This window comes from Arvicanthis niloticus, chromosome 3 (genome assembly GCF_011762505.2).
Source record: "Arvicanthis niloticus isolate mArvNil1 chromosome 3, mArvNil1.pat.X, whole genome shotgun sequence".
Lineage (NCBI taxonomy): Eukaryota > Metazoa > Chordata > Mammalia > Rodentia > Muridae > Arvicanthis > Arvicanthis niloticus.
This window is the reverse complement of record NC_047660.1, coordinates 22014333-22086421: the sequence shown is the minus strand read 5'-3', so window position 1 is coordinate 22086421 and position 72089 is coordinate 22014333. Positions and strand designations below refer to the sequence as shown.

The window sequence follows — 72089 nt, the reverse complement described above, 5'->3', positions numbered from 1 at the left end:
GGTTAAGGCAGGCCCATTATACACAAACATGACACAGAAAGTCAGCATGTAGTGTGTGGCCAAGGTCATGGTTTGATTATGAAATGTCTCTAACAAGCCCATGAACCTGAACATTTGGTTCCCAGTTGGCGGTGGTGTTTTGCAACATGGAGCCTAGCTAGAGGAAGAAGATTGCTGGAGCATGAGCATTGAGGTTTATAGTTTGGCTGCACTTTTTACGCCAGCTCAGGCTCCTATCCACTCTGACACAATCAAGGTCCCATTGACTTAGCTGTATACCTACTTCTGTGGCAGTAACTTTCCAACCACTATGAGCCATATCTCCTCAAGTCATGGGACAGAATAAGTCTCTGTTCCCTTTAGTTTGTTCTTGTCAGGAATTTTGATAAAGCAATGCAACATGTAGCCTAAGATACACAAAGTGAATTAAATGGGGTGGGAAACGGAATGGACAATGGACAGAGATCCAGGGTTCATTTCTCCTGATGCTCTGACAGATCGTAAGACTTTCCCCAAAACTCAGATGCACTATGGAACATCAAGACTTGATAAACATTAAGTTTTCCCACCTTAGAGACTGTGAGCTTCCTGGGGAAATTAATTTCAGTTATATGGCAATAAAAACAATGCACTTTTACACATTTGATTCGTGGACACAAATTAGTTTCCACCACTCAACTGCATTAATATTCATGAAAGTCTGATGCAATTTCAGTTGTCTTTGGTGCTGTTTTCAGCTCTAGTACAGCTTCCCTGATCTTAGTTTGAATTCTCAGCTCTAGTGAATGTTTGTCCTGATAGCACCTTACAGCTGTATTTATATTAATTAGGTATATTTGTCTGTGTTAGTAATAAATAACAGAGGTCATCTCGCTACATACCTTGTCACCAGCAGAGGGAACTGAACTGTATCTTTTATACATTAAGTTACCTTTCTAATCCAGAAAACACCAAGGGGCAAGAGGTCAAGTTTTAGAATTTTATGAGTCACGCCTTTTCAGTGTCTGCTGTTTTGAATGAAAGATAGGGTGTGTGTAGGGTGCTATGAATATTGACAACCTTAGATGATATGATGGATAATAAAAATGGAATGCCTATGTATAATGGAATTCCATTCAGCTGTAAAGAAAATAAAATCATTAAATTTCCAGGTAAGTAGAATTGGAAAACATTGTCCTTAGTGAGTCCCCTTCTCGATCATATGTAGATCTAAGCATATCACCTTCAGATGCATGTGTGTTCAATTTGGAATTGCTGTAGAATGCAGGACACTAGAAAGGGACCGTAGGTTGGGATTCAGAAAAAAAGATCTTAAGGGAGAGAAAATGGAAGGACACAGGTGACATGATGGGAGTAACAGGAAGGGAGGTTTAGTTAGAGGGGGAGGGAGATGGGAAGGTAGAGTGGAAGAGGTGGCTGATGAAGGCATAACTAATATTTAGGACATCCGAAAAAGTCACTTGGAAAAACAGTCTACGTATAATCTAATTCTCCTTACTGATGCAGCCTACTGTGTCTACATATGTCAGATATTAGAATATAAGGATTTTGGGGGGAGATGTTATGAAACATCACCAAAACATCTTTGCTATAAAGTTCTTTGTTTCAGTTAAAGGAAAAAAAAAATCCTGTTCTTTCATTGTTACCAGGATGTTTTCAGTGTTTCTGTCCCTAGTCTGTTGCCATATCTACATATGTATGCATTGTCAATAAAGTAGTAATTCCCAGTTAGTTTTAACAGTTTTCTTTCTGTTGGCAGATAGCTGGGAGCAGGGGCACCCAACAGAGCCTGAGAAAACAGCTTTGGTCCCTAGGCCTCCAACTGTCCTCTGTGTGCTTCTGTTGGTGCCTTTTCTCTGAACTTTAGCTGTGTTGTATATAAAGTGAGCGATCTGAGTAAGGGATATTGAATCTTAACTAAGCTGGTTCCCTGGATGTTCACTCACCTTGAGAAGGAACTCAAAAGTATCTGAAGAACAGTAACTGGGTCTCAGGTATGTAGAATGTACGAAAAACTAATTGTCTGTAAGTGTCGATACAGGACACTGCTAGTGACTGTGTTATTAGTCTGCTCCATAAGTAAAGCAGTGGATAAACAGAGGCGGTGCAGAAGCTGCATTTTTGTTATCAGGAGAAGCTTGACAGGTATGGTGTTGCTCAGTTCCTAGAGAGCTTCACCTCTCAATAAGCTACTGTGACTCCCCATCACCACCTTCAAACAGTTTTTACTTTCCCCCAGTTTTCTTAGTAATTGTACTGTGCAGACTGGGCTGTTGCAGAAACAGATCCCAAGACAAGACTTGGTACAAGTACTTTATTGGGAAGTGAGAGTGGAGAAGAAAGAGACTTGAAGAATTTTATAAGGGTAAGGCATTTCTCCCCACTGGAAACGCCTGGAAGACTGAGCAGAGCCTGCTCCAGAGAAGTTTCCCTCTGCTCGGGCAACATAACAGAGGCATTGATACCCTGCTTCCCACTTCTCGCTTGTTAATGGAGTAAGCTCTCCCAAATTATGGCCTGTGCCCCAGATAGGCCAGCCATGCTTCTCTGGCCAGAAAAAGCCCAAGGCTGGAGTGTCACAGATGCTTGTGGTAGGTAGCAGGTGGTGTGTATGGAAATGGGGATGGAGATGCCAAGGGGATTTGGGCAGGACACCAAGAGCATCTGCCGGTCCACCCTACTCCAAGTCAGGCTATTTGTGCAAGGACTCCTCCTCTAGCCTCAATTCTCTCCTATTCTCCTACATCCTTGTAGGAAATAGTCCCTTCCATATAAAGCTTCCATACGATGCTGCTCGTCTCTGTCTCATATCACCCATTAGCTTCTCCTCCACTATAAGACAACACACAAAGTTTTGCTCTGGTTCCTGCTAAGCTGTTCCATCTACTCCAAACGTATTCCTCAGTCATTTACAACTCTTCATACTCTCCCCGCCACATGGAGCTTTGTTATAGAGAATGTAATCAATGTGTTCATTTTTTTTTCCCCAGGTCAAGTCCATATTTCTTACAGGTTGTTCTATTCAAAGGCTACACTCACACCTTTGCAACAACAATGCCATAGGCAGTGTCTGCTCAATTCAGGTGTTCTTCCTTCCTCTCTTACTAATCTCCTTAATGTAAACACACTTCGACTTTGTGTGATTAGGTGTCTGTTCCAAAAGTGTGAGATGCTTGAGCCTGCTTATCCTCAGCGCCAGTGATGACTACCCTTGCAGGATCTACTTTGAAGACCTTCAGTATGGTCTAGGTAATATGATTTTGTTGCACTCTATAAACCTTGTCTACTGACTGCTGCAAAAGCATGTGCTCAGACATTGCATGAATATTCTACACCACTTAAGCTGATTGAGATTTTTAACGAAGAGTTGACATTACTATTTCTGAGCAGGCTTTTACCTAAAGAATTAGTAAATATATTAAAGATGGAGCCTGTCTCTTGTATTCCCTGAAAAGGATTAGGGGAAAAAAAAAAAGAAAAAAGAAAAAAAGAAAAAAGAAAAAAGAAAAAAACCTGCAAGGCCTTCTATCTCCCATTTTGGTGAGTGATAACTTGAAATTACAGAGGCACATTGTTCCTTCCTAGGCAAGTTATAGCAGCAATTCAAATAGAGTACATTATTTGTCCAAAAGAAAGTAACTAATAACATCTAACATTGGACACAATTACAAAACCATAAATAAATATGTTCTAAAATCATGAAAGACAATAAAGGTACTGAAACTGGTCATTATTGGTAAAAGTGCAAAAAAAATTTAAATATTAATGTATGGCTTAATTGGGTTATATAATATATTCAAAAATAAAGTACGTAAGTGTAACACAAATAAACAACCCCACCCACATACAAATTGGTATGAAGGGAAAAAGCAAGTATAACATTTTGTGGCTGTTAATATTTCAAAGAGAGATGAAAGAAAAGAAAACAAAATTAACAAGAAAAAATATTACTCACTTAAGATGAAGACATATTAGAAGAACACGCACCTTTAAAAATGCCCGATATTGAACAAAATAGTATCAGTGATCCTTATACAAAGATCACATCTTTGAAATGTGTTTCATTCAAAAAGGGACAATGAAAAATCAGCAGAAGTAAATTGCTACTGTCACATTGGTATATTTTATTTGCTTGTGGATTTAGTTTACAATATGGAGGAATGGAAACAAATATTTCAGAATACAATGTGCTTTTGTTTAAACATTAAATAAGAAATTTCATTTGTCCCATTCTTCAAACAAAAATGCATAAAAAAGCAACTAATTTTCTTGAGTATTGTCTTTAAAAAAAGATCAAAATTGATTATGGTCCAAATCACAAACTTGAAGCAATAGGCTATATAAATAGCTTCTTTTGTACAAATGCACACGTAAATGAGTATTATAAATTTAATGCATGTTTTGATGTTTCCTATAGGTATTTAAAAATCCATGTTAATAAAGAAACATATACATAGTTATACTTAATTTCTTTCTGAAGCACGGTTGTTTCTAAAGTATTATACTGGCTGGTTTTATGTCAGTTTAACATAAACTAGAGTCAGAGAGGTAGGAGCCTCAGTTGAGGAAATTCCTTCATGAGATCCAGCTGGAAAGTATTTTCTCAATTAGTGATCAATGGGGGAGGAACTATCCTATTGTGTGTGGGGCCCATCTTATTGTGGGTCCTCCTGGGTTTTATAAGAAAGCATTCTGAGCAAGCCAATAAGTAGCGCTCTTTCATGGCCTCCACATCAGCTCCTGTCTCCAGAGCCAGTAAGCATTAACACCACATGTAGCACTGTTCTGTGCTGTCCCATCCCTGTCAAGTGCATGGTGTTCACTGCTGTGAGTCTTTTTCTGTATTATATTCAGCCTGGTTTCCAATTCTGAACAATTGTGGCTGACAAAGTCTGTATTGGCAATTAGCTGGTAAGGACAGAGATGAAGGTATCTCAGCTGGTGATAAAAATGCAAGTTCATACACATTTTTAAAGACTTTCTGGTCAAGTGGATTTAAATGAATGATGCTTTGGTATTGTGAGAATCATCGTGAACCTCTAGCAGAGAATGATGGAACAGTGTTACTTTGATGTTGCCTGGAAGGTCCTGAGACATGTTCCAACTACATGGGATTCAAAGAAAACAGAAAAACAACTATAAACGGTAAATGCTAATGAAGTATTTATACATAATATGTTCACGATCCAGAGTCACTTACAATCTTTGCATTAAGATTGTGGACCCTTTGGATAATAGCATGCAAAGTATAGGCTTCCATGTGCTATTGCCAAATGTTGATTCATAATTGTTTTATAATATAAATTGTTAAATTAGTGATTATTAACAACAAAGACATTGACATTTACAAAAGAGAATCAGTATTAAAAGAAGTTCTTCAGATTTCCAATTGGGGTACTTTTTATTTCTAAATCAAAAAGCTGCACAAAATGTAATTGGTTGCCAGAGAGATGACTCTGTCATTAAGAGCATTGAATGTTCTTCTGTTGGAGCCAAATTCAATTCCCAGTGCACACATGACAGCTCACAACCATTTATAATTGCAGTTTCATTGTCTGGTGCTGTCTTCTGGCATTCATGGTTACTGTACACATAAAATGTACAGACATATACAGATGGAACAGACATACACATAAAAACTAAGTAAAGCTTCATGCATATATTTTTACTTTTATTATCCACAAGAAAACTAGAATCTGAGAGTTTCCCTTGCTCAACTCCATCCCAAAATTGAAAAAATTGAATCATCTTACAAATTCAAAGTTTCACAGTTATGTCTCTACCATGTAGAAGAGATTATTACAAAGCAGAGACCAATCTCCATGAGTTCACGTAGTACAAGATATAAATTATTAGGTTAGGATCATTGCTTTCCAAATTATATGATGATGTACCAGTCTGCACACTGCTCCATGGCTTCTTAATCATTTCAGTATCCTGGTCCTTACACCCTTTATATTGATTCCAGAGTAGTCAATACATATCCTCTAATTAATCTGAGGTTTTTTTTTTTTGTTTTTTTGGTTTTTTTTTTTTTTTTTTTTTTTTTTTTGCCAGTGTAGACCTTCCCTGAAAATGAAGTGCCTTAACTAGCTTGAATGTACACTCTAACCGTGTGTGTTTGTGTATATGTATGCGTATCTGTGTATGTGTGTGTGTGTGTACACATATCCACATATGCATGTGTACATGCATGTCCATTGTATGTTTGTGTGTGGTCCTTCAGGAAAGTGAGAGTTTGGTTTGTACCTGACATTGCTGGAGTTATAAGCAGAAAACATGTCATCACGCCCATGAAGGACAGATGACAGACGGTGGTGGGCAGTAAAACAGTACACTTTTCTGTCATCACTTGGAATCCATCACACACTGGAGGAAAGGCTTTGGGTATCAGCTTGCTGCTGGTGAATAACAGCTGGAGATATTCAAGTGCTGAGGGAGTAGACGCTTTAAACCACACTGGGTGGCCTTAAGAAAGAAGAGAAGCATGGTATTCTTAAATGAAAAACCTTAACCTCAAGGGCTATGACTGTGCTGGTAGACTCTTTTGATATTAACAGTTATAGACCAGAGTGGGCTAAGAAAGAAAGGAAAGGCTGATCATGGGCTGCCAAGTTTGCACATTATGTAGTATTTCTTCTTTCCAGGTTTCTGGTAGAAATGTTAAAGTATTAAATGGGACAGAATGAGACATGGAATCTTGAATTAAGGATATCTGGAAAGATTTGAATGCTTTAAATAATTATGGATGCCAAAAATCTTTAAACTTCCTTTTCCTTGTCTTAGAGAGCCATTCCTCCCTTGGTTGAGTTAGTTCTCTTTACTTTCCAACCCTTTGTCCTTCATGTTCATCTCAAATCAATAACTAGAGTTGATTTTCAGCAGAGTCAATTATGATGACAATCTCTATAATAGGTTTATATAACAAGACAAATCCATCTACCAATTTATGTAATAAAAAATCTAAGGGGAAAATAGAAGGTACTAAGTTCTGAACCTGCTCAATCAAAAAGCACAGAAAAAAATAGACTTACATTAGTCTAATCCTTTTTCCTTGTTAAATTGGTGCATGGAACAATTATCTGAATTCATGCAGAAGGCAAAGTAGTTAGAGTGGTTTGAATGAGATGCGACTCTGTATTTTCATAAGTTTGAACACATGGCTCTCAGTTGGTGGTGCTCTTTGTAGGAGTGGTGGGGAAGGGTGGAGTTGCTGGAGGGAGTATGTCTTTGGGGGTGGGTTTTGAGATTACATGGTCTTGCCTTCACTTCCAGGTCCCTCTCTGCTTATTACTTGTAGTAAAGGATTGTGCTCCAGCTTCCAGCTCCAGCCTCCTGTCTTCCCACCTCAATAGACTCTATTCTTCTGGAACCATAAACCTAAATCAACTCTTCTATATGTTGCCTTAGATATAATGTTTTATACAGGAAAAGAAAAAGTAACAAATGTAGTCGTCATTTTAATGTTTAGGTGGATTAGGTGACTGGAAACTCTACTGGAATGTGATTAGCCTAAAAATAGTTAAGCCCACATAAATTATTTGCCATACTATGCAGAGAGAAATTGAAAGGCATCATTTATAGTATACATCTCATGTTGTTCCTGAGTTTCAGCAATGGACACAGAAGACTCCTTCATTAATGTTTTGAGAAATACTCCAGTGCTGGAACAAGTGCTATCACTACTCTAAGTGGTTAGCACTTCTGTTCAGGATGTTTTCTGGGAATCACCAATATGAAATTGTCCTTGCTCCTTCCAATGGAAATGTGAAAGCCCTTCAGTAGAGCAAGGCAGGTGCAGGGACTGGTCGGGCAGTCAGTCTCTAGGGGCTGGGCTTTCTGCTTTCCTAACATTGACTTATTGATCTTGAAACCTACAGATGGGAAGTGTGTGGGAAGTTCACAAAACTCCTTATCAATTCTAATTTCCATGTGTGAGAGTAAGCTTACAAAAATAGGAGACATAGCTGCTACACTATTTTGTGGCTTGTTTTCACTTTGGGGTGTAAATATATGCTGAAAGGAAGAGTCCATGTAAACCATCTACTTGTTTTAGGACACTGGCTGCAAAATGACTAATTTTTTGGCAAAGAAAAATGTCATTGTGTTTTTTCATGATCAGAGGCAAAGTTTATGGAGTTTTGATGACAAACTTGACCCAAGTCCATCTCATACAAGGCTCAGGGTGCTCTACAATGCATCTTCATTTCACCCCTACTTTTTGCATCTAGTCTACAAAAAGACATCCCAAGCAACTGGCCATTACTCTCAAAGTTTTCTGTTTTATAAATAAGTATTATCTTTAAGGAAAGGACCAGAACAGTTACTTTTCTAAAGCAACCTATCCTTCCTATAGAACTCCACAGATTAGTTCTATCGAGAAAGGCTGAAAAGATAAGGAGTGGTCCTTTCCATCACAGTTCCATTTAACTCCCCAATTAGGCTGATGCAGAAGACAGATGGGTCTTGGAGAATGAAAGTAGATTATCATAAGCTTAATTAGGTGGCATTTCCAGGAGCAGCTGCTGTTCCAGATGTTGTCTCCTGACTAACTTCAATCAATACAGCCCCTGGCTATCAGTCCAGGCTACAGTGCAATTACCTCTACCTGGCAGTCCATAGGACCCAGCAGATCCAAAGGAGGCTTGACTAGTTGGTAGCAGACTGAGTGTGTATGGAGCCCCAGTAGCAAATTCACAGGCAAGATGCCAAATATTGTTTTTGTAATATCTACAGCCTCGTCAGCAAACTATTTTTCTTTCTTTTCTTCCATCCTTCCTTTTATTCTTCCTTCCTTTCTCTTTTAGTTTTCTTTTTTCTTTTTTATAGCAATTAGATGCCTGACAATTTTAGTTTTTAGTTTCCTATAGTTAGTTTATCTTGAGATAATTCACTCAAAATAATAAATAACAATGATATATTTATAAGCATTATATTTCTATCAAGGTGAATACACATGCAAAGATCTAGAATGCATAAGTTAAACTGAATGGGGTTCTTCATTCTTCACATACATGTCTTATTCATGTTACCCTGCTGCTTTCTCTCAAACCCTTTAAAGTGAACTAATGGAAGTGTTCTAATGATTAGTCAGTATCTTAAAGAGCAAGCAAAGAGACAAAACTAAAGGTAGACAGGCAGGTAGATAGATTGTAGGAACACATATGGATAAAAGCCTGGTTTATAAATATAAACTACAAGAATAAATGTTGATTTTCTAGGACCAACATGTATTTAGGCAACTTTACTTGGTTCTAAATGGAGGAACATCTTGTCTATATCTTCTGAAAAAAGTTAAGGAATTGGCTTAAAGAATGATATAATTAGTAAAAGTTAATAGTTTTAAGAGGTGATTGACAATTTGGAAATATAAGAATTTGGCTTGAGAATAGTGGATAACATTAGAATTTACATACAAGGAAGACATTCACATATAATTTAAATGCTTTTCAGAATTCTCTGAAGAGTCACAATTGATGGTAACCCACTTCCTACATGTCAATCATCCTTGTCTTCTAAATGTCTCAGTCCTTGCTTAATAGTCCCATTAATTATGCAACATTGGTGATAACTATGAGACATACTATAACAGCCTTAATGGCTCCCCATTTCCCAAATCTGTATTTACCTTCCAATATCCAGATGTTGTCTCCTGACTAACTTCAATCAATACAGCCCCTGGCTATCAGTATCAGAACTTAGATACTGTGAATTATTTGAGAAGGTTTACATGAAGTAGTTAAATTTAAAATTTGAGAATAAGATCACCTGGATTGTTTGAGTGGACCTTAAATCCATTGAAAAGCACCAAGGTGTCTTGGGAATAGAGCTTAAAGCAATAAAGTGTTCAAAGTCAGCTCAGCACAAAGACCTGAATTTGACTCTCTGGAAGGCAAGATCATAGTGCACACTGTGTGTGTGTGTGTGTGTGTGTGTGTGTGTGTGTGTGTGTACATGTGCATATAGACGCACATGTACATGTGGCAGCCAGAGGTTGACATCGGGTGCCTCTCTCAATTACTCTCTAGTTTATTCATTCTTTGAGAGCTTCAAGTTTTGTACAATGTGTTTTGATCACACTCACCCCTAAATTCTTCTTAGATCCATTACTCTTCATTAGACATCTATCTTTGTGTGTCCCCCCACTACCACCATTAAGGTTTAAAATATTCTTGGTTGTGTGGTCTTCAACTTGAATGTAGTTGAATTACCAGGGCCTACACTCTTAGAGAACACTGACCCTTCTTTTCCTAGCAGTTACCAATTGCCACTTGCTCCATGGCTAGTAAGATTGTGTGCCTAAACTTGCTAAGATTTGTTCAGGCTTGGATTTGAGCAGGTTTCTTAGATCATAGTGCACACTTATAATCTCAGCACTGAGGCGATGGAGACAGGGGCTCAATAACCAGCCATCCTCAGCCTAGTCTACTTCCTGAGTTCCAGGCTAATGAAAGACCTGGTCTTGAAGGAGAGAGAGAGAGAGAGAGAGAGAGAGAGAGAGAGAGAGAGAGAGAGAGAGAGAGAGAGAGAGAGAGAGTGAGAGAGAGCGCTTTGTACAGGCACAAACAAGGAACGACTTTTCTAAGTGTGAAGTTTACTAGGATCTAGGCCCTACATCTTCTTACTTTCAAAACTGTGAGAGAACAATGTATGCTATTTTAAAGCAGCCACATTTGTGGTGATTTGTTATGGCAGCCAGAGACACTGGTACACCCACGTTTGTGGTGATTTGTTATGGCAGCCAGAGACACTGGTATACCAAACTCTGAGACTTCTCTGCCTTGAGGCTGATTTTACTCTGTAGCTAGATCTGGGTTGGAGCTCCTGTCTGTTTCATTTGGATGGCTTCCATCAAGTTTTCATGTAATTGGGCAAAATGTTCAGGATATGGATTTGATTTTCCTCCCTCTTGCCTTTCTGGAAGAACCACTGATCATGGACTTTTCAGGTGATGCTTACTTTATTGAAATACATTGTTCCATGCTTCCTGGCACTGCACTTAGATTTCAGTGATAGAAACCAGGCAATACACTGCTGCTCAGGAGACCTGCCTTTTACCATGTAACCTAGCAACCCAGAGCAGCCCATGTCCAGAATATCTCAACAGGTTCTTTGGAGCCACCTCTGGTCTCAACACAGCTATCTCTGTGTGAGATGGTCTTGACCAGTCACAGGGATGCTATGTGGAATGTCTTCTCTCACAGGGAGAGAAATATGTAAATTTGGGGGAAATGGATAACAGAAGTGTTTTGACGTTACTCAAAGTGACACATCACGATGTGCTATAGAAACTGTGTTAACTGCAATGTTGAGCTTAGAGGATTTAGTAAACATGAGATAAACATGACCAGCCATCATTACAGAGAGGTCTTGGAGTTGGAGGTGGAGATAGTCACTTGGCCTTTTAGGTTTCTCACCATGAGTTGAATATAATTTTTAGAAGAGAGATGCTGTGTTGAGAGATGAGTCATATTCTGAGGGAAAAATAGAGCTTTTGGTTCACAGTAGACCAGAAGGGAATGCAGATAGAGCCAGAGGAGAAAACAGTAATGCAGGGACATGCATTATATGCTCAGCATCAAGACAATGGTAGCTAAGGATGACTTCAGGGATTTTCTTCATTTTGGATTAAACAATAGAAATACATTTGCTCTGGAGACTGGACATCCAAGGGAAAGGTGTCTGCAAAGTTACTTTCTTCTTGGACTCCCTCTTCCACTCCCATTGTTCTTACCTGTTTATTTGTTTGCTTGTATTTTTATGTGCATTCTAGGAACTGAACTCAAGTCTTCTTACTTGCAAACCAAGCAATTTACTGACAAAGCTATGTCCCCTGCCCTATTTTTATTGTTTGAAGTGCTATGCCAGGCAGGCATTTGACCACTGAGCAGACCCGTGACCCACTCAATGACTTTATTTAGTTTTCAAACTTTGGTTAGCATACAAAAATGGCTTTTACTTTGATGTTTTTCCAATATAAATATTATTAGACATTGTTTCTTTTCTTTCTTTTCTTTTTTCCTTTTTGCTTCTCTTTTTCAATATATGATTTCTCTATCAGATAGCTCTGACTGTCCTAGAAGTAGCCCTGTAGACCAGGATGGTCTCAAACTCAGAGATCCGCTTGCCTCTGCCCCTCAAGTGCTGGGATTAATGCATGAACCACCACACTTAGCTGTACCCTGTTCTCATTAGTCTCTTTGGTCCTCTTCTGCTCTCTTGTCCTCTTGCCGGATCTCATTTACCATGTTCCCAAATAATCCTTCTTGCTTTTATAACAAAGATATTTCATTACCCTTTCTTGCTACCCCATGAGTACAGACTTGAGTTGTGGGGTTAAATGATAGTGCCAACATGGAGGCGTAATGAGATCAGCTTCATGATTTGCAGGACAGAAGTGATTCTGTACTGATCTGACTTGCTTATTTGGTGTCTACCTAGATATGCACTTATATATTTAACTCACCCTTTATGTACTGTTTGTTTATACTGTTTGCATATTAAGGGCATAGGTTGAAGAATGAATGGTATTTTATAGAATGGAGACAAAATTAAAGGAAGGATAGATACAACTGCAAGACTGGAGAGAGCCCTTTAGTTGGGCTTGTACTGACTTTGGATAACCCTATAGTATGAGTAAACAGGCAGATTTGAACTATATAAAAGCTCATAACATGACATCTTACAGATACACATTTTTGAGAGAAGGAAATATTGTGTGTGGATTTTAATTAATGGAAGAGGTGTATGTAGGGAAATTCTCATGCTTTGACTGCCATGAACCCAGTTTCTTATTATAGGACTTCCATTACTTCAGGTAGAAAGCTCAGTATGAATCCTGAGATAGATAAATGTTTCTTTCTCCATGAGTCAGGCATGTGCCATAACTTAAAGATTTGGATGCAGCAGACTGTTCCTGGCTAAGACTTTTGGATCTGGGAGAAGCAGAATAGGTAGTATAACATGTGTCCAGTCAGGAGGAAGGTGCCTGTAATCAGCACATGTGCTGTTTGCTGTGAGAAGTTGATGTGATTCCTGGGACTAGAGCAGAGATGGCTAATGGCTTCAGGTGACAATTCCAGTAGAAAGGTCCTAACTCCAATGATTTCTTGTTAATTTCCTGAGCCTGGTTTTCTGTATTATTTACCATAAAATATGATTGGTTGTTAGCCTGGTTACTAATTAGGAACCTAGAAACCCTTGGAATTTCCTGTGTGATTATCTTTGTGGTCATAGTGGTCCCTTTAGATCATGCATGATAGTTTTAGGCTAATACAATGGCTTATGACTGATGATACTGACTCAAGAGAAATCTAGCTATGCCAAAAAGATAAAATATTTGATTAGAGAGATATAGTGATGCCATCTCAATCTACTTACCTCTAATAAGGAAACAGGAGCTGGAGATTTAGTGTAACCATGTGACCAGTGATTTAAACTATCAAAATACATAATGGAAGCCCCACTAAAAAATGTGCATATCCAAACTCTAAGTGAGCCTACATGGACGATAACCACATGTAAGCATGAAGGAGGAATGAAACAACCAAAAATTATAGAATATATATATATATATGTGTGTGTGTGTGTGTATGTGTGTGTGTATGTACATGTATGTGTATATGTATGTATATGTATGTATATGTATATATATGTGTGTGCAAATATATGTGTATATATACATATATACACACATATATGTATATATACGTATATATATATATATATATATACATATATGTGTATATATATATATATATATATTTATATTTCATGGGTCCTGGTTTGTATTCTTTTGTTTTTTATTATTGTAAATAGATTTTCTTTTATTCAATATATTCTGATTACAGTTTCCATTCCTCCTACTCCTCTGAGATCCTCACTACGCCCCCACCCACCCAAATCCACACCCTTTCTTGCCCTCATTTGAAAACATACATGCGCCAAAATTAATAAAATAAAACCCATAATAGCTAATTTGTATTTTTACAATAAGCAATTAATTTTAAATATAACATTTTCCTGAGTTCTTGTAGCAAATTTTGAATGAGTTGTTATAGCTAATTATTGATCCTGAAAAGGTATTGATAGCATCCAATTTATAGCTAATTGTTTAGATACGGTTATGGTTTGGAGTAAATCATCTCTCATAGACTTAATGTGTTTAAAAATAAAATTTTCAGCTAGTTGTGCAATTTGGAGTTCTTTTGCAGCCTTTGCTAAATTCTACCTGTAGAAAATGACTCCTTGCATGAGAGAGGGGTTATGGGCCTTGAGGATGGTAGCCCAGCTCTGCATCCTGTCGTAATCCTTCTGCATCCTAGTCTTGGGAGAGATAAGCAAGCAGTCTCATGCTTTGATTGCTGTATGTCTTCATCATCATATACTGTATTCCCTCAAACCATGGGTCAAAATGCATCCTTAAATTACTTCTTACTAAGTATTTGACTGTAGCAATAAGAAAAGGGATAAACAGAAACATAGCACATACAAAGGGCCTAGACTCCCTAGAGCCTGTGGGTTGGTATCTGCATTATGAAGTGCTATGAAGTACTGTACTGTCTTATGAAGTACTGCACCGTTCATATGGGATATCTGAACTGACTTTGGTACTGAGGATCAAAATTGTATTCTGTCTAACTTGCCTTTCAATTTGGAGAGTCATTCTAATACTATACCAAAAATCCCCCCTCCTTTGCTTAGGCTGGACCACCTTTCTGATATTTGTAGTCAGCAGGAAGCATAGTAGCTTAAGGGATGGTAGAGCAAAACTATATTAAACTTTAGTAGGAGCCAAAGTGAGCTTTGAACATTTATCAAAGATCACTAATCATATAATTTTGTTTAAGCAAGCTTATAATCAATAGTTAATAAAAATGTCAAACAACCGTAAGGTAATTTTGTATTTTTTCATACCACTGGGGGATAGATACTGTGGAGCCAAAGAACCTCTTAAGAAACAATATTGAGTCTCATCCACGATAATGTGATGTTTGCTTCAGATGGAAGTTACACTCTCAATTCTGGACAGCATCTTCTAAAATCATCCTGGTTTAAAACTTCCTATCAAAGTGTTTTTCTCAACCATATCAGTCAAAAGAGATGTTGGGCTGCTAGGCCCAGACACCTCAATAGCGATGGAATTAGAAAGGGTTACTTTTTTTCTCCTACGTGACAGGGATGGCAGTAGGTGTGCATTATTTAATGTAGCGATCGAGATCAAAGCTCATACTTTGTCATTCACCGAAAATCTGCCTGATTTGAAGGTGGCTGTTGTCCTGACGGGCCTGCTAACCTGCTGACTAGACTGGGTAAAATGGAGGCTAAAGCAAAAAACAAAACAAAACAAAACAACAACAACAACAAAAAAAAAAAAACCAAAAAATACCGAAAGGACACATATGCATGCAGTCAGCTCTTTCCAAAGCCTCTTTAGCAACTTCCATTTGTGTTTGAATGCTCAGGATTGAGCTTTACAGGTCCCAGTGCAAGGGAATCTGAGACTATAGTCTACCTTTTGTTGAACGCATTACCGTCACAAATAAAAAGGACAGTTGGTAAGAAAGTTGGTATATTGGGTTTTTGTTGTTGTTGTTCTTTTTACTTTTACTTTTAGTGATCTCTTTATGTTGATTCTTATCATATAAACTGCTATTTAATCTAGGACCTATCTTTGTATTTCTATCAATATTACAGGTTTTTAATACGTGGATACGTAACTTAGTGATTATTTATGTAAGGAATAGTCATACAGGAGGAGATTAAGCCTTACATTCTGTTCACTCTTTGAGTCATCACTAAAGATCATTTGGGAAGATAGTGTTACAATATTGTAGGAGGGAAGAGGGCGCAATCGCAGAGCTATTGATAAGACTTCCTCATTGCAAATGAAGTACACGAAGCATATGTTAATGGCTCTGAGAAAGCATGTTCTATACATGAAAGCCAGGAAACAAAACTTCAGACATTGTGTAGGATGGTCTGGGAGGGAGGATGGAAGTCTGATGTGACCCTGTGGGGTACAAATGCAGAATACTATGAAGCCACTTGGAGATCAAGTGCAGTAAGAAACAAGAGTGAATTTTTTTTTTTTAAATCTACCAGTTGGACAAAAGTGAGAAAGGATTTTGAGAATTCAATCACAGATGCTTAGGAACAGGCTTTGTGTCCAGAAGGAGGAGAGAGTGATACAATGAATATTGTTAGATTGAGTTCAGGCAATTGGGGGAAGATAAATTCTCTAAAGCCAAGCGAGGGGTCTGATGTGTAGACCAAGAAGTCCTTGATATACCAGGTGCCTGGATCCCTGAGCAAGGCAAACAAGACTGTGGCCAAGAAATTAAGCAAATGGGAATTTTGACAAAGATACACCAGCTGGAAAGGTTAGGACCTCCTGAGCAACTGCACACAGCCTTCATCTAACTTAGGCAGTCTAGGTCAAATGTGCCTGGGAACGCACAGACACGGAGACCCCTTTTATTCTGGAAGGGGTGGGCTACATTGGCTTTCTCTCAAATGTTGCTTGTTTTAGTTTTTGTTTTCTGTTTTATTTTCTTTCCAACTTGGAAAAATCTGCAGATAGAAATGATCAGTGAGTAGTTATTACAGAATTCCTTTTTGTGTGTGTGGCTTGTGCTTATAAGCTGTTCCTGGAGGAACAATGCCAGATTGCGTTTGTTTGAAAAATGAGAATATTTGAAGTTTATTAAATATGAAAATATGAGTCCTTAAGTTGTAAATAATGCAGTAATATCCTTTCTACTTTCCAAATAAGCAATTTATAGTCTTTCTCCTTGGGTTCATTTTTTTTCCTTGGTAAATATATCTGCACTGCCTTGAAAAATGATTAGAATCGACTGCATGTTAATCTATCCCTGTAACCCAGTTTTGATATCCAGCTTTTTCTCTGTGTGTGAACAAGTCTTTTCCTCCCAGTTGTAAATGCTTCCCTCATTTTAGGCTTTCACAATGGTTGAGTCTGGTTGTACAGAACTGTAATAAAAGTGTGTTCAGCAATTTTTATCATCCCAGTCTTTAATGCTAGGTAAAAATACCTTAACAATTGTATCCCCTAGAATCCTAAAAGAGTTATAAACCAGAAACTGGAAAGGGGATCTGGAATATCTTTGGCCTCTACAAAGGCTAATGAATTGGTTTCAGACTCAGAGTTTTCTGGACTAGCTGAGATTACCCAGAGGATTTCAAATATTATCGTGGTTATGTCATGCGTGGCAGCTGGTGGGTTGACAGATCCTTCCCCCTCATTTTTACTAAGACATTTACTTCATTTGAACAGTAAAACATAATCCTGGGCTATTTTAATAAACTGGAATAAAAATTACTTTGATATGAGCCCCTGTCACACGATACACAAACACATTAATCAGACATTACACTTAAGACTAAACCCCACTTCTTATAAGCAAAAAAAAAAATCTTAATTTGATAAAAAAAAAAAAAAAAAAGTCATTCTGTGGCATCTCTGAAAATGGGATTGTTTTTCCCTTTCTTTGCCTGGTCCCCATGTTTGCAAAGCTTCCTGTGAGGAAATACTTCCTTGTATTTCACCTAAATCCCCGTGTGGAAGCTTAAGCCCACTGCTTCCTCTTATAGATGTATTGAAGATGCAGTGCAGCTGCCACTACCAGATGGCCCTGACACACACACACACACACACACAAACACACACACCTAGGGCTCATTTAGACACAGTCAGCGTCTAGAGTCCTTGGCTTTCCACAAGCAGGTGGAAGATGCTTCACTTCACATTCCCTTCTCCCTCTTGGGTTGCGTATTACTTTTCTTTCTTATATCTTTGGAGCTGAATCTCTCCACTTACCTCTAATTCTTTCCCCATGACCAGTTTCCATAAGTGAAATTCCAAGGTCGAACAGAAAGCATGTTTTAAATATTTTTTTTTCCCCCTCAGGCTGCCCACTTACTCTTGACAAACACTTGCTCTCTGTGCCCCTCCTGGCTGTGTTGGGAAAGAAAAGTTCTCTGACTCATTTCTTCTCTGTAAGGTGGGATGCTTTTCCAGATATTGGCCACTTGTTTTTACACATGGGCAAGAGTTTTATTTCCCCTTCTCTTGACCATATTTGCACTGGCATTTCTATTATATGCAATAGAGTTTATTTTTATTTTAAGGAAATTAACCTTTACTCGGAGCCTTTTATCAGTACTGTGCTTCCAGCTGTTACTGGCTATTTAAGTCTACTCATATTTGGAACTCACAGATGTTTTCCATCTTTATGTTGCTAAATTTATTAGTCGGCGGTCTGTGGCTGAATGGTTAGGAAAGCCCTTTACACCCATTTATGTCCTTTCTTGCTTTCTTATCATGATGGAGTGAGGCCAGCTTGACTGGATGACATTTGGGCAAAGTACTCAAGGAGGTGCACACATTTGGGGAAAGGAGCCACCAATGTGAAAGCCATACTCCTGGAGATTTTCTCTCTTGCCTGAGGTTAAGCATCAGGGCCAATGTGTTTGAGGCATAATGACAGACAAATAAGAAATACATTTACAAGTAAATATGGCTTCGATTATATAGGTAGGGACTTGAAGGTAAATTGAATCCTTTGCCATGAAAGAAAGGAAGCTCTCAGAGTTTTAAGCAGTGGAGTTTGTGACCTAACTTTTACTGTAACAGAAAGTCCATTTATTTTAACATAGCATAATCACTTGTCTTCAATTTATTTGCTGAAAAATATATTTTCCCAGATCTAGAAGTTTATCTTGATGAAATATAATGTATAAATTATGTATATGTATACTTAGCTTAACTGTTATTGTATTATATTTAGTGTATATCTAAATACATTAATTTGCATTAAAACTTTAATTTATATTTAAAATATAGCTGGATTAATTCCTTTATTTTATTATTTTCTCAAAATATGTGCCTCCTGTGCACTTATTTTCTCTCTATAAATTTCATTGTGATCATGGTTTTAAAAAAACTCATTGGCTTTAGGTTTTTATAAATTAACACAACGTCTTAATTTATAAAAAACCTCATTGGCTTTAGGTTTTTATAAATTAACACGTTGTGTTAATTTATAGGTGAGTTAAAAGTCTGTGCTGTTTCTTTCAGTAACCCAATCTTTAAATTCCTTTGGTAAGGTTGTATTACCTTTAAATTTTGTACATTACACCTTAATTTTTAGGTTTATTCTATGACCTTAAGATACCTTAATGTTTCTCTTACTCTGATTATAGTGTTATAAGTAGTACCTACCACATAATAAACCATTTTATGAAAGATTCATGTTTTTCTGTTTCTTTTGCTGCTTGTCTTTATAGACAGGGCATCCTTATCTGTTATATGTAAGGGTTATCCATTCAAATGAACAAAAGAAGCTTTAGAACAAGATTAAGGTTTGAGGTATCAAAGGTATGAGGGATAGTTAACTATTAATCTTATTTAACTCACACAGTCTAACTCAGGTTATACCATTTCCATTCTCTTCCAGTTGGCTTCTTCTTAGTTGAGTTTGATATTTGCTTCTCCTGGTTTTCCCTTTAACTCCCACTATGAGGGAAAGCTAATTCTCATGCTTATAAAAGCTGATGGCTCGAGATGCAAAGTTCTTTTATATTAGCAATAGGATCTCAGTCTATAACTTCAGTATAGGTCCAGGTCTCTTTTTTTCATTTGACAGCTTCCTCTTGGTGATGCTTACAGTATTGGCCTGGATGAGTCTCTGGTGTGTTTCACATCAACTTCCCTCCAAAAGGATTCATTTGTTTCTCTCAGGACCGGCCAGCCATCTGATGACCTTGGCATTCTCCAGTCTCATTATGGGTATCCTCTTACTCCATTCTGATTTACTACAAGATGCCACGTCTTGATGCAAATAGGCACCCACAGAATGATCACATCTTTCATTTATGAAGGCCAGCGGGTATTCAACAGTACATTTCCTCCTGCTATTGTATCTTTCTTGAATTCTATTAGTCCAAATAAATACCTAGTGCAATGATACGGGTCTTACATGTTCACGTCAAGTATTTCCAGGTTTGGGAAATCTTTTTCTATCCAACAAGATATGGTTAATCATGTATCTGTTCCTCAATAAGGATGGAATTCTCCCTTATATGATCCAACATGTACTTAAGGATGAGGTAGATGCTAGAATAGGTGTTGAAAATACAAAACTGAGCAAGGCAGAGTAGCTGCCACCAGGGCTACCAGAGTAGATGGAGAGGCATGTAAAGTAACTATGGGCGGCCTGTTAAAAAAAATACAGCTATCAAGTAACTGTAAATTATTTTCTGGAAATCCTTGCAATGCACCCTGTAAGGTTACTCCCTTCTCCTGGATCAAATCATGACTTTACAAACTCACTCCATTAAACCAGGAAAGTAGAAAGGGACCATGGGCTGAGGATAGAGAGATAAATAACAGGATATAGGAGATATAAGGTGGAAATGAGAAAATAAAGAGTGGGATTTAATTTAGGTAGAGGAGAGAGGTAGATGCAGAAAGAAAGGGCTGGATGAAAGATGAATAATATAAAGGATGTTTTATAAACCCTCAAGGAAGCACATTAGCTTATATTTACCTAAAATTGTATAAAATACATATAAGTATTTGTATGCATGCGCGTGCACACACACACACACACACTCACACACACATACACACACTCACACACACACTCACACACACACCTAAATGAAGTTATGCTACTTGGGCTGACAAGGTTACACATACTCTATGACAAGTGTAATAGCCTATGTAACAGAATCTTCCAGTTCCTGTCAAAAAAAAAAAGAAAAAGAAAAAAAAGACAGAAAGAAAGAAAAGAAAAGAAAGAGAGAAAGGAAGAAAAAGAAAAAGTCAAACCAACCAAATGCTACGATTAACAACAACAAAATATTAAAAAGTTCGATTTGAGTTGTTGGTTAAGATAGGCTAAGTGACTCCCAAAACAATATATGCTATTGCTTTTGCCTGGTCTCCAAAGTTCCAGGACAGCCAGAACTATTCAGAGAAATGCTGTCTCAAAAACACAATAACAACAACAATTAGGATGACAGTACCATGAGGTGTCAACACATGCCTCTGCTTTCCATTTGATACATCTCCCACTGACATCCAGATTTGCCTGACTATGGAAGTTTAAGACTTGGATGTATCTGTTTTCTTAATCTGTGAAAATTTCTTGCACTTCCAAGTGGTTGGGGAAAGGCTAGTAAGGATAGGCGGACCAAGTGGCTCTGTGCAATCTTCTTATGGTTGTGTTCTCCATGGAGCTCTTCTCTGCCTGGTGATGCTCAGGGACAGTGCTTCCTGGTACAGGTACCTGCGGTTGTGTGGTGCCTTCCTTTCCTCCTCGAATGTCCCATCATTCTCCTCTTGATCCGCATAATGGCTGAAGACTTCTTCGTCTAGTTGGACTGATTAGTCTCTGTTCTCAGCTCTGGGGTACGGTAATACTACCAAGTTATTTCTGGTACAAAGTCTATTCATACTTTGTGTAGCATATTAGGTCAAGACCTAAGGTAACCCTAGATAGTTGTTCTTTCTCACACTTGGTCATATCTGGCCCAATGGACACTTGGTTCTTTGCCCATACCCATCCTTCTCCCACCTCACCTAAATGATTGATCTATCTACGAAAGCCAATTTATCAGCAATATGCTTTTACTCCTTTACTGTGCTAAGAGTCTCTCTTCTTAGCCTTCCTCACCTAGCAATAACAAAGGCCATGTACCAACATCACATAGCAAGTGGAGGGTAGATATTCAATCTTTGAAGTTCTCCTTTTAAAACTGGTTTCTTGGCTAGAGACAAAGTAAGTACTATGTCCTCACCCAATCACTGTCTCCAAAAACTTGTCTTAGTTTCTATCCCCACTTTAACCAGTTTCTCCTCTAGTGTGTGTTTTGAGAAAAATTTGTTGTGTAACTGAGACTGGCTTTGAGTTCTCAATTTTCTGACTCAACCTCCCCAGGGATGGGATTACAGATGTGCACCCACACATCTGGCTGGCTTCTGCTGAAGTTGTTCAAGGGCATGGTGCTGTCATCTCAGGGTCTGAAAATATAACTTCCTCCTATGCTAATCTGTTCAAAATCCCACTATTATTTTATATTTCAGCATCTCACTTAAACATCTATTTATATACTTATATTAGAATGTCATTTCTAAGAAGAAATGTTTATCTCTTGGTTCTTCAATTTTATGACTGAGGGGAGATAATCTAGCTGTCCTGTTGGGAAGAGGAAATACTTCTTTTCTTCTCTCCTTTCCAAGGTGACCTACTAATGTGAATTCTAGGGGAAAACTGGACACAAATCCCATGTACTAATAGATAAGTTTACACTATCAAAAAGAGATGTGGACTAGACTTCATAAACCATGAGGTCACAGTTTTATCCCATCTGAGGTCACTTAATGTGGGATTGTAAACGATTGAGTCACAGTATTCTGATTGTTCAACAACCAAAAACAATTCAAAATCAAATTTATAATCCAAAGTATATCTGGCAGTGCTCATTCTTATTGCTTCTCATGACTTCACTTCAGCGTAGGTTTTAAAAACACAACATGTGCATTTTATATACACATGCCATTGTGCCACAAAAGGCCGATGACTGCTGCTTGCAACGCCGTGGCTTAGATTCAAGTCTGATGTATGTTATGAATTATAGCATTTTTACTGCACATATAAAGTATCTCCTGTGATACAGCATAATGGTTTAATTATGGAAAACTAAGACTTTTTTTTTTTTTTTTTTTTTTTAATATTTGGCCGCTCATCACTCCACAGTATGGACTCGTTAGTATCATATTAGAATATCTTGAAATTATATTATGTTGGAATGTTTGCTTTTTGAAAAGTTGCTGTTTATGTTGTTGATTTGTTTTTATTAAAAAAAATTATTAGGTGAATTTTTGGTTTTGGATAAGGACACAATTTGAAACAACTTTTAAAATCATTCTAAATATACACCTACCATCTTGTATTATGGAATTATTCAATATATCTTTATTCAAGGTAACATTTTCAACATTAGTGATAAAATGAAAATATCAACACATGATGAAGATAACCTATATCTTCAAATATTGAATATTCGGCCAAGATTTACTTCTTTATGTAAAAGCAAATAAACAGATGCATTTCATCAGTATGCAGATTTGTCTTTATATTTAATAAACTGAAAATTTACATGCATGCCAAATAATTGTTTAAAATAAAATTCTCATGATCTTTATCAGTGCGTTTAATTTGTAAACTTATTTTACAGACATATATATCCTGAGTCCTCTAAAAATTTCTGGGGATAAAAATGCATTAAGGTTCTCTACCTTGGATGGCCCTTTTTCTCTTAGAATGACACATCCTTTAAATATCCCAGAAAAGAGACTCTCCCTGGACAGCACTAGGGCTTTCAACCTTAAGGGGAGGTAGGAAGTCCTACTATTCCCTGTAGTTGTCTGTGCTCTGCACTTGTTACTCAACAGCCCTACCTGACCTGTGTACTTGGCTTCTGCCTTTGTGCTTAGACTTTTGGCTGCCTGAAAGAAATGTTAATGGGCATCAGAAACCAAGCCTTTTACATTGTAAGGTATGATCTGAGTTTGTGTGGATAAGAAAAAAAATCCTACTTTTCTGCAGCATAATTCAGCATCTTTCACAATGGGTTGAAATAAACAGAGAATTTGTTGACATTTCCTTTAGTCCTAAGTGCTCCTTGAGGAGGGTAATTAAAGTGCAGTGCTTAATTCAGCATGGGAAGCACAGTAATGGGAACATTAGGTCTGTAACCAGTGGACAAAAAAGGTGGAGACGGTTCAGGCTGAGAGTTTAGCTGGAACAAAAACACCGGCACCAGAATGGATATCAGAGGGATTGTCTGCCCCCTCGCCCCACCAGGAGCTCAAAAAGAAAGCACATTGGAATGGGCAAGTGATGGCAAGTGTTATTAAGACAGTTTAGTCTGGGATTGTTAAAGAGCCTCAAATTCTTTACGAAAAGCTTACATGCAACACAGGGGCAAAGAGAATCAAAAGCTTGGACAAACATGTGAGAACAGAGCAATGTCTGACTGCTAATGGATATAAAATGGCTACATCAAGCAGAGGGCTGTGGGAGAGTTAAATGTGTTAAGTCCCCTCAGTCTGGGCTATGGGAAGAGGAATAGATTTGATTAATCATGCCCATCTTTCAGCCACTGTGGAAAGTCTACAGAGAAGAAGCAGGCATGCAGATCTTCCTTCCTAAGTCCGTGTTGGACGGTTGGCAAGCATACTCGTATTTCTCACCCTATATTAAGTTGCTACTGTGTTCAGTGAGTAACCATCCACACTGAGGAGAACCCCACAAACCTGGATCTTACTTTCCCTGTGTTTGAAAGCTCATTTCAAAGAAGGTAGGAAATCTTCCCAGCTTTCCAAGGCCTTGCCTGAAAACCACTACCACCTAATGTTCTGAGTGTAGTCTGATGACCAGCTTTGTCTTGATCATCTCCAAAAGCAAAGTCCAGGAAAACACTGGAAACATAATATATTTAAAAATCATTCCGCTTGATTACTAATAAATGGTCTGGTCAGGGAAGTGAGCTTCGCTTATGACTTGTTTCAACTCTAAGAAATACAAAGATTATATGTATGAAATTGACAAGCATGTAAGCAGTTATTTCCCAATAGTGAAACCTGTGGTTTTGGATGTCAGGGGAAGGCCAATGAAAGAGACACTTGTAAGGGATCACTTTGGGATCCAAACATGATCTCTGTTCATGGTCGCCATGTTTCTGCAAGTTGTTAGTAGAAAGCACTCTAATGCATGGCTAGGAGTCAGGGCATTTGGGTTGCAGCCACCCTTTGAAGGTCACACAGCACACTCTTCTGTGTCATCTGCATTTTTCTCTAAGTGGCTTCAGAAAAGTTTGGCTGTAATGGAAACCACACTGAAAGTTTTTAGTTAAATATTTTAATTATAAAAAGTATATGAAAAGGACCTCAGAAAAATAAACTCAAGAATATGCTACCCCTCTTTAGTCATAATCAACTAGCCACTGTCTGATCTGACTGAGACTCTCTCCTAAAGTAAAGTAAAAGTAGAGACCTAATATAATAGTGATGAATAGGGCTTGATTTGTGGTATTTCGTTTTCCTTCTATTAAGCTATGATGAGCTCCTGTAATTGAAATACCCGATGGTAGAAGATCTGATGTATTGAGGAATGGAACTTCTAGTGGGTTTAGTGGTGTAATTCCTGTAGGTGGTCAGCAACCTCCGGAGTTGTCTGACATGATTGAGACTCTCTCCTGTGACTTATTCACAGGACACCTATTGTAATCCATTACTAATTGGTCATTATGTATATTCTAGATTCTACCTTTCATGACAGGTCGTGTATGCCAACACTTTACTATGTTTTATTCTTCTGCCTATTCTTCTTCACTTTTAAGTTTTCATTTAAAAAAAAAAAACTAACAATATTAAACTTGTTATTTTACATTTTAAAAGGTATCACTTAGGTTTGTTGGGTACAAGCCTGAATTCCCAGTTCATGAAGACAGAGGCATGGGCATTTCTGTGGGTTCTAGTCCAGTCTGGGCTACATACTGGGCTAGAGTGAGACACAGTCTCAAACAAAATGCCGAAACAACAAAACATCCAACAACAATAACAGCTTCTACCCAACAATAACTCAAAAAGTGTCATCTCAAATAACTCGTGTGGATGCTGCTTCTGGTCATAATCTATGCTCTACGTGGGTGGACTGTGTTTACTGCAAATGCCATTTACTTTTATGATAAGGTAGAAAATAGAGTTGCCTTAGTTAGACTTCCTATTGCTTGACAAAACTTTATGACAAAAAGTAACTCAGGGAGAAGGGAGTTGTTTTACGTACATGTCCAAGTAGCAAGTTATCACTGAGAGAAGTCAAGGCAGAAACTCAAACAGGGCAGGATCCTGAAAACAGGAACCATAAAGGGGTGGTGCTTTCTGGCTTGCTCATCATGATTTGCTCATCATGGCTTGTTTGGCCCGCTTTCTTATAGCACCCAAGACTGCCAGCCCAATGATGGTACTACTAGTACTGAGCTGGATCCTGCCACATTGAATAATCAGTGGAGAAAATGCACCACCAGCTTGCTTACAGAGCATCTGGTGGAAGCATTTCCCCAACTGAGGTTCCTGTTTCTAAAACGATGGCAGCTGTGTCACGTTGATAGAAAACTAGCCACCATAGTAGTTTTTATCGCCAAGTAGTGATCGATCGACACCAAGGAAATGGTTAAAGTTATTCTGCCCGTCTCTCCTTCAAACCAGTGAAAACCTAAGAATGTAGATGTGTAACAGGTTCCAGATCCTACTGTGATAGTATGGCAAAGATATATCCACATATTGGATGGAATGGATAGTTGAATTATTCAGAGATGATCATGTAAACAAAGAAGTACTAGGGTATTCATATATGTGTATGTGTATGTACTAAGCAAAACTGTAAATACTTTTAAAAATTAGCCAGAAGTCAAATTTAGGAGGAGACAACTATTTTCTTCTGTCAAGGTAATGGAAGAAGGCTATAAAATGAACAACACTGAAATATGTACACGTTGTGTGGCTCACAGAAATCCAATTTTGATCTATGTGCTTGGTTATAAGATGCCCTCTATTTAGGAAGACTGTTGCAATTTTCTTGGTGGGTAAGGAATATATTTTTTTTTCCTGCACAATAATTCAATATTTCTCACAGCAGTTTGGAAGAAATGGAAAGTTGGTTGACATCTCTTCAGGCAGAAGTAGAATTGTTCATACTAACACTCTTAGCTTCAGCAACTGAGTTTTCCCTTGGAAATGTTGTAGATAGTTCCATTTTGTCTTTTCAAAGCCAGTTCCTTTTACCTGCCTTTAAAAGAATGGCTCAGCCTGGGAAGACCTAGGGCCATCTTTAAGGTCTAGAGGGTTTAACCTTAGCGGGTCAGTCATGTACCAGGTGAAGCTGAAGGAAGCTGGGGAGGGAACCTGCAGTTTCACCAACGCCCTCGAATGTATGACTCAATTTCTGGCAGCCACAAACTCAAAGCTCCTTGTGGGGCGGCTTCATAATTAAATGTTAAAATGAAAGTGTGCGTCTATGAAGGAGCACACGCTGCTTCCCAAAGCCTAATTTAATATTCGTCTTCAGAGCTCACAGCTTAGTTAAAAATTCAACCTTAAGATTCTGCACACTTAAGCAGGTAGGATGTGATTAAGAGGATGTTTTGCTTTCTAGACACTGAAAGCCAGTGCTCTACGTCGGCACATATATAGTTTATGGATACTGACAACTGGACCTGTGGACTTTCTCCATGCTGATACCACATGGGGGAGTTACCATGCAGAGATGGGGACTGGCTGAGGCAAAACATGTTAGTAGTTGAAAGTTCCCCAGGACATCAGGGTGGTGATGTTTAGGTTTTGCACATCATCCTGGCCTCAGTGTGAAAGAGGCACCACTCCCAAGACTCTGGGTGATGGCAACATCCAGCTATGGTTGACTGACCAATAGCCTGGGGGAGGGGTGGAAATAAAGACTTCCTGGGGGGAAGAAACAGCAAGTCAAAGCACAGAAATGAAGCAAAGAACCTGAATCACATAGAAAGGATAATCCAATCCAGGCAGATCACAGAGGTTGGGGACCACCATTTAAGGGGTCAGTCCTATTGCTGATGCTGTGTGGCTTAGGACAAGATCCACCTCCTGGTCTCAGTTTCCCTTTGTGGATGCATTCATGTGCTTCATGGAGTGTTTTATAATTCCAACATCCTAATTCTAGAGTTCTATTTTCTCATTTTAATATTTGGCATGTTGCTTTATTTTTTTAAAGCAAACTACATTTTTTTTTTTTTATTTTACTAGCAAACTACAAACATTTTTTTTTTTTTTTGCTACACTGTGATGGATTAGCAAGAGATTCAGTTTTGAAGGCACCCAAAGTCTCTACATTTATAAATTCTGCAAGACAAAGCAGAGGAAGTGCAGAATGCAACCTGCATTCCTATGCAAAATTCCAGACTTCGTTGTTTAATACTTACAGAGCCTTTGCAAGGTTTCTTCCTGAATATGCTAATGTGAATAGGATGCTGTCCCTTGACTATTAAAACTACTGGCGAACAGCTATGAGTGTAGCCCCAAATGCCTGTGAAAATCTCATTTCCATTACCTGCTGAGACAACTTGGAAAAGCTAACCAAACAAAATTCAATTATTATATCCAAGACTTTTAAATTAATAAAATGAAAGCCACTTTTGAGGTGTCAGCTAGGAAGTCATGCACATATATGCAGCCATGCCTTCTGAGGTAGGGTGGGGGCAGTGGGGGTGGCATCTGAATCTTTCCTAATTAAATGAGATACATGAATGTGCAGATAAAGCACTGGGCTGGAATGCAGGGTGCTTGGGTTGAAGCTGGATTTAACTATGTTTCACTTCACATCTTTCAGCACTCTGCTCCTGTGTCTCTGTCTTGTCTCTACATCTGGTAAAATGGATCAGGAGCTGGGAGTGCTGTTCAATGGTAGAACAGTTGCCCAGCATTCATGAGGAACTGGGTTTAACCCCACTACCTCAAAACATTAAAAGTTTCAAGTTTTGTCTGTGATCTTTATTTAAAAGTAAATATCTCTAATTTTATTTTAATATTTTTATTTTAATGATTGACTGATTGAGTGTATGTGTATGGACACATGTCACTGCCTGGTCCTGATCTTATTCCTTCTACCATAGGGGACCTGGGCATCAACTCTGGTTGTCAGGTTAGGGGTGTTATGTATTATGAAAAGAAGAGAAGCCAGGGATATGTTTGTTGGGGGGGGGGGCAGTATAGCTTGGGGAAAGGGTTGCCTCTGTGGGTCCATACTGAGGCATCTTTTTCCCCTGAGGTACTAGACATAAGAAGGTATATTATAGAATAGAGCTTATTTAGGGCACCGGAAGGAGTTGAGGAAATAGAGACAGAGAAAGGCACATCGAGAGGAAGAGAGAGAGAGAGAGAGAGAGAGAGAGAGAGAGAGAGGAGTAGAGGCCAGTTATGGATTTATGGATTGAGAGGGAGGAGGGGAATGGGAAAAGAGAGGCAAGAGGGTAAGGGGCAAGAGATTGAGGAGAAGAGAAGAGAGCAAGAGAGTGAGGAGGGAGCAAGCAGCCCCCCCCCCCTTTTTTTTTTTTGGTGAATCAGGCAGACCTGGCTCTTGCCAGGTAACTGTGGGGCAGTCCTTAGGCGAAATGCCAACTAGAGGTAGGCTCCTTCCCTCTCCTGTTGATTTGTCTTGCCAGCACCAGCCTCACTGTTTATGCTCTCAGCTCACCCAGCTTGCATATACCCTGAAATCCTACTATTATGCCTATTGCCAGATAAAACTATTCGCTCAAGAAATCCTTTAAATAAACCCAGAAACAGTCTTGGCGAAGGATATAAATGTTCCTTAAAACTTATCATTCAGGAACTCTTGGACAAGCCTCCATTCTTGAAGAATAAACATGAGATGCTGTTTGTAGAACACAGGACACCTCGGATGCATGTGGCAGGCAGTGAAAGCAGTGTATGCTGAGGCTTCGTGGATTTGCACTCTTGCTTGGCTGTCCCCGTGGCTTCTGATTGATTCATTCTTCCCCTAGAGAGAGGCACAGTAACCTTGAAGACTGTAGAAGGTGGCAGCTTTGAGGATCAGGGTGATTCTTGAGGTAGGTGCATCATTGGAGGGAATACAGAGGAGGGGTTTCTGCACAGCTCCCGTGTAAATTGCAAATGTACTTTGAAGCCCTTAGGGTATATTTAGAATATGTCATAGACTTATGACACTATTCTTATTTAGTCAGCATCCCCTATTCCATTTGACAGTAGAAATATGTTTGTTTTCACTCATATTGAATATGGTCTTTTGGGTAGGTCTGTACTTTCTGAAATGAGAGCCAATAAATTCCATGGGCACAGTCATGAGATTAGAGGTTTATGCACATTTCTCTCAACTCACATAATTTCTTTCTATATGGTGAAGTACCTGGAGTTCCATATAATTCATGTGGCTCATGGCTTTTCTAGTGGGAATGTAAAATTTACTCAGACCACTTATTTTTTTATGAGATGAAATGTATATAGTTAGACTTACCTGTTTTTTGTTTTTTAACTCTGAGGAAAATTGGCTTCCTGTTAATTGCATGTGCAAGTCTCAAAGCTCTTTACAAAATCTTTCATAAATGATATTAATAGTAATGGTAGATTTTTATTAATAATGCATAATAACAATAGTGCTCATTAAAACAGCATCAGTTAAGTGATTAGAGAAATGGTTGGTGTTGTGGTTAGAGAACCGGCCTGTAGACATCAGTCCTGCTGAAGTCATTTATTTTTTTCCTTATCAAATAGAGACAACTATAATGAGCGGTTAAGAGCTTAATAAAATTCTGCCCTAATTGCATAACTGCAGACTGGGGGGGGGGGGGTTGTTTGTGGGAATGCTCTTGGTGGTATCTTATGATGAGGTTTCCCCAGGAGAAAGAACAGAAAACAAAGGGCCATTTGCAAGCTGATGTTAAGTGAGTCACGGTTTTCTCTCTGCTTCTTGCTCTCCAGTTCCCATCAGGAGTGGAAAGGAGAATGCTTTCAGTCCCAGCTTTGTTCTACAATTCCAGGTTGACCATATGACAATGGCGTTGAACCTTGGCTTCTCCACCATTGTCAAGTGAGGGTTCCATGGACTTGGTAGACTGATCGCACCCTGGCTGTTCCCACCTTTGTCCAGAGGCTCTCATTTCCTGGTTTTTTAACTCTGCTCTTCTGCTTCTGCATCTTCGCAGGCACAGGAAGGCCACCTATGGCCATACAAGCTTAGGATGCTGCCACTCCAACCATTCTCGGCTTGCTCTTTCTACCCACCCGCAGACAACTGAAGATAAGCAAGATTAATGAGTTCATCCTAGGAAGCTGAGTGCTGGGGAAGCCAGGCCAGCTCCTGATGCTTTCTCCCCTGTTCCATCTACATTACATACAAGTATATACTAAAGTGGGGATAAAGCAGTATATTCAGTACAGATGTTAAAATTCTACAATGATCAATACAAGGTAGAGGGCCACAGTGAGAAAAGATGTAAGGAAAGTGCAGTAGAAAGTCTCCTGAAATCAGGAAGAAAAATTTTAAGCACTGAACTTGTAGGAAGACAAAGCAAAGTTAGGAGCAGTAAAAGTATTCAGGGAGATGAAGTCTCCTGAAGATCTAAACCTTAACTCTTAAGGAAGAAAATTATATGTGTGTGTATGTGTGTGTGTGTATGTGTGTGTGTAATATTTATAACATATGTATATGTATTATATATGTATGTATGTTACACATATAGTCACATTTTCTAGATCTATAAATTACAAAGTTAATAATATCAACACAGTTTCTTTAAAAGTGAAATTGAGACTTTATATAGCTTTGTCAAAAAAATGTATTAAGCAATAATAAAATACTAGCTGACTTAATTTATGCTGAGGCTCTCAGGAAATTTGCAGTTTCCGAGAAGTGCGATCTTAACCCCCACAAAGTCAGCATCTATGTGTTTAGGCAGGAGGCTGACCTTGTTGCGAAGCATCAGAATAAAGAGGACGTCATTGTATTTGCTTTGGCTTGCCGTGTATACTTTCCTACTCCTGGACTCGGTGCCCTTTGCTGAGCCTCTATCTGTGACTTCTGGTATTTGGAAGGGAAACTCATAAACGGAGATAAGAGCCTCGGAAAGAATGGTCCAGAATCTCTTCATCGGCAGCGAAGCATTAGCTTTCACTTATAACTTCTCTTAGAAGGAGAACGCACATATTGTCTCTCAAAAATATTGAAAGAAAGCTTCATTAATCACTACATGGCCATTTCTTAGCCTTAGTCCCAGAGGTCTGGTAAGCTTTAAATCCCTAGTGACACCTGCTGGGCAGACCTCTGTTCCAGCTGCACCGTTCCCCCATCCAGCCTCTCCCACACCACACAAAACTGCTGGCCAGGAGGTGCGAGGCCGGCCTCAGCCTCCTCAGCATCCAGCCAGTCTGCTCTCACGCAGGTGACCCTCTCCTGTGCAGCATATTCTCAGGGGCCCTGGGTGCCTCTGCTTAGGCCCCAGGCATCAAATAAGGAGCTACCAAAGCAAAGCATGGAGAACAGTGCTGTCGGAAAAGGGAGGGAGAAGAAGAGGGAGGAAGAAAGAGAAAGGGGGCAGAGACACTGACAGAGAAAGGGAAAGACAGAGTGAGACAGAGAAAAATTCAACATTCGGCACCCCCTAGCCCAGCTGTAAGTTACTAAACTTCTTCTTTGTCTGTAAACTCTGGGGTGAACGATGCCACTCAGCCGTATGTTTTGTTCAAGCACAAACCAAATTATGCTATACTTGCGTATATCTGAACATATTGGTTTATCTTACATAGAGTTTAATTGATGCAAACTTGAACTTCAGTATGTTAGGTTTTCAGGGAAAACACCATCCTGCAATTCAGAGCGCTATGTTTCTCTTCGAACAAAGAGGAAAAAAAGGAGTAAGGCAATTAAAACCCTGCTTTTTAATTTTTTTAAATTTCTTTTTAATTTCATCTACACTTTCCAACCACTACAGAAATTATGTTTAACCTCTTGGAGTGTGACCTCTTCTGTCCTTTCCTGTCCAATGGCAAAATTTCCCTCTGAGCCAACATCTGCATCTTTGGACAGATGTACTTGTGTGCAAAGTCCGTGTTAGCTGATCAAGCATGGCTTTGTTTGCACTTATTCATTGCTCACCCAGCACTGTGTAAGTGGTTTTGCATATTAACTAAGTGCACAGTAACCTTTCTTTACCTCCTTAGAGCTCCACCCCCTCTCACCCGCCGGGGAAATCAACACTGTTACTCGCCTAGGAAGCTGCCAAGAGGTTGCCATGGCAACTGTTCAGCTTTCAGCAGCTACTTTTCTGGTTTGAAGGGGGGGAACCATACACCCAACAAACTGAGGAGAACTAGGCAGTTTTCTGATCAGAGTTCAGATAAAGAAGGTCACAGTAATTTGTGACCACTGACTAAAATAACCATGTGGATGAGAGAGTTACCACATAAGAAGCAAACTAAAAAGGTAAGCACAAGAAAAAAGGCAGTAATTAAGTTATTCGGTGGTGGTCACAAACTGAAGCATTTCGGATTTTATCAGCCCATGTCATCTAAGATGTTATCTCATGAGTCTTTTTGTTTTCATCCTGAGCCAAACAAAGATGATTTTTATGGGATTCCAAATGTCAGTGAGGCCGCGAAGGAGGGCAAGCCAGCAAGCCAGCCCCAGAGGGGGACGCTCACATCTGAAAGTCATTTTCCCAAAACTTCATTTAACCCGGGAACAATGCGGCTCTCAGGCGCAAGGAGCTGGAACCAGGTGCAATGCCAGGTCAAAAGGCAGCCTCCCAGCGCCTCTCAGTGGGGTGGCTGGCAAGATGTGCCCGGAAATGGTCCGATTTCAAAGGAAGGTCTGGGTAGGGCTAGGCAGGAAAGAGGCAGAGAGTCAAGGAGTGGAAGTTAAGAAACCTAATACCGGTGGGCTCTTCTAATCAGTCTAGCCTCTCATATTGTCAGAAGAAAGTAGCTAACAGCTCATGGTGATTGTTGGCAGAGCTGCAGGGTGGGGCAGGGCGGGGCTCTGAGAACTACAGTGAAAGGACTTGGAACCTGTGTTGTGTCCTTTTCCTCTGTCTAACCATCTGACTGTCTGTCCATCTGACTGTCAGTAGTACCTGCTTTCCACTGGCCAACAAATTTCCCAGCATCTTCAGTATTCAACCTTCTCCTGTATGATTGAGCCCCTTTAAGAAGCAACATAGGAAGACATTCTGCAGTAGCTGTCAGTACACAGGCTACTTTCTGAATCTTGGATGTGTTCTTCAGAACCCAGCTGCAGCTACAGCATCCAGATACATTTAAAGGAGCTAATAATAACACAGAAACAAAATAAAACAAAATTTTAAAAAAATCACAGATGGAGCTGGGTTGTGAGTAGATAGAAATGTACTTCCAAACCCCAGTGCTGTTTCTAACCCTTGTTTTCTTTAATATTTTACTCAATTTTTATTATTTTTTGAGTATTCATGGAGGAGTAAAGCAACACTGTACTATCGGGTTCCAGCACCTGTTAAAGGTATCCTTCAATACGGCTATAAGGTATCACCCCTTTCACTGAATAATGATAGGTAATTCTCGGCATGCACCAACTTGTGCTCCGACCTGAAATCCAGCTATCTTTGCCAAACTTCCACTCTCTGTGATGTCGTTCACCTTTATTTCTAATTTGACCTGCAGAGAAGAGTTGGGGGTAAGAAAAGAGATGGTGGGCAAGGCCGGGAAAGAGATGTCTATAAATATTCAAGACAGGCAATGACTGAAGCCAGTATTCCTCAAGATGGAGTTCAGAAGTATACACACGTGTGTAAGATGACAGAGCTTCACAGATGACAAGGGACAAGGAGATGGGGGTGTGAAGAGGGTCCAAATAAAAAGGACGGGGAACCTACAGCCATTTATTCTAGCAAAGCGGTGCAAAGTTCTTGAGATGAAGAAGGGCAATTGATAAGGTTGACATCCTCGCTTTTCTGCTGGAAATTTCCCTGCGAAGCTGGAGGAAAGTTCTAAGAGTGAAAGACAGAGCAGAGCCGTCCCTATGTCATGGATGTAGCTAGAGGCCCCAGCTTACATAACTGTCACAGGATACAGAATGACAGCCCCTCAGCCTACAGTAAATGTGATTAAATTATCTCATCAGCCTCGTTCTCCTGAGGATTTCTACAATTTCAGAAAACCATCTGTTAGTATGACCTGTCTGCTAGACCCCCACACAGCGCAGGACAGGGATATTAGTATTCAAAGACAATGCTCCCTCCAGTGATCCGTTGGAGGCCTACCAAGTTTAGTCTCTGCAGCCAGTTGAGGCCAGGAATGAGACATGGAGCAATGGGAAGGAATGAGAACGAGCAAAGGGAAAATTCAGAAATTTGTTGTAGCTCAGCCACAGATTCCTTCAGCTGACCTGATCTAATTCCAGCAGCGACTCTCTCTGAAACCCTGCCACAGCTGAATTTATTTTTACTTTGCCTGCTCAGAGTCAGTGTACGGTGAAGGCAAGAGTACATCACCTTCAGGGAAAGTACTGCAGAGTGTATTACTCACCCCGCCCCCACTGTGTGGAAAGGTTAATTTGAATAAGGCTGCTGCTTCCACAAATAGAACAGTAACGGCACACAGAGGGATGGCCAATGAGAGCGGCTTTCAGTGATGTCATACTTATACCTGCTTCTTATTATTTGCTGAATGGTAACAATGTGTGCCTTTAATCTTGCGTTTCATTGGTTAAGAGCCCTGCCATTCTGAGTACTTCTGGAGAGTTTTAGGCACTGCAGTTTCTTTACATACTCAGATTTTTTTTTTCCCCTTTCAGTTTTTCTATGTCCATAAACTGCTGGGAAGCGAACATTTTAAACATTTATTCTGAAAACCAATATAGTTCAGGCCCATCCTACAGGGCCCATGATACTTGGTCCATCTAACAAGTCAGGGACAGTGTGAGAGAGGGTGTCTCATTGATTGTACCCATAGAAAGAGTACCTTGCCTTAATGATTTAATGGAAAACAAACAAACTTATTTTTTTATTTTGTTCAGTTTGCAATGTAGTCTCTCACGGAGCAGGACTTTCTTAAAAGCACTAGATGTAAAAGCTTTCTTACTGGGCAGGATTGAGGTCATAGGAAAAACGGAGACCTGCATGGCTTATTTTTGCCCTAAGTGGTTTAGAGTTTTAAATCAATTAAATCTTATGTCATTAAAATGCATCTCAGATCACTCAGACTCCGGGCTTTTTGGAGAATCTCCTCTAAACAAACTTGGAAAGACCATGCTGCCTTGAAGTGAAGATAGATTAGTTATTCATGAGTTAGTCATTAACCAGACCACTAAAGGAAGGAGAGGGGCTTTCTGGTCAGCATGAGACACAAATGTGACTGGGAGGTCAGAAGTAAATGGTGTTCAAAAGCCTTGCAGTTTATGGTGGTGAGGGCGCGGGGCAATCCTCACCAGGCAAAGTCAGAGCCTCAAAGAACCAAAGACAAAGTCGAGCTGTCCACACTTAGCTAGTAAAGCAGAATGCAGACACATAGGTTAATCCATGGCACTGCCATGACAGCATATTAAATGCTCCAGTGAGGAGGGCAAGGCATTGAAGGACCAGTTAGCTTCAATAGGCATAAAGGAGAAGCAAGGGGTTCTTAGGGACTGTGTGGAAGTTTGACTATGTCTACAGCAGACACTCCTGACTGGATGTATGTATTTTCAGAGAAATGTCGGGGAGAAAAATAGGTGTGCAAATTAGCAAGAATGATTCAAATTGCCAAGAACTAGAAAATACCAAGTGCTTTGACTGGGCTCGAAATATCTCCTGCGAGCCTTGGTGTTTGAATACTTGGTCCCCAAATATTGCTCTTTTGGGAGATTGTCAACCCTCGAGGATGTGGACTCCAGCTGGCAGACTGGCTAATAAACACAGGTCTTCAAAGGTTGTGTTCACCTCTGGTTTTAATCTGGCTCTGCATGCAAGTGCACTATGTGAACGGTCATACCATAATCTCTTAGTTCTCATAGAGCTGCCTCAGCATCATGCCTTCCCTGCCATCTGAAGCAATGAATCAGAATGAAGTGTGGCATCTTTACGTTGCTTTTTTCAAATACTTCGTTTTAGTGACAAGATAAGTAACTAGCATCCAAATCATTGTGAGTATCTACATCTCAGACAAGTAGCTAACATCAATGAGTTTGGAAATTGAAAGGAATTTAGGTATGTACACCATCACTCACTGCCTTCAGAGTCTGGTGAGAGGTGATCTAGGGTAGCACAAAATTTTGATTTTCATCTACAATACTACCCCAACACTTACAACTCAGAAAATCTTACAAGAGAAGTGGTGGAAAGATCTTAAGAACCAGAAGATCATGACATCTGCTTTGTGATTGTGACTTCTATATATGCCTGGCAAGCTGTACCTATGAAATCACAAAAATATGCTTGCCTAAATAAGATATGTACAAGGGAGAACACACCGGTTGGCATTCAAATGTAGGTAGAAAACACTCACAAGCTCCACCTTTAGCTGAAGTGTTATTAATGACTCCTGAGAGAGGAAGCCTCAGTCTTCTCTAGGGACAAGCCTCTGTATAGAGTATCCAATTCTAGTGTCAGTCATAAACATATACACATAGGAGTAATACCAAATGGTATTACCTATACCATCCAAATTATATTACACACACACACACACACACACACACACACACCACCACCACCACCACCACCATCACCACCACTACCACAAGCAACAACAGCAGCAGCAGTGAAGAAAAAGCCATGCATTTGAGAAAGACATCTTAGGAATCATGGCAGATTGGTTGGTTGGAGGAAGGAGGAGACAAGAAGATGATGTAAATAAAGTTCTCCTGTATGTTATTCTCAAAACAAAAAAACCTTTAAGTTTTTAAACTTTCTTATATCATAAATAAACACATGTATGAACACTGTGAATCGAGGTCCTTACTCTGTCAAGAGTATAAAAATGAAAAAAAAAAAAAAAACCCACCGAATTTTCTTTAATACTTTCATCATGAAGTCATGCTGAATTTTGTCAAACACCTTTTCTTTATGTATTGTTAAAGTTGTCATATAAGTTTTGTTCTTAATTCTATTTATGTGGTGTGTTACATTTATTGCTTTGGGGATGTTAGACCATCCTTACATATTTGCAAGGAGGTTGACTTGTTCATAAGTATGATTTTGTTTGAGATAACATCTACCGATGTAGCCCTGTCTAGCATGAAACTCTTGAGTATCCACCTGCATCTGCCTTGCCAGTGTTAGCATGACAAGCAAATAAAATCTTTTAACTATATTCTTGAATTTAGTTTGTAAGTATTTTGTTGAGAAATTGCATTTATGCTCATCAGAAAAGTTTGTCTGTAGTGTTGGGGGTGTTTTGATGTGTGTGACTTTTGCTTTGGTCTTCACTAAGTGGGCTTGGTAGTGTTCTTGTGTTCCTTCTATTAATTAATCAATTAATGTCATGGGACAGCTTGAGAAGAAAGAAATTAGAGTGTCCTCTCTTTTAGTCTCACAAAATCAATCCAAAATAGATGAAAGACATAAATTTAAAACCCAAAACATTGGAACTCTAGGAGATAGGCACAGGCAGTGATTTTCTGGATAGGGCATGTGAGGTGATAGTGTAAGACAGAACCCCAAGATTGGCAAATGGCTTAGAGGAAATTAACAACCTCTGTAGAGCCAAAGAGTCAGACTATAGAGTGGGGAAACTCTTTGTCAGCCATATTTTACACAGGGGGACATTTCCTGGAATATATAAATAACTACAAAAATTAAACACACACACACACACACACACACACACACACACACAGAGAGAGAGAGAGAGAGAGAGAGAGAGAGAGAGAGAGAGAGAGACCGAGAGGAGATCCTGCCAACCAATCAACCAATAAACGAGCTATTTAACTAACTAGGGAGTTCTTAAAAGAAGAAACAGAAATTGTCAATAAATCTTTAAAAAAATATTCAACATCCTGAGCTACCAGGAAAATGGAAATCAAAACTGCTTTGGAATTCCATCTTATCCCCATCAGAATACCTAAGATAAAAAAGAAGCAATTGGTGGTAAAGATAGAGGGAAAGAAGAATATTTATTTAGTGCTACTTAGAAGATAAAATGTTGGAGGCACTATGGAAAGCAGTATAGTGGTTCCTCAAAATCTAAAGATAGAACAGCCATATGACCCAGCTGTTCCACTCCTGGGCATATACCCAAAGGAATCTACATCCCGCAGCAGAAATATTTACACCCATGCTTGTCACTGCTGTATTCATGGTAGCCAGGAAGAAGAGACTCAGATTTCCAAGGATAAAAAGGAAATAAAAAAAAGCAATACACATGGAACTTTATTTAGTGATAAATAAAAGTAAAATTATGACATTTTTCAGGGAAATGACTGTATCCGGAAGTTACTCAGAATCAGAAAGACAAGTACTTCATGTCTTCTCATATGCAGGTACGAGCTTCTAATTTTTTAAATGTGTGTACAACTGGGTGTGATAGTGCTTGCCTTTAATCCCAGCATTTGAAAGGCAGAGGCAGGTGGAGCTTTATGTGTTTGATGTAAGCTTGATGTATATAGTGAATTCCAAGTCAGCAAAGACTATATAGAAAGAACCTATCTCAAAAAGCAAAAACCAAGCAAACAACAATAAAATAAACAAACACAAATATGTACATATATGGATGTGGCAGTTGTAGTATACACACATGAGGGGGTTAAGTGATGGTTGTGAGGGATAAAGAAGGAAGACGAATCAAAACAAACTGGGTAAGAATGTGCGCTGATGAACTATGACTCTATGAACTATTTAGGAATAAACAAGTAAAACAAAGTTAGAACTTGTGAATTTTAACTTTCGTAAAGAGTCTAGGATTAAATCCTACCGTTCTGTTAAATTTAGAAGACCCTGGAACCTCACAGTGCTTTCAGCAGTGAGGTGCTTGCACTTTTCGACTTGAGAACACTGCCTACAGTAACATCACGAAAGAGAATATAGTGGTTTCATTTAAGAGAGGCTTGCACTCGTACCCCCACTTTCAGAACTTAGCTATGAATTTAACCATTGTCTTAGCCACGGTTTCTATGCACAAAACATCATGACCAAGAAGCAAGTTGGAGAGGAAAGGGTTTATTCAGCTTACACTTCCACATTGCTGTTCATCACCAAAGTAAGTCAACTCAAGTGGTCAGGAATCAGGAGCTGATGTGGAGGCCATGGAGGGATGTTACTTACTGGCTTGCTTCCCCTGGCTTGCTCAGCTTGCTTTCTTATAGAACCCAAGACTACCAGCCCAGGGATGGCACCACCCACAATGGGCTGGGCCCTCCCACCCTTGATCACTAATTGAGAAAATGCCTTATAGCTGGATCTCATGGAGGCATTTCCTCAAGGGAGGCTCCTTTCTCTGTGATGACTCCAGCTTGTGTCTAGCTGACACACAAAACTAGACAGTCCAACCGTGATAGTGAAAATCTGAGTTTTATGTTTTTTGAAGGATGCTGATAATACTCTTGTGTATGAGCACTATTAGGGTTAGACTGAGGAGTGTGTGCACGTTTCAGTTATGGAGCAACTGCCTCAGTAAATGGAAGATTTATTCATTATCTTAACATTATGACCCAGAAGATTTTTAAGGACTTAATATGATCTGCCTCATACTTAGCCATTTTTTTTCTTATTCTACTGATGCCAAACTGGCCTTCTTGATGCTCCCTGAACACATCTGTAGTCCTCAGGCCTGAAAACTTTAACTCACCAGTTCCTTCTATTTGGAACTCTTTGCTTACTGATTCTATGTCCACTTCATTCATCTCCCACTTAAAATATCAACATTATGGACTAATCTGACTTAACACCTGTTGAAAATGGTGTTCCTGATATTTTCTTTCCCATAATTCTTTACTCTGCTTCTTTGTTACCACTTTTCACTACTTGACATTCCTTTATAGCTGTGTATTTTGATTTGTTTAATTGTCTTTGGTAACACATGTAGGTGATCCAATAACTAACAAGGGGTCTGAAGTCTCCTGCCTCAATCTAAGACATAATTGAGCTTTGCCCATTGATGTAAGACTTTGCCCATCATGGATAAGAATCAAACTATAGGGCTATGGATGTATATTGTCCTGATATTCTTTCCACACAAGGATCGGGTGTTCTTAAGAGTCAGTAAGGAGGAGAAACGGAACCAGTGTTATAGAAGGGAGTCAGGGCAAGCCCTGGGTAAAAACTGTGAACTGCTATCTCATTTCTTAGGACTGCTTGTTTTATTTTCACTCCCATCCTTCTGAAACATACTTGTGGTAGCTCCAATTCTCATGAATAGTGGGGTCTTATCTTGGTACTCTGACTCTTCCAGAGAGCAGGATAGTAAATCCAGAAAGCAATAGCAAACTCCAAAATGAAAGCCATTTTCAACATACACTTACACATACAAATTTAGTGGAGAGAAGAATATAAGTTTCAAATTATTTTAAATTTTTCTTATGCTGTCCCTCTCTGAGTCGACTGTGATGATAAAATGGACTCCAAGGCTTCTATTTCCCAGACAAATAAAGGTGAACATGAGATGCTGTAGAGCTTAAGCACTGTTTTTCCTGACATCCCCAGTGGACAGTTCAAATGCCATCTAGTCATCTTGCATCTCTCACTCTTTTTTTAAAAAATACCAAATCTGAAGGAACATTTGCCCTTGACATCTCAGCTATGTTCACACCGACTGTTGCCCCTTCTAGAGTAATCCCCACTCCTCCGTCCAGTGTTGGAGATTGAAACGAGGGCCTTGCATCTTCCAGGCAAGTGCACTACTGCTGAGCTACATGTTGAGCCCTAGAAATGTTTTAACATAATAACAGAAGAATGAACAATCAGAAGGCTCTTTAAAGCCATGAGATTTATGGTTCAAAATTACTTGGCTATGTTCTTACATCTGCCTCTTGCGTGAGGCTCAACTTCAGGACATTCAAGTGAGTGCTACTTATGCTATGGAGTGTAGATAATCATCCAGAAGTCAGGAGAGTCTTTTAAAAATCACATTGTTCTAGGATATCTGACATAGAAAGATTTGAATTTCTAACTGTATCGCAGGGCTGACCAGTATGCTCAGAACAGCAGGAATTTAGAAGTTAGGTGGTGGCACAACACCTCATTTGATTCTGAAATTTCAAATCTGTATCAAGTCTTTGAATGTAGTTCTTACAATTCTACCCATGAGTATCATTGGATCCGGAGTCCGAGATCCTATGCTGAGCAATGTTCATTTCTAATTGGTAATCAAACCATCAAGAGCGCCTCTGAGACAGTGTCTTCCTGACTGCCCCTTGTAGGAGCCGCTTTAGCTGGGAACACCCTACTTTTCCCTGTAAAGCTACAACCTCCAACTCATCTACCAAGCCCTGTCCTCACTCACCTCCCTCTGCTTTATCACCTCATTTTATCCTGTTACCTTATTTTCCTTTAAGAGAATGCTTTTGATGAGGTCATTCCTTTGATTAAAGACCCCTGCTGGTTCCCTTGCTTAAAATAGAGGTTAGGTTGGCATATAGGCCTGATGGCCTGACACAGTTGGGCTGGAATCCAAGAAGCTCCAATTGCTTGGTATGTGACCTTGGGCAAGCTGTTCAGCTTGTGCAAGACACACTTTCCTCATCGAGAAGACAGAGGTAGTACTGCTATGCTTTTCAGAGTGCTGCCACAGGGTGCAGGTGAGAAAGCCCATCACTAAACTACCTAATGGTAGGCCAGCCACTGTGGATGTGTAAAATGTATCCACCCCATCATTTTCTTTCTAGTATAATACTAATATAGGCTAAACACAAGCATTCTTTGGCAGCTCTGAATGTCTCATTTTTTTTTTTTATTGATTGATTAAAAGACTTCTCCCCCCCTCCCCACCCAATCCAATGAATCCCTTTGGACTTGTCCCTTCCACTATCCTAAGAAGTGCATGTTTGTACTGGGGAGCATTTGCCATTCTTTTCCTTTCTCTTCTCTTCTCTTCTCTTCTCTTCTCTTCTCTTCTCTTCTCTTCTCTTCTCTTCTCTTCTCTTCTCTCTTTTCTTTTCCTTTCTTTTCTTTTCTGTTCTTTCTTTTTTCTTTTTTTTTCTTTTCTTTTCTTTTTTAAAATGGTCTTCCTGACCCTGTGATAACAACTCTCCAAGTTAAACTTGCTGTGATGTGCTCTGATGACAGTGTGGTATCCATTCAGATGTTTCATGCTTTTATTACCAGGACTCATGAGGCCCAGGCAGGTAGGTGGATCTCTGAGTGTAAAGCCAGCCTGGTCTAGAGAGAGAATTACAGGACAGCCAGGGACACATAGAGAAATCCTCTTTCAAACAACAACAACAACCAAAATAACAACACCCAACAAACCAAACAAAAAATTGCATTGTTGTTTTCAGTGTATATTACTATAACTTTAAAAGTATCCCTACAAGGCATTCACAGTAGAGTAGTCTCCAACTTCCTCCTTTCTAGCAAACTCTAAAGTACTCTTTCAGGACTCATTTAGAATGTTTTCTATAGATTACCTCATATTATTCCCTTGGCCACTCTCTGTTGTGTTACAATGTTTCATAGATGTGAGAAATGGTAGCTTGGAAGGTTAAATAGCACAGCTATATATTTATAATTGTTACATCAAGAGCTTAAATGTGTGTCTTTCTTATGTTAACATTTCTCCTTTGCAGAGTACTATCTTATGCAATTTGCTGCCTTAGTTTGGTTACAAATTCTTCCTTAATATAGACTAAAGTGTGAGTAGAGTTCTTTCCTGAGTTTATGAGGCACACAACAGCAACCTCCTGTACATATTATATATCCAGGTGTCTTGGAGGTAGCACTGTGGAGCTAGGAGGTAACTCAGGACTGTCCATCCCTAAACTCTGGACCCAGGAAATCCTCTCATTTTCATTTATTATTTGTTTGGAAGTTGCCTCTGAGGGAAAACTATTGTACCTCAGAGTGAATTTTTACTAAGTGACTTCCTAACTTCACCCCACAATGGCTTTATAGGAGATCCTCACAGAGATAACTTCTCTGGACCAAATCACCCAGAAGAGCTCATTCCTTCAAACCGAGAGAAAAGAAATCAAGCTAAAACTGAGGCACATCCTGTAAACATCTCTGTTTCCTCCCATCCTGAGAACTGATACTTTAACATGTTGCTTAGGTATTTTCAGCAAGAAATAGTCTACAAGAGTCTATAGTTACAAGGAAAAGTTCTATACTTAACTGTCTTTGTAACTGACATATTTGTAGCTGGTTAAGTACCTGGGATTTAACAATCAAATATTTGAAGCTTTCAGCAAATCAACTGTAAACTTTTAGAAAAATTCTTAAGTGGGTCTCTGGAAAAATATGGTGGGATTCATTCATTCATTTTTCATCCATCTATTTCTTGGAGTGGGTTAAATTTTAGTTTTTTAAAACTTTGTACATTAGTGCACTATAACTCCCACCTACTCCCCCAAACTCCTCCCATACGTCTTTCCCAAACTCATGTTCTTTTTTAAAATTGTGTGTGTGTGTTTGTGTGTCTTTACATGTATACACATATATACAACATACTGAGTACATTTAGCTGTGCTAATAGGCACATACATGTAGACAGGGTTAACCATCTGGTTGTGGGGATCCTAGGTGAGAGCTGGCCCTGGAGAAAACTAATTTTCCCTCTCTTGGTAGCTACTGGCTATCTGTAGCTCTTCATCCAAAGCTGGGAGGGACCACATGTAATTTCCCTGTCCATGTTGGTATGTCAACGCTTGTCCCCATTATTTTCATCTTGTTTAGGAACCATATTTTTAGGTTTCAAGGGCACATTTTCCCTGCCATACCTAGGGTGTACTATCTAGCAACAGACATCCTGGGAACCTGGCTTTTACAGTCTTTTTGCTGCCCTGTAGAAGTAAAATCATCCCCATTAGCTGATGATACAGTATACAAAAAAAAAAAAAAAAAAAAAAAAAAAATCCCCAAAATTCCATCAGGAATTTTCTAGAAATGACATAATGAAAATTATATTAAAAATTAGTAGCCCTCCTTCACACTAAAAATAAGCATGAGCAAGAGATCATAGAAATATTCCTATTTGTGATCACATCAAAAAATCCCAGAGGAATTTTAACCCAGAAGGCAAAAGACCTTTAAGATGAAACCTTTAAATCTTTGAAAAAGTGTTTGAGGAAGATACTAGAATATGGAAAGATAGAAGACCTCCCATGTTCATGGATTGGAAAAATTAGTATTGTAAAGATGATCATCCTACCAAAAGCAAATTATAGATTCAATAGAATCCCCTCAAAAGGATTCTTGTCATATTTTTCACAGAAATTAAAAAAATCAATCATGAATTTTCTTATTAATATCTTAGAAACCTCTTAACCCCAAACTATCCAGCATTCCAGCAGATCCCCAGGATACATGTGTCTATAAATGTTTGGATCTAGAACATGCTAGAACTATTTGTAGATAGGAAAATGTTTTCTAGGAGTAGTTGAAGGTCTAGATAGTGGCAAATACCCCACAGATAAACACTAGATCTAAAAAGCCAACAGTGTCTTGGCTACTAGAATCTGGATCCTGACTCTCCTGGGAGAATAGGGTTGCTGTATTTTCAATTTGTTTTGTAAGAGGAGAATCCCATAGCATCTGCAGGAGAGAGATGCAAAACAAACATGTCTGTAGGGGTTGTAGAGCTATGTGCATCTGTAGCTTGTCTCTTGGGCTTTCCGTAGGCTTGTGTCCAGCTGGAGGCTAATAGCCTACTGATATAAACTATTGTAGCATCTTTGTGCAGACTGGATATGCAGAACAGTAAAGAAAAAATTTGACTTCAAAATACAAAGTATCAAGATAAAGGAAACTTTGATAGAAATCACTAAGCGGACCCATGCCTGTAAATATAAAGAGAAAAAATAAAAAATAAAGCATTCTACATAGCACCTTACAGAATTTAAGTCAAATGAATTTTCCTGTGTGAGCTTGACATTAAATAATTTCACAGTCAACATGGTTAATTTTCAGATAATTTCAAATTATCACAAATAGTAAAATCCAATAGAAATACGAACTTTTACATTTTATATACTCAGCCATTTGTGGTATTTTTAGCAGATAGATTACCTAGAGTTCAGTGTCACTGTGTTAAAAATCATGCATTTTAAGTATTTCTGTGGTGTGATCAAGAGGGATTAAACTAAATGTCTGCTATTGTAACAGCTGAAGCATTATAGAAGGCTTTATGTGAACACGAAGTTCTGGTTCTATCATATTATTGATAAACATGCCTCCTTTCTACACACAGCGAAGAAATAGAAGGCACAACTTTTTTTTTTTCAGCATCTGAATGCTTTCTCAAAAAGTTGTACAAAAGACACTGGAAGTTACAAGTGATTCTTCCATGGAAAGGAAAGAGCACGGGATGAGATGTGTCAATTGATGCTGGTGACAAAACTGAGCAGGTAGCATGCATCCTCTTTTGCATGTAGTTCCTCAGTTGGACTAATGATTCAAATGTCCCATGGGACAACTGGTTTCCATATAGAACCTGTCAGTCTGGACCATCCCTACCACTGTGAACAGTTCAGTTTGTAGCAGTGTTAATAGATGAATTTTATAGCTAGGAGTCTATCGACTGTGAATAGGTAAGAGAAGAGAGGCTGAGGTTTTTCAGTAGGGATTAGTTTGCGAAGTTACTAAAGATGATAAAGTATAATGCCCTAAATTTTTTGGAAGTTTAGAGTTCTTGAGAAAAAAGAATTTTATGCTTAACAAAAGAAGAGAATAAAAATGCAGAAATAAAGGGGAAATGATCTTAACCTATAGCTTTATATCAAGTATACCTTTGCCACTCAGCTCAGCACTGTTAAGGAAAGGAATGGGTCTGTTTGTTTCACAGTGTATCGTTTACATGGCTAATAACATGTAGAACTTCTGTGCTCATATGACTTCATAAGAGTTCACTTTTAAGATCACCATCAGTCCACTGTATTTGCCCAAGGACTAGAACTAAAGCAATCTGAAAGAACACATTTCCCTTCAGGGAAAGAAAACATAGAAGAGTGGTTAATGCTGTGGCCAGGACAGACAGATAGACAGACATTAGAGCTATGAGTTGAGAGTATTTGGTGTGTAGTGTCTTTGGTTTTAGGAAATGCTGAAAGGCATGGAGAAAATATTAATTCCAATTAAACTAGAATTTATTAAATGTTTTTAAAAAGAAGACAATAGGAGTATGGTATTATTTTATAATCCCACTTCTGGGTAATATAACCCAAAGAAGTGAAATCAGAATATTGAAAAGGTAGCCACAGGGATGGAGCAATGGTTACGGCCACTGGTTGCTCTTTCAGGGGACTTGGGTCTAATTCCTAGCACCCTCATGACATCTTACAATTGTTTGCGACACCAGTTTCAGGTTTTAGAGAATTAGACGCCTTCTTCTGGGCTCTGGGGGCACCAGGCACGCATGTGCTGCACAGAGACCCATGTAGGCAACACACCAATGAACATAAAAATGAGTAAATAAAAATTAAACAAAAACCTGGGAAGGTTACTCCTCTATGTTTGTGGAATAATCAAAACATAGAAAGTACATAAATGTCAACGAATGAAATAAACCATCGAGGTACATCGAGGCCCAGCCTGCATGCATGCACTCATCTGTACAATCTAAAGAAGTGATCTTATGAGAGTAAGGGGTAGAATGGAGGCTGGGGAGGGTGGGGATGGGTGGGGTGTGGTTTAACATCTGACAGGACTGGAAGGAAGATGATTAATAGTACCATCAGAAAAGGGCTGTAATGCTGTTATTGTATTGTATGCTGTATTGCATATAAGAGTGACTGTGGCCAATAGCTTTGTAGTGAATACTTCAAAATAGCTACAAGAAAACCATTCGAATCTCTCAAACACTCTTCTGGACTGAATTCTGGATATTCTTACAGGATGGTTACACTAGGTGTACAGGGTCTAGAACAGCATGGTGCAAGCCACAAGCATGCTCAGATTTATAACAGAAATAAAGAGAGGGTAAGCTACAACATTTGGTGCTGTGTTCAAAGAAAATTCAGGCTAAAACTGACTTAAGATAATTGAAATGACTGCTTTTGTTGTTGTTGTTCTTAAGCAAGAAAAGAAAAAGAGAAGGGTGGTATGTAAAATAAAAAAAAAGTAGTATTGAGGGGATTGTGTTCAGAAAGTACCACACTGGTACACTGGTATATAATTTTCAATATGAAGAAGTTCAAAGTTAACATTTTAGTGTTAAAAATATCTAATTACAACTTTGCTGATTTAAGATTTGGGAACATTGTCAAGAGCAATCTTTATATGAAGACACAAAAACGAAGAGGTTTGAGGAATCTACAATTACCTTAGTATTTATAAGTTGGAGGGTAATTATTCAACATATATTTGCCGAGTCCCTTCTTTGTGCCGGACTGGCGAAAGAACCACAATCCATGCCAAGCTCCTGCATGAAGCTTGATTTCCATTGGAAAGACAGACCATAAACTAATCCGCAAATCAACAAATACTATATAATTTTAGATATTTTATGTGTCCTGGAATAAATAATGAAAGGCTATTGAGACCAAGAATACTGATATAGCCAATCTCCTTAATTGATCGTGGAGGCTGCTCCTTTCTATGATGTTGAGAAGAACTGACTGAAAACACGAGTTTCTCCACAGATCTGAAGGTTGCATCTAGAGGAACTCTGTTCTTGCCATCCTAGGTAGTCTGTGCTAAGGTCTTCAGGTTGACGCATGGTTTGACTGTCCCATAAACAGAGTTTTGTGTGGCTGGCACTGAGTGAATGAAACGGCTACGGAGCTGCTAAGCTCAAACAGGAAAGAGAAGCAGAGAGCAAACAGTCTTGGCCTTTTTAAGGAATTGGGTTTTCTGTGAAAGAGATGTGAAGACACTGGCCAATTCCGAATGGAAGAAGAAGGTGATCTGACCCAGACTTTTGAGCAGTCTCTTCTGCCTTCTTCCCAGGTGACTTTTAATTTGCTTGCCTCATAAATTGTAACGGGCTATCCAACTTTATAAACTAGACACATTTAATCAACTGTAGAATTTCAATTGTATTCTCTAAGTAATCTTAATTAATCTATCTCTGTGTGTGGTGTGTGTGCACACAGATATGCACGTATGAGGGTATGCATATGTTTGGAGGCTAAAAGTTAATATTAGGTCAATATCGGACATACCGTCCTTAGTGCTCTGCACCTCACTCTGTCACAAAGTCTGTTACTGAACCTTGCTATGTTTGCTGCCAAAGAAACTTCAGGAATCCCCTTGTCACAAATTCCACAAAAGACAGGTGCTTGCTGAACTGTCTGGATTTTTACATGAATTCTGGAGAGCGAACTTAGGTCTCTTGTCTGCATGGCAAACACTATACCAACGGAGCCATCTCCCCCAGGACCCTCAGTTTGGCCATAGTTACATAATTAGTGTCAAGATTAAAGGTTGTAAGTTTCTGTACACCTCTCCCCCCACCCCCCAGTACTTGCTCAATTTAAAAAACTATTTCTGCTGATGCTGGCAAGCTATATTTGGAAAAGAATTGGCATGGACAGTTTTGATGGGAAACCTTCCCTGTGTATGTGTGCCTGAAGGATCAGAACTGGGGATCTCTGCTACGTCCTTAGGTCTGTGTCTTTGTTCAGGAGAAGTGATGGAAAGAGGTAACAGTGAAGAAGAAACAGAGCTATCAAATACAATCTCCAAGGTGAAATTCAAAGAGGTGGAGTGAGGATCAAAATAAATATGTGAAATTCATGCTCAAGGAGGTGGTGGTGTTGTAGACAAATCATCTTTTGTTGTTGTTGTTTCTGCCTAAGACTCTGACATGGCTTCCTTTGGAGATAAAGGCCAGCATCCTTTTAAAGGAAGTGCCTTAAAACTGGGCAGCAGCCCCATCACACCCTTAACTTAGAATAGATGTCATTTCTCACTGCTAGTTATATAAAATCCATCTTTGGTGGCTTGAGAGTCACTTTCTGTTTGCTCTCTGCTATTAATCCGGAAGAATTAGATTGAAAAGATTTTTTTTTTTTTTTTAATAATCATGCCCAATAAAGAAGTGCAAATCTCAGACTTGGTTCTGGAAACAGGTTTATACAGAATTATGTTAATGGATTCTTGGGGTGGGATTGAAATTTCAGGCAAGCTTTGAGCCTCAGGCTCACGGAGCTTACCCAGATATGTTATGGTCTACAAACAGGTGGCTGCCTGGGCCACCTTTGTCTTAAGACAAGGATAAAGAAAATAATGTCATAAGAGGAAAATCTCAATCAGGTTCTGGAAGCTGCAGATTGACTGTCACATGTATTTCCAAGTGACAGCAAGCTTTTCAATGCTGTTTAGCTAACTCTGTTGTGTTAAAAATAAACATGTGGCTCACCTAACTTCTATTCTTTTGGTAGGGTTCTCCAATAAAAAGAATCCCACCCCCACACCTGGTTACTTTTGCAGTTAGCAGTGTGACCCCAGAAAAACTCCTGAGGAGAAATCTTAACCCTAAGAATTCCCAGTTCTGAGCGCTGTACCATAAATATTACTCAAAATAAGTCAGTGTCATTTCAGTGAGAACAGTGCCCAGCACACAGGTTATTACTCTTTCCTTCCAGTGCCAGGAATCTTCCCAGATAACAGCCTCGTGAAGATGAAATGTGATTTTAAATGAATGTTTACACGTCTCTCTATTTTCTTCTTTATTTTTATTATTTTTTCCAGGCCAGTGATTAAAGGTTATTCTCTGTAAGATTTAGCCAGTGAAACGCGTAGCATACAAAATCGGAACCCTGCAGTCAGACTTGGGAAGAGCAAAGGAGGAATAGGAGGGGGGCGAGTGTCCCATTGGGCTGCAGCGTTTGAGAGTATGTAGGGATGATGTCATTTGTTTTCACAAAACCCGGTTTAAATTTGTTCCTGCCTTTCAAGAACTGCAGCGCGGAGCATCTGTGGAGACTTCTGCAGACTATATTTCAGGCTGTTCGAGAGTGCGCGCTGCATCAAAATCCAGCCAATAGCAGGGGGAGCCTTGCCCTCCCTAGCCTCCATTTGTTCCCCTACCTGAAGTAAGGGTGTGCTGCAGCTGTGAGGTGACCCAGCCCCCTCCAGGACCCTCCTGTCCTGCCCCGACTGCAGAGGCATTTACCTAGTTCAAAGGAGAACCCCGCTAATATCAAAGCTGACTTCTGGTCACCTTCACATGTTCGTTTCACTGGCAGGTAACCTCCAAGGGAAGAGGTACCTGTAAAAGACGATTTGGTCTTTGTAGGTTTTAAATTCAAACTTAGCAGTTTACTTTGCAGCCCCTGCTGCAATATGGGAACAATCCTAAGAAGGAAGGTGGCAGAGATCACGGGCTGCTGGGTGCTCCTTGGCAGACGCAGGACCTCCGAATTCGGTAGCTCTAATTATCTTTGAAAAGCAAACCCATTTCCGTGTGTATATTTGTAGAGGATGATTGGGAAGTACGCGATGGAGAAAGATCACCAGTTCAATCACAAAAATCAATGGGTTAGATACAGAGTGGAAGCGAAAGTGCTGAGCGGCTCGCCACCATTCTGTCCCTTAGTACTTTCCCTCCAGAAAGAAATACAGGCTATTGACAACAGAATCAAAGTGGGTTCTTTGGTCAGATCAGCAGAAACTGAACTCTGGTTAGTTTCTTATTGAAAGCCTAGGAGGAAATTTATAGACTAAAAGGAAGGCTGAAGGAACTGACTCAGATGACAGGGCCAGGCTTTGACAAAGTCTCTACAACAGTCTGTAGGACTGTGACTTGCTGCTGGCAGATGGATGATCACCGGCATCCTATTGTCCTTTTTCCCAAAACACTCAAGTGGTCTGAGTCTCAGCCCAGTGTCCCTTTGTCAATAGGTACATGCCAGTAGGTTTTGGAAAGGCAGAGTCCTCCATTTGCCGATGGGTCCCAGAGTCACACAGAAGGCAGAAGGGGAAGAGCCACAATGGTCCCACGGGAGGTGATGATACTGTTCCATAAAGGATGGGGAGAACGGAAATTCTTCGTCTTCCATGGACACGTTGTTTACTGCAATGGATGCGATCACTATAATCTTCGCAGCTGGGTTGATGATTTTTCCTTTCCAGCTCGTTACTTCTCAGTACTCTGCCTGAAACCCAGGGTCTCATGCATGGTATGCAGCACTCTACCTCTGAGCTACACCCCCAACCCTCATCTCCTTTTAAAAATCATTTCTGAGAGAACACGCCAGCCTTGAACTTGCCGACCTACTGCCTCCTGAGTAGCTGCGATTACAGGCTTATGCCACCATTACCAGGTTAACTCGGATTTATAATCTTGTTTGTCATGGCTACCCAGTTGTGAAGGTCAAATGAACTTACGACAATGACCAGAAGTGGTATGGTCTTTAGCAGCCTTTGCCAAATTAAACATCTCTTTCTGTGCTTAGCACCTTTTGCACCAGCATCTCCCTTGTGCTTGGCGTGGTATGTGACTTATGACTGTTACTATGGAATTATCATTCCCTACATTTCTATGTATTTGAGGAGTATGTGAGTCCCCCAGTATCTCACAGTGAGAGACATAGCCAACTCCTTTTTCTCTTTGCCGACTATTCTTTTCTTCTAGGGGTGTTGCCAATATAATTACCTTTGTATCATATAAGTGGATAAAGAACAAAATGATCCCAAGCCATACCTATTGAGTAATACCGTGACTTAATGAAGAAAATGCTTTTGGGGAACAGAAAGGTGAAATATTAATGTATTTTAATAGATTAGGATCTGTTAAAAGATCTTTAAAAAAAGATAGGGAAGCCTTTATTGAGCACCCGTTTTATGAAATATAGAAGGGCACTACAATAGATTGTTACTAGGTCATTTCATGTGTTCTTCAGTTTTGACATCCTACATGTCTCTAGCTGGTCTTTCAGAAATAAACAACCTTCAGATTCCAAGAATCACTGGCTTGGGCTGCCACCTTCCAAGCCAGTGGTTTTCAACTTTACTAATACTCTGATGCTTTAATGTAGTTCCTTGTGATGTGGTGACCCCAAGCATAAGATTATTTTAGTTTCTACTTTATAACTGTGATTTTGTTAGTGTTATGAATCATAACATAAATATACAACATGAAGATATTGAATATGCAACCTCTGTGAGGGGGTCATGACTCACAGGTTAAGAACCATTAAAGTTACCGAGTATAAGAGATCTGCTCTGGACTGCATATTCTGGAGCCCATTTTGTCCCCAGGATTAGTCACAGAGATTTTTAACTGGTCTTGGTCAGTGTCAGGGTAGACTTTCAGATTGCCACTAAAGTAATATCTTCCTTCAAGAGTGCTGTTTACTGAAATTCTTGAATTTTCCTGCAGAGTGGCTTCTGAGAGTGAAGATCAAAGCAGTTTCTTAGATCAAGAAGAGCCACATGTATACTCCTCTCAGGCATCTTTGAAGACCAACCTAAGAGACTAATGATTGTGCTTACTCCAGGCTCATCTCTCTTTGTTGCCTGCTGGGCATGGTGGCATCAGGAGTCCAAGTCTAATGAGCCATAGATGGATGCATTGCAGCTCTGTGATAAAGATACAAGTGCCGATCAAGGCCCCTAGGACCAATAACACCTGCCTCAGAAAAGCAGGTCATCTCACAATGTGGGATGTTGTCAGGGGTTCCCCACCTTCTCCACACAATTTCCCTATCAGCCACTCTACAGTACCATGCCTCCATCCTCTTCATCCAAGGCCACTGTGGCACTCCTTGTAAGTGTGATGTGCCTACCATTCAGAACTTACGAAGCAGAAAGCAAAACACAGGATGTTACTGAAATGTAGAGTTGTATCTTTTAAGGTTCTACGAGGACCAATCCTTCCGTTAAAGCAATGACAGGGAAAATTGTGGTCATAAAAGGAAAATGAGTCATATTTACACTATGCTGACTAGTATTTTTTTGTTTGCACAGCATTTATTTTAGAATAAAAACTATTTGGCATTAAGATTATTAATTTGAGAAAAAATGTGTTAACTGTGGCATAATGACAGGAAACTAACTCCAGGTAAGGGGGAGAACATCTAGAAAGCAGGGGAGGGAAATGGCCAACATTACGGTAATACAAAGTGAAGGGATACACATGCAGTGAACAGTGATATGTTCTTGATTAACTCAGTAGAATAGAGTAATGTTCAAGCTGGAAAGTTAAGTTTTTAGTGAAACTCCATGCAAAATGAACTCTATAAAACACAGAAGCCTTTTCCTTGTTGGAAATCATCAAACATGTAGACATACTGTGTTGTTCTGATTGTAGATGCCCTTCTCTAAGTCTGTGTACGTAGGGTCTGAGCTGAGGTAAGACCTGAGTATAATCCGAATATGTCCATGAGGAGAGTTGGAGATTCATAGCTAAGCCTCCTCTTGTCCATTGATACTCCTTACTTAGCATCAGGAAGCCACAAAAGTGTTGCTTTCCCAGTCCTGCATTTTCCCAGCAACCGTTTTCTGGTCTCCATGTACCCAGGATAGACACTGGCCTGACTAATATTAATAACAGCTTAAAATCACCACATCTGCAGAGTGTCATGGAATGGAAAAAGCTGCATTTCCATTGGTTGATTTTGTTATATAGCTCGCACTGTAAAAATACTAAACGATATTCAAAAGTTGCTCGGCTACTCCACCATATACTGATTATGAATTAGAGACAGATTATTTACTTATATTTAGCCCCTTTTCACTTAATTTTATATAGCTTCCAGATTCACAAAACACTTAGCTTATTTTCAAATTGTTTTTAAACTTCGTTAAAAATTGAAAAGAAATAGTCTCTCAGGATGAACTCTATGAAGATGAGGTGTATGTGCTCTCTCTTTATAGTAAATATTTGAAACTTTACCCCACTGTTTACAGTGCAGTGGGACTCACTCAATGATAGCAGCCACAGTCGGTGTCAACCTTTTCAAAGAAACCTCTTCCATCTCTCTGAAAATATCTCTCTAGCAAAACTTGTTTGCTGAATGACTGAGGCTCCCTTAACACATAAAACACCAGTGTTTGCTGCTCTTTTTTTCTCCGAAGCGATGACAAATTGTCGAGGAGTAAAAGCCTTCAGCCTAATAACAGAGGAAAATTGACTCTAAGATCCCATCATTCTGTTTACCAGCTGTCTTTACAATTCTATAACAACCCAGCCCATGTTTTTTTTTTTTTTTTTTTTTTTTAAATGTTCAGAGATAGTAAAATAGACCAGAAACAAACGATCTCTCTGCTGGAATTAGTTTACGCACAGGAACAGGCTGGAAAGAAAAATATGATTCAGAAACTTACCTAGCTCTCAGGCATGAGACCCGGTGACCACATACTCGGCTGAAGCACAACTCAGGAGCATTACATCATCGTGACAAACTTTCATTGGCTGCAGAAACCCCAAGGATAACACAGGCTTGTAAGGTGCTGTGAGAAAGCCCCTGTTGGCTTTCTTTATCAAGGTTACAGCTAAAATACTGAACTCAAGACTTTCCCTTCATTAAGCCTGCCTTGTCTGACCGGACAAGACATTGTTAACCATTTCTTAACATGCTTACCTTCACTTTAGACACTAGTTTTATATTTAACTCTAACCTGTGAGGAAATTATTTTCTTGTTAATTTTTGTCTTTAAAAATGTTTTTTTTTAAAAGTAACTTGTGTTTATTTAACATTTATGGTATTGTTCTGTATGACTGCCAGAGGTCCTCTGTTAGTCTCAAGGCCAGCTTTCTTATTTTAAATACTACTGTGAATCAATGAATCCATTTCCTCTATATGAGTTAGCGTGTCCTTATTTTCTCTAAGAGGAAGGACAGGTACCCGTATACATATGTATTTATCTATAGCAATCTCAATGGAAGTATCACAGGCAGCCCTCAGGTCCCAATTATTCATTTTGATTGTCAGATTTTTTCCCCTCTATTGAACTGTGGAAACTATTTATTTCCTGCTATCACCATGGTGATTTACAAACTGAAACTATGTATATCATTTGAGAGCAGGAGGGAGGAATGGGATAAAGAGTACCTCTGGTACCCATCCCCATTCTACACCTCTACTGCCTCTGGGGAAAGTATTTGTTAAAGAAGAAACTACTACTATAAAATGTGGAACCTTTAGGCAATCCCATCTATCACTGAGGATGCAACAGTAATATGACCTCACTGGTTACTGTCAATCTTCCTCTCTCTGAGTATCTGCCTGCTTCTGTTTGTTCCTTCTCTTGTCTGCCTCTATCTCATAATCAGGAGAGCAGAGATGGAACAGGTTTTTGAGAGGAAGAAATCACATTAGTTACTTTTGGATTTTTTTTTTTTTGAGAGAGTCTCATTATGCAACCCTGGCTGTCCTGAAATTCTCTATGTAGACCACACTGTCCTTCAACTCATGGAGATCTGCCTACCTCTGATTCCTGATTGCTGGGATTAAAGGCATATGCTACCATGTGATTAGCCCAACTTACTTTTAAAGCAAATGTTCACATCTCCTTCTTACTTGACTCTTTAATCTCTTAAAGACAAGCTGGTAGTGTATACATACTAATACCCCATGATAGTCCCAGAGCTAAAAAAATAAGACATACATTTGTAATGTATGTCTAGGCATCAACATCTTTGTAAAGTGTCTTTCAGTCCCTGCAGATTCTCATTCTCATCTGTAGCTCTTGAAGGAGGCCAGGCTACCCTCTAAAGAGCTATAGATACTGCAAATGCGACCTCCAAAGTCCCTTTCTTTCATGGGGTCTTAGACTCTAGCTTGCACATAGTAGCTAGTGATCATTTTCTGGAAGAAATATTGAGGACTCAGAGGTCCCCTTTTGGGTTTTTATATACTTGAGAGTGGAAGAGTAGGGAGAGGAAGAAGAGGAGAAGGAAGAAAAGGAGAAGAGAAGAGAATTTCATTTTGGAGTGGATACAGGTTTGCATTAGTCTCTAGTCCTTGCCAAAGCTGGATAAAAACATAACAGTTGCACAGGTGCACAGGGTGAACGGTATCAGCAGGGGCTGGATGCTCCACAACAAGGGGTGGGTGAGTTTACATTTGAAGAAGTATGACTTGCTTACACAAAGAGAAGAAAAAACAAAATTCCACAGAAGTGGGGAAAAACAAAATGCAAAGCAAGGGGCAAGGTGTGGGTGTGAGTGTGACAATTGGTGATACCGACTTTAGATTCAGAAGAACATTTACATCTATGGAAGGAAAAGAGAATGTCAAGCTGAGGCTAGATTGTAGAGTTGAAGGGCTTGTCAGCCAAGTGAAAAGAATTCGACTTTGACTGGGAAGCTACTCCAGGTTGCCCCTGGCCTACAGTCAGATTGGTGACTAAGCTCTCTTAGTCTGGCCTAGCCTGGAATGGATGGCAGTGGGCGGGCTCAGGAACATGAGTTAGCTTATGTTGCAATGAGAGTCGTGGCAGGAAGCAGATGGCACTGCTCAAGGACTGAACTAAACAAGAGTTATCTCAAAGGACCATGCCGATGGGTGAGGGCAGGGGAAGAAAATGAACAAAAGATGGTACGGTAGCCACCCAAACAAAAGTAAGAAGTTGTTATTGCTCTAAGGTCATGACTTCAGTGTGGAGTAGCAGAAAAGGAAGGGTACAGGTAATTGGGAATTGGGAAGTAACAGTTTTGTGACACAAAGAAAAACAGAAGAAATGTAGAGAACGTAGATGAAAGTATATGAGATAGACTCAGCAATTCTCTCTCTCCTCTCTCTCTCTCTCTCTCTCTCTCTCTCTCTCTCTCTCTCTCTCTCTCTGTGTGTGTCTCTCTCTTCCTCTCTCTCTCTCTGTGAAGAGGAAAGAAAAAGAGGAGAATCTAAACAAGGTAAGAAAATTTGTGAATTTTTCTTTATTTAAAAATTGTTATAATCATTACTGTGTATGTGTTTATGTGTCTATGTTCTATGTCAGAGGACAACTTAGTGGTATCTCTTCTCTGTTTCAGTATTTATACTGGTTCTGGAACTTATGTCCTCCAGTGTGTATAGTAAGCACTTTATCTATGGAGCCATTCTGTCAGCCCATGGATATATATATGTATATGTGTATGTGTATATGTATATGATGTATGTTTATGTATATATATGTATATGTATGTATATGTGTATATACTTGTATATGTACGTATGTGCATATGTATATATGTATATATACATGTGTATATACATATCTTTTAAACATATATACATAAATATGTGTATATAGTTTAAACAGTATTTTGTGATTTTATCATTAAAGCAGCTTTTGCTCCCACGTGCTGTCTTCAATATGGGGAAGGTTTTATCTGGAACTGTTGGCATAGCTAGAGAGAAAAATCAATTATGAACAGTCTAGAACTCAGATGAAAATTAGGTTCAAAATGGAAGACATCACCAGTTGGCGATGGTGTGGAAGGTCTAGGAGTCAGTCCTACGTGACTGAAAGGCACAGGTCTATGGAGGGCCGTTGCCTCGTGTCAGGTGCCTGGAGTCTGGAAGCATGGCAAAATGCCTGCCCTCCCTTGCAGGGTACCCTGCTGGGTCTCTGGTGATTTTCAGCCCATGCTCCACCAGAAATCAGGTTGTCTTTCATGGTCCTACAATCACCTTCATTGTTGAGGCCATGAATGTATGTGAAATTATCTGGTGGGGCAGAACAGTGCAAAGAAAATGGATCTTAGGGACACTGGTACCAAAGAAGCAGCTGGAGCTGAGGCCTTGTGAAGAAAAGAAAAATAATAATGGAGAGGAAAAAAAGGAAACATAGGAAGATTGGCCTAAATTCAGCTAAACATGCTTTCAAAGGGTGTAGCCCAGTGGACCAGCATTGGGCAAGCGCAGGAAAATAGATGTTCCTATTAGTTTCTGTAGAATAGAAGGAATTGGTACTAAGGGAACAGTTTGAATACAGGGTTTAAACTATGCTGAAGGGTCAAATCGGGCCTGCTCCTTTTTCGTGTGTAACTAATATTTAGTTGTCTTATTTTTAGATGGTTGAGAATGAAACAAAGGTAAATTATGGCTTTCCATCTATGATCAATTCTGTTAAATGTCAATTCAACGATAATAGAATTTAAATACAGCCAATGCCATCCACTTATGTCAGACTGTGAGCTACAATGCTTAGCTTAGCAGTTCCAACAGAAACTCTGTGTCTGCTTGAAAGATCTCAGAACTTTCCAGAAGCAGTTTGCTGCCCCCTTGTTGGTGAAATAGTACCACAGATGCCCAGTTACAATGGGAGGGTCAGAGATGAACCAATGAATTAAAGGAGTCAATAGAGTGTAGTCCTCTTTATCTTCTAGAACATAGAAGGTAAAGTTGCTGGAAACAGATGCAGGATTTTTCCCCCCTGTTCATTTTTTTTTCATTAATAGTAAAAGACTCTTATTTGGAATTGGGTAAGGTCTCTCTCTCTCTCTTTTCTCTCTCTCTCTCTCTCTCTCTCTCTCTCTCTCTCTCTCTCTCTCTCTCTCTCTCTCTCTCTCTCTCTGTATACATGCCATGTCAGAGCACACATATGAAGTCAGAGAATAATTCTTAAGAATTGGGTCTCTCCTTCTTCCATTGGGGTGCTGGGATCTACTCAGATTGTTAGGATTGACAGCAAGTACCTTTACCCAGTGATTATCCCACTGCCTCCCATATCAAGATATTTTAAACACTATCAGAGAGAGAGAGAGAGAGAGAGAGAGAGAGAGAGAGAGAGAGAGAGAGGAGAAAGACTCAATGGGGAGCAAGAGGCAAAGCCACTGTTCAACACAGATAAAGGTGATAACATTTATGGAGTTTGAAACTGGAAATAAAATGTTTGAAATTGAGAAAAATGGGAGAGGAAATTGAAAAGAAAGAAAAGGCAGCAGGAATTCTCGAGGTGATAACAAGTTAGACTTGTTGGGCAGGGTAATTGCTGGGGCGAGGAAAGGAAGCAGCAACATCAATTCAGCTTTGGGGTTTTTGTAAAGTAATGGCAGAAAGGGTAAACCATGAAGCAGGTTTAGTGAAAGATGACTTGAGGGCTTGTTAACAGAGACAGCTGTAGATTTCACCTTGGCTTGTCTTCTAGGATGGTATCTTGTCTTGTGTCGGAAACACCTGTATCATGAATCTTACATTGGAAGCTTATTCACCAGGTGGTATCACTATCTTGAGAGGCTGAAGTGTTTTTTTTTTTTTGGAAGCAGAACCTTGCAAGCAAAAGTAGGTCATTTGGAACAGACGTTTGAACAATATGCTCATCACAGGGTCTTATCCTGCTCCCTCTGCTCTCTGCTCCATCATGATGTGAACAGACTCTGACACAGGGTCCCTCCACCACCATGCTTCTCCACAATGAAAGATCAACAGGCTCTAAGATAGTCACTCCACATAGGTGTCTCCTTCCCTCTGCTATTTCTGCCTGAAATCTGCCACAGTGACCCAGAAGAATGAACACATGTGGGTTGCAGAATGCCACCAGGAGATCATAAAATTCTTTTGGGTGATTATCTCTTGTGGACAACTGGAGAAGTGATGTCCAAAGAGAAAGAAAAAAGTAAGGAAGTAAGAGGGCAATGGTATTTAGGAATAGGAGTTAGTATGCAGAGAGAGAGAGAGCACTGTTGAGGTAAGAGCAAAGTTTGGACTTTATTGTTTTAAAGGTTATGCCTAGAGTGTTAGACAGCCAGAGCATCCATAACAGAATACCAAAGAATGAGTGGCTTAGAGAGGAAATTTATTTTCTTGCAGTTCTATAGGCTGGCTGTCCAGGACTCATGCACTGTTGGTACTTGTTTCTCCCAGACTTTATCCTAGGCTTGCAAGTGGCTAAATCCATCTGTCCCTTCCTCATATCGATCACACTGGATTTGGGCAATATCTTTGTGAGTTTATGTAACCACAGGCACGTTTAAAGAAAACCTATGTCCACTTATAATCACATGGGCTTTAGCATATAAACTGGGGTGAGGGGAGTACACAATTTAATTCATAAGACATAGGCATAGTATAGACTGGACTGAGGGGTTGAAGTAACATGTAGGGGATGCAATTGGACTTAAGACAAACAACTGTTAGCAATACACTTTCTCCACATGTCCAATTGGACACCGTACTAGCAGGGAGCCACTTGTCTCCATGCATGCACATGTGTGTTGAGGTCACAGAACCTTAGTTTCATTCTTCAGATGCCATCCCCTTCTTTTGAGATGGTCTCCATTGGTCTGGAATTTACCAAGTAGGTTAGGCTGACTGGCCAGAGAGTCCCAGGGCTTCCCTTGTTTCCACCTCTCCGACATTGGAATTACAAGCATGAGCTAGCATCCTCAAAACATTGTTGTTGCTATTGTTGTTTTGGATGGGTTCTGGGTATTGAACTCTGGTCCTCATGCTTACAGGGAGCATATTTTACCAATGGAACCTCCTATGCCTTTTAAGTTCCCTTTTCAGGGTATTTTGAGACAGCATGAGAAAGCAACTAATGCAAGAACACATATGATGTGCTTGTTTGTCTTCCTTTACAAGTGGGAGTCAGATGGCTCAGGGGAAGATAAGAACCTCATTATCTGTTCTCATTTAAAATTCCTATGTGTTCATGACTTTTCCTTTCTAAGAGTCCTAAATATATATATATATATATATATATATATATATATATATATATATATATATATCCAGGGAGTTGTTCCTGAAAGAGGTAGAGTCTCTAAGTATGGTGCCATCCATAAGACATAATGAATTTTCATGTTTGGTAGCAATTCTGATACCAAGTTTTGGTATAGAGTGAGTCTGGCTATGCCAAAAAGTACAGTGGATGTTTCAAAACGAGGTTAACTATATTCGATGTAATTAACTGTATCATAAAGGAGAAAGCATTTCGGTGTATTGTAATCAAATACAATTATTATGAAAATGTAAAGATGATTAGAAACCACCACAAATTATCACAAATAAAGGAAAATGATTTCCCAAAGGAGGAAAAATTGAGGTTTGAGAAGTGATGACTATCTGTAAAACTGAAAGGAAAAATTAGTTATAAAACAGTAACTCCTGAAACAATAAATGCCAAAGAAGGTTTGATGAAATAAGGTCTAAAGTTGCATTGCTAGATTCTATGGCAGAGATGCACATGAGGTGAAGGGTCCAGAACTAGGTTCCAGGAACATGGTTCAGATCTGGAACCTTAGTAGCTAGTGTGGTTTCAGCTCTAAGAATAACTGGTATTGAACAGTTCCAGTTTCCAAGTGCAGACTTTTTACCAAGACCACATATATATGATGTATATGTATATGCATATGTATGTATATGTGTGTGTATATATATGTATACACACACACACACAGAGGCTTTAAGTACCTTAAAAGAAATAGGTCAAGGAAAATAAAAAATAAATAAAAAATATAATAAGGAGGGCAGCAGCATCCCAAGGGCATATGAAGAACCAAGATGGTGGTTATTTTTGTGTGCTAATTTGGCTGAGGAAGAATTCTCACTTAGTTGATCAGCCATCCTTCTAAGGGCTTCTGTGGAAGAATTTCTGATGAGATTCACATGTCCAACAGCAGTGTTTGAATACAGATTATCCTCTATGATGGAGATAGTGCCTTATATGATCAGTGGAAGGCTTTCATAGAGAAAAATAATGTAGCTGCCCTCTAGTCTCCATCAGGTACTCTTGGTATTCCTTTACGAGTCTCAACCCTGCTTTGCAGATCTTGGACTAGCCTAATATGACCCATTTAAAAAAAAAATAAACTAAGTCTCTCTTTTTCTTCCCCCTCTCTATGCTCCCTTTCCTCTTTCACCTATAAGTTGTGTTTCTCTAGAGAAATCTGAGAATACACTCAAGTTATACTTAATATAAGAGCAAAGCAAGGAAGACTTTAGGAAATGGCAAAAAATTAATAATTCTGTACATTTTTAGTTAAAAGTTTAGTTAAAATTGAAATCTGACATATGCACATAAAAAGAACCTCAGGAGTGAAGGAATTGAAATAAACACAAGTATTTTATAAATTTTTATATGTTTTGTTGTTGTTGGACAGAAAAATAATTTAATTTTTTGTTTTGTTTTGTTGTGTTTGTTTTGAGACAGGTTTCTCTGTGTAGCCCTGGCTATTGCTCTGTAGACCAGATTGGCTCTGAATTCAGAGATTTTTCTGCCCCAAGTGCTGAGATTAAGGTTGTGAACTACAATTACCTGGTGATTGTTAAAAATAATTTAAGGCAGAGTTTCATTCCACATTCTAGATTTTCTTGGAAATCACTATAGCCCAGACTCTCATCTAGAACTCATGGCTATTTTGCTGCCTCAGTATGCCAAGTGCTGGGATTCTAGGCATGAGTCACCACAACTGCCATTGCAAAATGAATTTCTAGCCATCATTACTTTTCTTTGTTCTCTCTGCATGTTATCTCTGCCAAGTTTTCTTCCTATTTTACAATCTGGGACTCTCATGAGACAATAATGCGGAGCAGTAGAGATGCAGCCTCTTCCCTCCCTGCGTGTGGGATGCGAAGGGCCGAGAGCTTACTTGCCTTTTGTACCACTCTTGCCATTTCCTGACTTGTGCAGAATATATCGTTGCGTTGACAGTTTTAACAGCACTAGTACCACTTTCCACTAAATTATTCCTGACTCTAATTGTCACAAGGTTCCAGATGATTTAGAATAATCTGAGTAAGTATTGAGGAGAAATAAGAACTTTTTCGCTGATGGCTAGGTTTTAAGAGTCTTAGCAGTTGATTTTCAAACAGCCTTTCATCTTCTTCCATTTCTCCAACTATCTCCGCTTACTTTAGAATCAGATGCCAACTCTTCTTGGAATCCTGGAATACAGATGGACATGAATTCCATTCACACCAGCAATTATTAAAAATGAAGTTTCATTTACTGCATTTGGAATTTGGTTTTCAAATTTGGCTCAACGTTCATGCTCCAGAGAGGAAGTCTTATCATTGCTGAGTTATGGTGAATATTTCAAAGCAGATATTCTTTATGGACCAAATCTCTAGTTTGCACCAAAAGTGATAGCTTACCTCTCTAACAGGAGCACCATGTTCCCATTTTACCTTTCAGAAATAGCTAACTACATATGTATTTTATTTTTCAGTTGCAGATCCCAAGTACACGAGAAAAAGAAGTGTCTTTAGATGTTTGAATGTCAGTACAGCAGGGGAGCACGTGAAACTGAGATCAACTCTTCTGGGATTATTTCTCATTGATGACTAATGGACACTTTCTGGCCATGCAGAAATCAAGGCACTATGTGCAGAGAAACTATCTGTTTATCTGTTGTATGTATTGTCAGAGTGCGTTTCTAAAGCTGACTTCTTTTGTCAAGAAGGGATTTCTGACATTTGTTTGAAAATGCAGTACTTTCTTTACTCATGACACATCAAAGAGACAGACACCCTCCCTCACAAGGCATCCATCAAACAACAGTAGTCAGGAAAAGAGAAAATAGGAGGGAAAGAGAGATACCTCCTACATACCCAGCAGTCTACTTAGACTAGGCTCATGTTGCCTTGGACAGAATGGGCTAGTCTGAACAACCGGGAAGGGTGATGCTTACCCTGTTTCCACTAACAACTGAGGATAATTTATTTGCTTAAAACTTTGTGGTTTAATAGAATATGTCCTGGCTTATTTATTGAGCATAATAAACGGAGCTCTTGCTATACATATTATGAATAATTACATTAAAAATTCTTGACCTCGAAGAAAACACGGCATATTAAATGATCTCAGAAATTACCTGGAGGCAGTATGTTTCAGTTTCTAATAACTCCTTATTTATTTATACCAAAACATCAACGAAAAAAGTATCCTATAATATGATGACTAATTAAGTGAATACAAATTAGACTTATGACATTTAGGAACTTGCATAGCTGTGATACTGTAATTAGTGACTGTGGGTAGTATGCTGGGTCCTTTGAAAGCCAGTGCAACAGTGTACAAATTGTGTGCTTTCCTTCTCGAACCCTGTCTGTTGCTGCTCGTTTGGGTTAATGTCAGTTACATGTTGACTCTAAGAGCTTTGAGGACATTCACTTTTATGATACCATGACTAAGGGTAGACTTATTTCTAGGCATTGTGTCAATGTGTGGTTTGTACAGCAAGCCTCCATTGGATGTTCCCTTTCTAGCCCATGGCATGCCAAACATGGCATGACCCGTTTCTTCTTATTTTAATTCTAAGGTTCAGGAGCAATTGCTTCAGAGCACAGATTAAGATTTTTGACTTTCTAGAACAAAAGAATCGAAGACAATAAATATTGGAGAAAGATAATATGTTACAAAAGATGTTTTTCTTTTTAAATTAGAATTTAATGATCCTAGGCAATTTACTAGTATTATATATAATAGTATTTTCTTAGTAGTGTGTAAAAGCATGCAATGTAGGTAAGATACAAATCTTCACCTGCTCTGCTATGGTCATTGATGTTTCACTTGGTAGGAAACAGGTAGAAGCATGATGTGAAAGCTTACGGTGGGACCAGGTAGCGCTCTGAGTCGGCTGACCATATGAGCTCGGTTAATGCCTTCAGCACTGGTGGACAGAGAGGAGAAGCAGATTGCTCAGAGCAGAGGAGCAGATATTCCTCAGGTCTGTTCTAGAAAAGCTGTATGGCAATGGCTCTCCATTAAAACATACCCCAGACCATTGTAAAGATTATGAAGTTGCACAAAAGTGCTAAGAAAAAATGAGCCCTGTCCTCTCCATTTTAGAACAATCCCAGCAGTGGCGGTTACAGGAGGAGCACAGCTAACCAACTGAACGTACAGAATTTGCATTTTATGGAAATGTTTCATCTCATGACTTCCAAAAAATAATATGAGGATATTTACCTACTAATGTCTTAAAAAGCAAATACAGTCATGGTGAGCATATATACATGGTGTCTTAGTCAGGGTTTGTATTCATTCACAAAGCGTCATGGCCAAGAAGCCAATTGGGAAGGAAAGGGTTTATTCAGCTTACACTTCCACATTGCTGTTCATCACCAAAGGAAGTCAGGACAGGAACTCATACAGTGCAGGAACCTGGAGCTGGGAGCTGATGCAGCAGCCATGGAGGGTGCTGCTTGCTGCATTGCTTTCCCTGGCTTGCTCAGCTTTCTTTCTTATAGAACCTAGGACCACCAGCCCAGGGATGGCACCAACCACAATGGGCTGGGCTCTTCTTCCTTGATCACTAATTAAGAAAATGCCTTACAGCTGGATCTCACAGAGGCATTTCCTCAAGGGAGGCTCCTTTCTCTATGATAACTCCAGCTTGGGTCAAGTTGACACACAAAGCCAGCCACTACACATGCCAAGTTGCTTGTATACGCGGAATACTACAAATCCACAAACCTTCTCTCTCCACCCTATTTCCAGTGCAGAATTATTCCACCCCTTATTCGTGTGACTTCTCTGAAGTTCTGTCAATGCCTCAGGCAGTCAGAACCTTCTTTTTCTTGTGTGCCTCAGGAATCTGTTTTCCATAAAAAAAGAATTCCCCACTTCCAATCATCTCTTTTTCAGTCCCTAATCCCACAGTTCTTACGACTCCTATAGCATTTGGTTTAAGTTATGATGTTATAAAAAAAAATTATCTATGTATTAATGTATGATCTTGTTTTGTTGCCTTAACTCTAGATACATGTTATCCATAGGTCTTGACTTTTATTTTTATTACATTAACTTATTTATTTGTGTGTACATATACCACTTGCATGTGTGAAGGTCAGAGGACAACATGTAGAAACTGGTTCTCTCCCCACATAGGGTAGGCCTTCCGGATCAAATTAGGCTGTCAGGATATCTTGCCTCTGTCTTTTCTTAAGACCTGCCTCTACTAATTAATTGATAATGTGTTAGCTTGACACATAGTTATTTCTTGTTAATTACATGTGAGACTCTAATGTGGATGTTCTAGAAGAAAAATAACTGCTCGTTGATGTGTGAGACTGATAAGGCCTGTTACTATTTAGTGATTGAGATGATCAGAGAAAGAATAAACTAATCCGAATCCGAATTAAATTAAACCACATTTTATGACAGGAATGAAAGACAAAATCTTCTTCAAATGAGCAAATCACATCATGAATTAACTTAAAAATCATTAATTGTTTTCACTGTTCTTACCTATACAAAATGTGTATCCAATATTCATTCAGTCAGTAACAACATAATTTTAAGCATTCCAAACATATACCTATTAGCTGCTGTTGCCGCCAAACCTCAACATTCACCACAATCTCATGAAACCCATTCTCCAGAAAGTATTTATTACCCAGATCCCAGCTACATTGCTCAATCCCATGTGTAAAGTTAAAATAACTGTTTAATTCAATTGATTGATAATACATTTTTATCAAGTGGAGGTAATGCATTTTTTTTTTTATCAAATGGAGTGTTTTCCCATTAAATTTACAATTTTCCAGGAAGAGATGAAATCTGTATTTCTTTGAATTCTCAAGAATATCTTATGGTACACAGACTTTTCTTCCAGTAACTATTTATTGACAAATTTATAAAGTATCAGAGATGAGAGAATAAATTACAGGTAGAGCTTGAACACCTGCCATAGAGATGACTGAATATGAAGTTACCATCATTTAAAACCAAAAATTAAAATAAAAACTATCTACTATGCTCAATTGTGTACAGCTTTCAAAACGATTTCCAACAATGTCTTTGCTTTTATTACCATGAGCAGTGAGTATGAGTCCAGACTTTCCATACTTATAGCATCATTGGTTTTGTAGATCTTAGCATTTGTTATTGTATACATTAGCTTAATCTGTAACTTTCTCTTCTGGATCAGTCTTATCCTTGTATCAATACTACATTGTTTTAATTATTATAACTTTACTGGAAAACTCATAAATTCTCCACATTTGTTTTTCTTTTGTAAGAATGTTTTTACTTAATTCATAATTTAGGAACTAACTGTCTTTTTAAATTTTTACATTTTCAGGTTTTCAGGGGGAAGCTTGCACTGAAATTTTAAATCAATTTGGAGATAATTGTTAGTGAGTCTTATGAAACAAGAACATGGTGTATACTTCCATCTGGGTATAATTTAATTTCTGTTAAATATTTTATAATGTTTGTGTAAATGTATTACTTTTAAAATTAGATTTATTACTGTATTTTATGTTTCATGTTGCTATTATGAATATATTCTTTCTTAAGTTTAGTCTCTACATATTTGTTGATGTTATTTTACAAATATTTTATTTATATTCTCATCTATATTTAAAATAACTTTTAAAATTTGATGCTATACTAGTCTTCATTTCATCCACGAAAAAACTAAGGCAGAGAAGATTGAACTAACTTGCATATCACCACATAGTCAGGGATAGAACTGTGACTCTGACCCAATAGGTCTAGACCTATTCTGACCTACAGCGGAGCTATAGAATTGGGGGGTACAGCATGAAGAAGCTGAATATATATGTTATACACTCAATTCAAGTATTGTTTATTTTACCAATCTTGATAAAGAAACATAGGCCCAGGAAAGATGAGAAATGATATAAAGCCCCAGAACTCATAAATGCAGACGAGTAGCTGAAGCTCAGGATTTTGTGATTTCAGCATGGTATGTTACAAATGAAAACCCTGGTGTCTGGAAAAATAATAAAATTATATTTTGCTGCATCGGCGTTGAAGATAGGCTCAGTATGTATGGCTTCCTGTTTGTAGCAGCCTCCCCTGCATACTGATAGATTAAAAACGTAGGAGGCAGAAGATATAAACTTTTTGGATAAGGGGCAGGAGAGATGGCTCAGCAGTTAAGAGCATTGACTGCTCTTCCAGAGGTCCTGAGTTCAATTCCCGGAGACTCCATGGTGGCTCACAACCATCGATAATGGGATATGATGCTCTCTTCTAGGGTGTCTAAAGACAGCTACAGTGTAGTCATATACATTAAATGAATAATTCTTTTAAAAATCCATTTGGATAAAATGTACACACACACACACACACACACACACTACAAATCATATTACATTCACACGCACAATACACTCAAACATATAATGTTTTACTGAATCTGTATGTTGTTAAGAAAAATGTGCCTTAATTTATAAAGAGATGTTGCTCTTTAATTTTGAGAGCCAATCATATCCTTGAAAGTATTTGTTTTGTTGTTTATGACCCATCGTTCTGGTCACTGCATCTCCCAAACTTTCTACTATCATTAACTCAATCAGTTTCCTTGTCTGGATGATTCTTTACTCTCTATTTAATAGTATACGCATTCTCATTTCAGCAGTGTCTGGTTATGTCAAATATAGCCATTTATGCTTTTCTTCAAGTGCTTCAAGATTGAAATTGGAGACTGGTTTACAGGGGTAATTATTTATTATTTACAAATTGAATTCCTGGTCTTTGGCAGAACCAGTAGTCTATAAGAGGTGAAATAATTTTTAATAAGTTTTTACCTAAATTAGTCAATTTCAGTTAGGCAATTTTGACCACCAAACTCCCCTTTTTGCTCTGACTTATTTAGGCTTCAGTTAGAAAATTATACACTAATATATTATATTTTCATTTTCTTGAATTAAAATAAATACATTTTTTTACATATGTGTTGTCTGTGGAGGCAGAAGGCATCAGATTTCCTGGAATGAGTTACTGTGTGCGTACAGGGAACTGAACCCAGATCCTCTGCAAGAGCAGCATGTGCCTTTAACCACTAAGCCTATCTTTCCTGCTCACTCTATTTATCTGTTTAGGTAGGAAAAAAATCCTGGGATTCCTGAAGGACACAGCAATATACTGGTTCCATGATTTAAAACAAAATAAAAAACAAACCAAAACTAAAACTAAAAACCAAACAAACAAAACATCTTTCATTTTTCACAAGATATAAAGACCAGTATGATTTTTTTCCTTAAAATTATCATGTATATGGAAATAAATTCCAATTAACTTAGTAAATTGTAATTCATAATGTAGCAAAGCTTTGGGAGATAATATTTAGATTGTAGACATTAGTTTGTTATAATTAATAGAAAAATGTAGTATTAACTTCATTTTGGGTGATTTATTGAGATAGTTCAAATATAGATTAGGTATTTAAATTATCTTTTTTAGATTGTTAAAAATAAGAAAGATATATTTTTATTTAATTGAAGTTAGTTTAAATTATGCTGAGGTAACAAAGACCCTTAGGATAGTATTGGCTTTTGGTCACAAATGTTTGTTTCTTATTTGCATGACATATGCAGTACAGGTGATTAGAGACCCTGTTTCACATGTCTTCATTCCATGGTGGAGGGAAATGCAGCAGACACTGGAGTTTATTGTTAGTTAATATAGCTGGAAAGAAAATTTTCTACTAATTTCTCTTTCTTTGGTCCCAGGCTGCTCTCATATTCTCTGTGTATTCAAGGATGACCTTGTATTTCTGACTATCCTTCTGTTTCCACCTCACAAAATCTACAGATTATTACACATGAATGACATCGTAGCTGCTTTACTCAGTGCTGGCAATAAAAGACAGGCCCTAAGGCATACTAGTCATGCACTCTGCCAATTGAGCTAAGTCCCAGCCCTCTTCACTAATTATTATATCTTCTCCTTGTAGGTAAAATACATCACCTCCACCAGAGATTATAGGAAAGAAAATAAACAGGTTTTATCATGCATTTTGACAGAAAACCGCAAGTGTTTGGTGAACAGCATTAATGAATGCAAACTAACCCATACTTAGGCTCTGGGTCGTGGATTTGGAGAACTTTTGGGGCCATCACTCCCCCTCACAGCCAATAGCATGTCTTGCGCCCAGTTTTAGGCACACTGGACATATATAACACAATGAAATAAAAGGTTTTTTTTTTCCCCCTAGAAGGTGAGTGATTGGACACACTCTAGGCATTTTTAATCATATCATTACCCAAACAACTGTTACCATTTGAACTATTTCCCTTAGTGGGCCAAACTGTAAGTTAGGAAACAACTGTATCAGCACACATTATAGCTTGCAACCATAGGTACAGTGAATGCAACCATAGAGCTCACAGTGAAGAGGCATGCAGTGCTCAAGAAATGCTATGTCTCTTCCCAAATCAAGGTGTATCATCATGTGATATTTGGAAATACAACACCAAGCATGAACAAGACTGTTTCATGTTCTTGGGTATTAAGGAAATTTCCAGGACTTTAATTTATTTTTCATCACATTTCCTGGAAGTACAGTGCAAGAAATACACTCTTTTGACATAATCTTTGCTTTCTAAGTGTCCTCATTAAAGATACCGCTGTGGTTAAGAAGGAGAAAGTGTTCAGTTGTTTTTCAGAGTCATGATGATTGAGTAAAAGCCGGGGGGGGGGGGGTGTCACCTTTTTGTTTGCTTGTTTTGACTGAAATGGAGAAAGGAAAAAAAATCTATGTTGTAGCACAAACTGAAAATGGACCCAATGAGGATGCCCAAAGCAGCACTATTTGTAATTATTTATTTATGAGGAGCCAAGATAATGAAGTATATCACTTCACATCTCAGCACTATTCATTTGTATCTACCAGTGCTGGCTTGATTCATTAGACTTCATCTGTGTGAGGAAGGAACACCAAAGGGTGCCAAAAAAGACATTATTTATATTACAATTTGAGACACAAATTCATTGTATTTTTAAAGAATAGCTCTGCTTTGGGAATTCTGAGTTTAAAAATGTAATCCATTTGGGACACGGAGACAGATATTTTCCAAAGGTAATTTGCTTGTGGGGGAAAAAGACATGTTGTCTTTAGGCCCATCATTCCTTGTCTATGACAAGGCAAGCTGAGTGGACGGAGAAGCAGACCACCCGCTGGATCCTTGGAAACAGGGCAGTAGAATATGAGGAATGCCACAAATGTCCATTGTGAGAGAATAACACAGGGGGAGGAGTTTAGATCAGGAAAGAATCCAGAACATAGTTCTGAGGATGTGCTAAGAAGGCCTTTTATACATGAAAGCACAAAGGATTTAAAGGACATTAGAGCTTCACTTTAATTAGAGGGGAGCATGTTGACCTAATGTTCTATTAAAATTAATTAACATCCATAGTGGTACCTGAAGATTAAAATAAATTCCTAAGGAAGGCAGCAAGTGAAGACAACTCAAAAGGTTGCATTGGGTTATAGGTGAGTGGCTTGAGCCACATAACCAGATGCAGTGGCAGCTTTTAAAAAGTTGGCCACTTTAGTTTCAGATACAGTTCATGACATAACATCATAGAATGAGTGTTGAAACAGTGCGGAGTAGAACAAACTTGGTTTGAACAAAAATGCTAAAACAGCTGACAGTGGGAAGCAAAGCACTGTGTAAAAGGTGTAAGCTAAGCTCTAAGTTTCTAAGGAACAGTCTGTCTCATTTACATTGTGGACAGGGAACTTATACTTTAAAGGTTTGCAAGGATGTCTTAATGAGATAATGTGTATGAAAAACAGTGAAATCAATTGATATGTAGTA

The 72089-nt window shown here is 38.9% G+C and overlaps 1 long non-coding RNA gene across 1 annotated transcript; it reads left to right on the top strand.

Annotated features, from left to right (window-relative positions):
• The first annotated feature begins 32951 nt into the window (after positions 1–32951).
• On the top strand, positions 32952–64383 carry LOC143441658 (uncharacterized). Its single transcript, XR_013109232.1, has 4 exons — positions 32952–33083; positions 39022–39089; positions 57467–57496; positions 63740–64383. It is a non-coding gene; the product is annotated as an uncharacterized LOC143441658 (long non-coding RNA).
• The last annotated feature ends 7706 nt before the right edge of the window (positions 64384–72089 follow it).